At 47.2% G+C, this 72,089-nt stretch overlaps 1 long non-coding RNA gene across 1 annotated transcript; it reads right to left on the bottom strand.

The window, feature by feature from the left end:
- Nucleotides 1–17,329: 17,329 nt before the first annotated feature.
- On the bottom strand, nt 17,330–58,228 carry LOC146859290 (uncharacterized). Its single transcript, XR_014979754.1, has 3 exons — nt 58,185–58,228; nt 33,726–33,852; nt 17,330–17,868 (listed from the first exon to the last, which is right to left on the bottom strand). It is a non-coding gene; the product is annotated as an uncharacterized LOC146859290 (long non-coding RNA).
- Nucleotides 58,229–72,089: the final 13,861 nt, after the last annotated feature.

Below are 72,089 nucleotides of genomic sequence, written 5' to 3'. Positions count from 1 at the left end.
GATACATGGTTTTAAAAAATACAAAAAAGAAAAAAAACTTTTGAAATAAAGACTACAAATGAGTTTAAATTATCTTTTTGCACCTTTGCTATGATTTCATAGGCATAGGTTATGTGTTGGCAGGACAGAACCTGAACAGGTCAGATTCAAAGAAATATAGGTCTTGAGAGAGAATTTTCATTTGTAATTTTAAGTAAGGCAGACCTACTGGCTTTGTAAAATCATCAAAATACAAAAAACGGTGGACCTTGTGACTTTATCACGGTGTAAAAAATCAATATATATAAAGCCTATTGGCTTTGTCTCCAGTCACCAATAACTATGCTCAAATGTTTATGTAGTAAATTCTCACATTTCAATGTTTAATAATAGTGGTTGTCTCAAATTATTTTAATGAAGCTTGTTAATAAAAAAATATTAACAAGTGTTTGGGTCTTTAAAAAAAAAAAACTCAAGCCACAAAGTGTAGCCATAGAACCAACCATGAGGGGGGCTTGCACACCAGCTGAAGAGCATGCAGCTCCAGCTCGACATGCTTTGAAAAGTAGAGAAGCTATCCTAATGTCATGGGTTCAATGACCCAGGAGACTTACTGTGTGTTTTGTTTTTATATTGCTAGGGGGTCACTGCACTCTCTGCAGCCCCCCACAACATTTAAAAAGGATTGGTTGAGTTCTTGTCCATTCTAGGGGCAACATCAAGACTTAAAAATATTAATAAATTACTATGACATTGTGGGACGCTCCTTCAACGGAGCTGTGAATACCAAATGAGCGACTCGTGCCATTCATTTATTATTCCTTTTTACCGTTTTTTTTTTAAACTGGATGACCCGGAGCCCATCCGGGGCACTCACTTTACCAAAAATATTTGGGTCTGCATGGGGAGCCTTAAGCCCCCCAACTCCAGCAGGAGCCGGCAAATTTTCTCCAAAATGTGCACCACCATGCCCACCCAGGGCACCCACATTCCCCAAATTGTTGGGGGCTGCTGGTGTAGCCTCAGTGATACCGCACCCCCAGCTGGCCCCCTAGCCAGCACCCACTGTGGTGCTGGCATGAGCCCGCCTGTTTCTTTGCTCCTGCTTGGGCAGGAGCAGCATTTTACTCTGCTCCTGACAGGCGGGAGCAAAGTTGTATTCACTACCTGGAAGATGGGAAGCAGGTAATAAAGTTTCTACTCCCTGCATAAACTCTCCAGGGCAGGGAACAGCAGGGTCCCGTGGGATGGGGTTCCAATAAAACTGCCATGACGTGGTATCCCAGGGGATGGGGAACCTAGGGGCTAAAATATGGCTGCGCGAGGGGCCTGACAAGCCCCTTCCCCCAAACCAGAGAAAGACTCACTGGCCTCCAGGGATGGGGTTCCAGGCCTTGAAGAGGCTCAGAGAGAAGGGTGCAGACCTCTCCACCAGAAGAAAGGAAACAGCCCACAATGTATAACTACCCAGTGAAGACCACCACTGGGTAATGTCCTACATCCTTTGCTACTGCATGCAATGTAAAGCAAACAGCCCTTTGCTCAGATGTTCTTTGACACTTGAATCCCAAGAAGAATAGATTTTGATAATATATTAAATAAAAGAGTGACAACCTAAAGCACCTCAGCTCAACAATTCAACATGATACCTCTTTTTCACTGTGCTGCTGCTTTGTTCTTAAGTTACTGCTGCAGCACGTGGATCGAAGGCCAGGGCTCACCCTGATGTAAGTTGTGCCTGTCCACAACAATTGATATAATGCCTATGTACATCCCCTTACATTCACTGTCTGCATTTTGAGCAGAAGTTACTTGTAAATTTGTATTGTCACCCTATGTTTGCCAATACCAGTGAGAGGCAGGTGGTGGCCATTTATTTTGTGTCTTCGCTGCATTTAGTAGCCATGACATTAGGGAAGAGAAAGAGCACAGGAACACGGGTATGCCACAGTAAGAGAGAAAGATCAGGCAACAGGGAGATAGAAAGACTGGGGAAGGACACAGGAGAGAGAGTGCAGAAAGCAGAAATGAGCTACAGGGAGAGACAAGGTGTTATATCCTAAGTATCTTAAGGGGTTTCTCAATCCTGTTCCCGGCTCCTTCTCCCTTACCCAGTTGTTGCTCCCTTCCCCTGATGATATAAATCCCTGTCACCTGAAGAATTACAACTATCACCGTGTGCCACTTAGCTGTCTGGAAGTTGTGGTGGTGTAAATAAAGGACTGAAAGAGTCATACTGGATTGAATTCACTTCTTTGCAACAGTGGCGATGAACACTGTGATTCTAACAGGGCACTTTATATTGGTTTTGGTTGATTATCATACAAGTTGGATAGTTATTAAATGTGTCCTCAATATCACCACACACACTTTGACCAATTTCTTGAGAAGTGTGTTTTGTGATGAAGGCATACAGAGGTCCTTATTACAGACAATGGGGTGCAGTTCACATCTCACCAGATGCAGGAGTTTCTCAATTAAATGTCCATAAAACATCTCAGAACAGCATTTTACTGCCCAAGAGTGAATGGGTAGGTTGAATGTGTTAATCAGTTATTGAAAGATTGAAAATGGGGCAGAGAAAATGTGTTTTCCTATTACTCAGGCTATACAGGCTACGACATGGGCTTATATGACCACTCCCAATAGTACCACAGGTGTATGGCCGTTCAAATCATTGAAGGGAAGAAAAGCGAGAACTAAAAGTTCAGCCTCTTAAGATACAGGGAATACTTCAGTCAATATTGACAGGTGAGACATTATACAAAGAATAAGTATTCACCAAGACAAATAAATTAAAAGAAATGATCATCTAAAATGTTTGTACACCCCTAATTTTCAAATAGGAGAATGGACAAAGGTGAAAGGAGATAGAATTGCTTGGTGTGCCATCGGCTCCTGCCCTTTATTACCCATACAAATTCCTATGGCAACACACAACAGAGTGGACACTGGAAAGCAGTTGAGGAGAATTCATTGTGCCCCTAGGTGGCATAAGGATTTTCTGCTGGGTTGTGAGATGTATTTCATTCTTTCCTCCGATATTCTTTTTTCTGCATCGGCATGCTGTAACCTCATTAGTACTAATGCCTTATTGTATATTGTTGTTAATCATCAGCATATATCTGCTTATTGCATGTGTTGATTATTGACTAAACCTTCCTTTGTTTTATTACTTTGATAAGGATATGTGTTATGTGCTAAGTATCTTAAGTGGTTTTCCCATCCTGTTCCCGCCCCCCTTCTCCTTTACCCGTGGTTGTTCCCTTCCCCTGAAGATGTAATGCTCTGTCACCTGAAGAATTACAACTTTCACCATGTGCCACTCAGCTGACTGGAAGTTGAGGTGGTGTAAATTAAGGACTGAGAGGCATATTTACTAGTGAAGTGGTGAAGTGTATCGTTAAGCTAAGAAGGCTAACAACACGCTCCATCCCTTTAGAAACGCAGGGCTAAACCATATGTAAAAGAGTATGGTGCAGCCCTGCAATTTCTCCCGCGCTGGCGCAAAATTTAGCTGCCCAGCGCCAACGCACCCCCCTTTGCACCTTTGCACCATAGTGCAAGGGTGTCTGCATTGCAGGGGAAGATTGTTTATGCACAGGAAGGTGTCTCCCCCATGCACATAAAAAATCTTTAAATTGAGTTATGTGACTTCTATGTGTGCTGCTCAAAGTAGCACACATAGAAGTTGCACAATGTCATTTTCATTAAATGATTGTTCATGTTCAGGAAGAGACACCTTCCTGCACATAAACAATCATTGGTGTATTGCTGTTTCTGTGTGTGCTGCTGCTGCAAAACGCAGCACACATGGAAACCTCAAAAACGAGGAAAAATTCAACATTTCTCCTTGTTTTGTCAGGGTAAGAGCAGGTTTTTCCTGGTCTTAATGTTGGCGCTGACCCATATTTACGCCACCCTTGTAAATATGGGTGCAGCCTCAAAATCAATGGGGGTTGCGGTGGAATGCCCACACCCATTGCCCTCCCCTTTCACGCTAAGTATAGCGTAAAAGGGTGCCTTATTTACAAGGCAGCGTTAAGCTGCGCTAAGTGGCTTCGGGCTGCCTTGTAAATAAGGTGAAGCCCTTATCACTACCATATCATCCTGAAAAGTTGTGGTGGTGATAGGGGCTTGTAAATATCCCCCTGAAAGAGTTATGCTGGATTGGATTCACTTCTTTGCAACACAAGGTAAAATGACATGAAGTTCCATAACGTCAGCTATGGAATGATACGTTTGTCCAATCAAAAGCAAAACATTTCAGTTGTGGGACAAACACAATAATAAGAAGGGAAACCATCAACTCGGAAGCAAAGAGCAGGAGTGTACAAGAAAGCCTTCCAGTCATCCACAAAGTCCACGCTGAATATAGGGAAGCATTGCTTACACTGCTGCCTTGACAGGCAGGTAAAGCTGTCCATAGTGAGACCACAAACATTAACATATCACTAAAAGTCCCATCCAGGCATCAAACGTGAACTCTTTAAAACTTGAACTAGGATATGTCTTTGAGCAATTAGAGCTAGAATAAATGTAGAATAAATGTGCGTATATTTTAGTTAGATCCAAGCAGCTGCAAATATAACTCACTTAAATAAAATCATGAGCAAGCCAGGTCTCTGCACAATAACTGAAGTTTAGCAGTGTGAATAGGCCAGTGCTGGAATGTCCTTACCCACTAGAAAAAGAGAGAGTGCAAAACGGAAATCAGTTCAAGGATTCTACAAAAACACAGATATCCTACATAAACATCATTGGCTATAAATCGCATGTTAGCACCCTTTTTCACTACGCTTGCCTTTGCATCTCTAATGAGGGGCAGGCTGTCCCTAAGCCCGTCCATTGATCGGAGTGCCATGTGTGCGATGGCACTGCAGAAGTACCAAGGTACAGTGATTTAAAAAAAAAAAAATTAAATGTGGGGTGGGTGACTGTGATGGGTCGTATGACTGTCGGGGGTGCATCCCCAAAGGGAAGCTAACGTCTGCTGCGCATGACCGAAGGCTGTGAGCGGCAAAGGGTTGGCTGCAGTGGGTGTTGTGGGTGGAGCGGGGCCTTGCAGTAGGCCAGGCACTGTGTCCAACCCCCTATTAAGCACTGTCAAAAGGTATGCTCAGCAATGGAGTTGGGTAAATGTGATGAGAAAATCCAGATATTCACTGAAAAAAACAAAAGTTAAAGTGACGTGATAGTTTGGTATGCCTATAAGTTTTATTTTACAGTTAAAAAAAACACCCTGGAAGTTCACAGAAAAAAACCTCTTTGGCAGCTGTGTTTATCTCATAAATATGGATTGTCTACATTTCCCATGTAATTTGTAAAATTTAGGGATTTCACAAAAATGCTTTTATCTCCAATGAATATCCATAATATTGATGGGCAATGTGCATTTTTTGTCACATAATTTAGTTCTTTATGCTGCATAATCCTGAATACTGTAAAAGCTTTACAGAGAGGTTTAGAGACTGGAGACTGCCATTATAATGATGTAATTTATATTTCACTGGCAATCATGAAATATGTGCCATGTTTTAAGGTTCTCTATGAAATTTGAGTGTGATAAAACATCATCTGTCCAATAAAATTACCAAAACTGGAACTTGTTACTTCCAAGTGGACCATGCTTAAAGCGTGCCTGGCTACGAGTAATGCAGTTGGCTGGAGATTCAGGTGCTTGGGAACTCGTGATTGGTTGACTGGTGGTTTCGTAAACAGGAGTGTGTCTAAAGGGACCCAGGGTGATGGAGACGAGATCCAGGGTCCATTAGGGCTCAAGATGGGAGTCAGAGCGCTGACGGCGCGGCTTTGAAATGTCTGTGATCAGCAGTAATGGTCTGTGTAGGGACTGAAGTGTTCTATGGGTTGAGTGATAGTCCCTAAGATACTAATCAGGAATAATCACCTAGAGGTGTAAGGGAAGTACCCATTGTTTTAAAAGTTTTACAATTATATCAACAATGACCCCGATCTGGACACCAGTGTGGAACGGATATACGAAAAAGTGTGTTTGACTCACAATACGTATTTTGATATTCAAAGCAAATATGAAATCACAACACTGATTAAAATTAAAAATGTTAACACGTTTAAAAAAATAAACAATATATATGTGTACAGAAGCCATAAACACAATATAGAATTGACGATTTTTACTTGCTTATTCGTGTACCCAATAACTGGAAAAAGTCTTGCCAGTCTCTCATTAGCATGAGCAGAAATCATAATTCTCATACATTTTTATTGATTTACAACTAATGAGCGACTATAGAGAGATTTCCAAATGTTACAGTATCCAATGATCAGTCAACCTTTTGGTATGCTAATGGCTGCAGGTCACCTTCAGCTGAAAATAATAATTATTTTGCAAATAAATTTGGATACACTGCATAGGAACAACGACATTTTTTTTTTGCAAAACGCTGGTATGAATATATTTGTCCTAAAAATGCACACCCAGGACGACATTTTTAAATGGTACTCCATTAACTGACTAGTGTCTGTGAGCGAGCACAAAAGACGGACCTCATGTCCTGAGATCATTGCATGGTCTGTGATTCTCTATCAGAGGCTAGTTTCACCAAGAACAGACTGTGGTGTCTCTGAGCCTCTGCCGGAGCCTGTTATCACACGGTCTGTTGATAGTACACAATACTGGTCTTACACCATGGACTGACAATCTGTGTATTGCACATAAGGCTGCCTTCCACCACAAATTGCATGGTCTTTGTGCTCTCTCTGAGGTTGTCTTCCTATCATGACCTGACTGTGGGATCTATGAGTCTCTACTGGGGCATGTTACCCATCATGAACTGACTACAGTGTCTGTGACTACTACACGAGGCGGCTCTTACACGGGGCCGGACTGGCCGTAGCAGGCACCAGGCATTCCCCCGGTGCGCCGCACGGGTGGAGGCCGGTTTTGGACCCCTGGGGGCTGTTTTTGTTACAGGGCCGTTTTTGTTACAGGGCATAGCTGCAAAATCGGCCCTGTAACAAAATCGGCCAAAAACCCGGCCCTGGCAAACAGCTCGGCCGCACCCCCTAGCCCCGGGGGGGGGGGGCCGGCCAAGCACTTTGCCAGGGCCGGTTTGGGTTCCCAGTCCGGCTCTGCCCTTACACCATAAACAGACTGGACGGAGACTGGCCTCACATCTCAAACTAAGTATATCGTCTGTCAGCTCTACGGAATACTATGATATGCTTGAATTCTCTGCAGGACCTAATGGGTGAGCTCTACAAGATGCTATACACCACCAAAAGCTGACTGCATTCTATATCAGCCTCTAGGGAAGGGTGGTGCCACACCATGAACCACTGTAGCGTAACAGCTTCATAGGAATATGACAGTCTCTGCTTGTACAATGCTGGTATAACTCCATGAAACCACTGAGGGCCGAATTCACAAAGGTAAACTGAGACAAAAGTCTAACTTTACGACTTTCGGTATTCACAAAGGGCATTGTCTCAGTTTTATTGTCATTTAAACTTAAGACCAAAACTTACCTTTAACTGAGACAAAAGTCTAACTTTACGACTTTCGGTATTCACAAAGGGCATTGTCTCAGTTTTATTGTCAGTTAAACTTAAGACCAAAACTTACCTTTAACTGAGACAAAAGTCTAACTTTACTACGCGTAAATTTTCGTCTCAGTTTACCTTTGTGAATGTTTCATGATCTATTACTTGAGGATGATGGCGCACTTTAATGTCAGCGAGTCTCTACAGGTAGCAGGCGTCACACCATGAACTGGTAACAGGATTTGTGAACCTCTAGTGAGATTGCACAGACCTCTTAAACTAACTACAGTGCGTGACATCATCCACATAGGGCCCGATTCACAGAACTAACTTAAGACAAAATCCTAAACGTACTACCATTTTGGTATTCACAGAAGACATTTACTCACTTCGGTATTCACAGAAGTTAGGAGTCCTAACTTTAGGACTCCTAAATGCCTTCTGTGAATACCGAAAGTCTTAAAATTAGGATTTTTCTCAGTTTAGGAGTCCCAAAGTTAGGACTCCTAACTTTACTACTACTAAACTGAGAAAAATTCTAATTTTAAGGCTTTCGGTATTCACAGAAGGCATTTAGGAGTCCTAAAGTTAGGAGTCCTAACTTTACTACTACTAAATTGAGAAAAATCCTAATTTTAAGACTTTCTGTATTCACAGAAGGCATTTAGGAGTCCTAAAGTTAGGAGTCCTAACTTTACTACTACTAAATTGAGAAATTGAGAAAAATCCTACTTTTAAGACTTTCGGTATTCACAGAAGGCATTTAGGAGTCCTAAATTTAGGAGTCCTAACTATACTACTACTAAACTGAGAAAAATCCTAATTTTAAGACTTTCGGTATTCACAGAAGGCATTTAGGAGTCCTAAAGTTAGGACTCCTAACTTCTGTGAATACCGAAATGAGTAAGTGCCTTCTGTGAATACCAAAATGAGTAAGTGCCTTCTGTGAATACCAAAATGATAGTAAGTTTAGGATTTTGTCTTAAGTTAGTTCTGTGAATCGGGCCCATAGTGTCTAACCTCACAGTAAGTGATGACTAGTACAACTCCACTGAATGATGGCAACTCTGGCACGCATGACGCATACACTGATATTCCCTCTTGACCAGCACTCTCCGCTGCCTCTAAATATATTGCAGTATGATTGAAAAAACACCCTCATCTCCTCTCTAGTGCCAGGTTGTTATTTAAATTCCCCCCAGCAACTAGTTATAATAAAGCATCTTTGCTGCAATTTAAAAACAATTGTCTCACAAAACAGTGGTTCTGTGGATTCACTTGACATGTAAAAATGATGAAGACAAATTAATTTTACATAAACCACACAAGAAACAGGATTCCTAAATAACAATTTAGGAAAGAATGATAGTCAGACTGTAGTTTCAATGATTTCAGAACAAGGTTGTCCGGTAATTTGTGCAAAAGTGCTCATGCAGGGCAAAAACAAGTGCGTAAAGCCTAAACAAAAAATATATATAGAGGATCTTCAATAAATATCTCATTGAAGCAGCCTGGTCATGAACAAAGTTCAAGAAAAGTCTCTACAATTGGTATGAGTTCATTTGATTTCCAAACAATGAGTTTGCCCAATGTTATTGTTTTAGATGCAAGCATATATGAAAGTTCAGTCAATGATTCGACCCACCAGAGAACGTGTAAATAAAACATCAAGCAGGGTTCTTCTTCAGGACAGTCAAAAAGATGGGGGAACAGCTTGCAAAATGAATAAACAATTGTATGTCTCTTGTGTGTGATCAACTCAAAATACAGACAATGGTGGGGGAATGGAAAAGCGACTCACCAGTTGTCTAGGAATATGACATTATATCTTAGCTGTGTATTTGAATGGAAAGAAAAAAGCGACATCCAAGTCTTCCTATCAAGTAAGGCCAGTGAATGACAACAGTTGGACAAACCCAGTGAGTTTCATCTCGGCAAATTCCTATACAAAAGTGAAAAATCCAAATAAATCGAGTCAAATCAAGAGAAAATTACTAAAATAGGAGCCATAAGATTGAACTCACCAAAAGGATGCACAAAACAATAACAATTCAAAGGAATTCAAAGAATATCTCATCCTATAACTGCAATAAAAAACAAGGGTAAAATCAAGCAGTCTCAAAAATTCCTGAAATAAAATCAAGACTATTTCTATTGGTAAAAGTTACTCTCTCAAGAGAAGCTAGTTTGGTGCGTTCTACCCAGTCATCGAGGTTGGCTGTTCTAGACTTAAATTTGCAAAAATTAAATGTGTTTGCAGTCATCAGAGTTTGATCTGTTCATACTATGGAGATAAGATCCTGTACGGGAGTCCAGTTATTCATTTATACAAATTGTTTCTCTCAGGATAAAGCACATTTATTTCAGAACTTCTTTTTTTGCAGTGTATATGTTTGTAATCACCAATTTGTATTCCCTTTTTGCATTTGTCTCACACATTTGTCAACTCCATCTTTTTCATCCTGAATAGTGCCATGTGTAATTTGAAACATATTTGTTGCCTGGCCAGCCAGGCAGAAATATGAATCAGAACTTTCTTGTTTGAGGTAAAAAAAAAATACACCCTAAACCCGCTTGATATCTTAATCACTGCTCATTGGACCAGATAATTCTGCATTTTGAAAAAATTTCACTTGAGTTTGATCCCATTTCATTATACAAAAAATAATCAGAGCACATGTCTGTCAATGCTTTAAAAATCCATCCTAGAATCAACACTCATTTATTGTACCTTAAACCTGTCCATGACATGGGTATAACATGTTGGAACAAGAGTTCTATAGTTTAAATCATGAAACAATTGTTAATAAAAGGCTCTTTATTCTAATAATGGTAATTAGCCTGCAAAGCCAGGGAGTTGACTTATTAAAGGTTTCTCAGCTGGAATCCACGTGGCAGCCTCCTCAGTTTCTAAGCTGACCACAAATATTTGACTAGCTTCTTGTAGAATCAAGCATTCTAAGTATCCATTTATATTTGCTAAACTAGCCCTCTTCCTCTTATGTCAGACACTGCAGGCGAGAGATGGAAATGTGAGCTTTTTCCCTCCTCAAAAGATTATCTTTAGAGTTAAGAAACATTTAGATGCCAGAGCTTGATCAAATCAACTGTGGGTTCTATGTATTCTGGCACTGTAGTTGTGGGTCAGAGACTATGAGCAGCACATCATCTACAGGAAGGAACATTTTAACAACAAAAAAACAAGCTCTATTGTTTTAAAGTCATTGCAGTCTCTTAGAGCAATAGCACAGAATTCTAGTGTAAAAGAAAACAGTAGGGTGGGCAGCCTCACTTAGTCCCTTTCTGAGCTTTGAAAGACTTTAAGATTTAATTATTTGCAAACACTTGAGCCCTAGAACCTATATATAAAGCTGTGATGTATGTAAACCTTTGTTTAGAGCACAGAGTTTAAAGGACTGGTTATAAACTATTCCAATCTAAGTTATCAAACATGTTTTCTATGTCAATAGCTACAACTATAGAATTGCTCTTTTTCTTATATTTGAAAATACCTACCTTTACATATTCAAGGGGCTGATTTAGAATTTGGTAGATAGGTTATTCCATCAAATTTACAGATATCCTATCCACATTATTGCATATGGCATAGGTTATATTACACTTGTAATAAGGTGCACAGAACATCAGTCATGTTCGTGCACGGACTGATCCATCATGGAGGGACTGATCCTTCTATCAAGCTGCCTGGTATCTATCCACCGTATTTAGGGTTCAGCCTGACAGACTGCCATAGATAATGCTGAATGACGGTCTGTCAGCTGAACCTCAGTCCTCCATCATTGGTCCCCCACTTTCACCATCGAAGGCTAACTCTCCATCAACATTGGAACAGCAGGAATGAGTCAGCCATATTTGTAAATGCCCACCATCACAAAGGAGGACAGCAATTGCAGGCCATTTTATTCGAAGGCAGGCATATCCTTAAACATTTAGTGATGAACCATTTTAAGGCAATGGACAGATGGGGTACAAAATGGTGGATCGCGTGGGATACATCTCGGTCTCTAGAGGGGTGGGCATCCTTATAAGCGAAACATTGCCATTCACCATTCAGGGCAACTGGTCGGAAACACACAGGAGATACGTGGCACTCTTGGGGTGCTGGGAGGACTAGACACTCAATAATAGTTCCCCCTTGATTGAATGAAGCGATATTACCTGAGTTGAGGGCTCTCCTTCTCCACCTTCGGGAAGGCAGTTTAGCTATGGGTGAGGTCATTTTAATATATCTTTCAATGACTCCATCGACCGTTGGCCCCCCAGACAGGAAGGTTTTCCTGATGTCCACTAGCGGACTTCGCTAGGGCCCAGGGACTGGTTGATACTTGGCGCGCCCACAATCTTGCTTCACAGCAGTACACATTCCACTCAGGGGCCCATGGAAGCCTCTCGCATATTGATTCTATCCTCCCCATGTCCCATTACCTCCTATATTTCAGCCACATCCACCACCTCGCCAGACGAGTTTCAGACCACTCCCCAGTTTGGGTGGTTTACGGTCGGCCTATTCAACCTCCGGTACCTAAAAGTACCTCTCATCCGAGCAGGCTTCTAAGAGGCAATGGAGAGATAGTTTGAGGAGAATGAGGGTTTGGTAGATGCGGTGCAAACCCTGTGGGAAGCCTAGAAGGTAGTAACAAAAGGTCAGGGCCTCTCACTTATAGTAGAATATACTAAAGAGAAAAGGGCCCGTCTAAAGACACTAGAGTGGGAGACTCTAGAGATGGAGTCCAAGCTTACTGATACTTCACAAGAGAATCTGCACCATAGTTTGATTTTGAAATAGGAAAAATATAGAGATAGCCACCACGCAACATAGCATTACCTCTATTAGGTGAGAGATATAGCAGGGAAATGTTTGGCCTGGCTTGACAAAAAGGAAAGAGCTAGACACTGGGTCCTTTACATAATGACAGAGGGAGGGGAACGGGTGAGGGATAAGCAGAGAGTGGCAAATGCCTACGTGGCCTACTGCTCATCTCTACTCCAAGGCGGATACTGCCATGGCTGCCAAATACCATGAGCTGTTGGCTGAATTCCAACTTCCAGGACTCTCACAGTCGGGCAGAGCCCTCCTGGAACAGGAGCTTACAGAAGAGGTGGTGGTGCAGGGGGTCCATGACCTAACCCCTGGCAAAGAAGTGGGCTCTAATGGCCTGTCAATCAAGATTTACAAGCTCACGGCCCCAAGGTCACCCCTCATCTTCTGCATATGTTCAAGGAAAGTCGCAAGACAGGCCTGCTGCCCAGAGATGGTAGATTAGCCAACATTGTAGTCATTCATAAAGAGGGAAAACCACCTGAGGTCTGTGCCTCATAGGCTAATTTTGCTACTGAGCGCAGTGGTGTAGTTTCTGATTAAACTGCTGGCCTCTCGACTGGTAAGGATGGTGAGGACATTGGTCCACCTGGACCAGTCTGGCTGTATCCAGGACAAAATACCTCCCTCAACCTGCGACATCTGCATGGTGTGTTGGGATGTCCTGTGGAGATTCCTGAAGATGCCCTTGTGCTCTCATTTGATTCACAAATGGCTTTCAATATGATCAAGCATGAATGGCTTTCAATATGATCGAGTGGACTTACATGCTTGTGGTCTTGGCCAAGTTGGGATTTGGGTCGCACTTCACGACATGGGTGCACTTCCTTTACACAACTCCCCCCAGCTCAGGTGACAATAAACTGAGGCACGTACTCTGTCTTTCGTCTTCAGCGTGGCAGACGACTGGAATTTGCATAACTAGCATAATGTGAACTGCTGAAATCACACAAATAACGCCTGCTATATTTACATTCAACCCAGGCATACAAATTAGTTCATTAAAGAACATAGTGCATGATCTCCCCTGTAATATTTATGGACCCAAACCCCGATGCCTGGAACAGCACCTGGTGGACCCCCACCCTTGGAAGAACAAACACCCCCACCGACCACGCACGCAACCTTGAAATCATCCTGGACTCTGAGCTGAAAATGGACCCCCAGATTAACTCCGTCGCATCCTCCTGCTTCCACACCCTGCGCATCCTACGTAAGACCTTCAAATGGATCCCCCTCGAGCACAGAAAGACCGTCACTCATGCCCTTGTCACCAGCAGACTCGACTACGGCAACGCACTCTACACCTGTATAAAATAAACCTCACCCGCAAGCTACAAAATATCCAAAACGCCGCCGCAATACTGTTCCTCAACCTGCCAAGACACTGTCATATATCCCAGCACCTGCGCACACTCTACTGGCTCTCCATCAAGACTAGAATCCCCTTCAAGATTCTCACCCACACACACACCGGACACCCTTCACGACACCGGACCAGCATACCTGGACAGCCGACTCAAATTCCACGCACCTGAAAGAACCCTACGATCAGCCCAGCTCTCCTACACCGTGGTCCCCCGCACCAGAAAGACCAGGTCAGGAGGCCGCTCCTTCTCCTTCCTCACAGCCAGAGCCTGGAAGGCCCTACCGCTCCACCTCAGGCAGACAACATAATTCCCCATCTTCACGAGAAGCCTCAAGACCTGGCTCTTTGACAGACCCGCTCCTTGATGGACTGGAACCTGCACCCACACCTGATTGATTGATTGATTAATATTAACCCTGGTTCTGAAGCCACTGGCAGCCTGGTTTAGAGGTGATCCCCTGATCCGGGGACTGAAATGGTCAGAGGGCTGGGAGGATAGAATCTCCCTTTATGCCGATGACATCTTATTATGTGTTTCAAGCCTGATCCCCACCCATGACCGAATAATGCACGTCCTCACCCTGTTCCGTTGGTACTCAGGTTATACCATCAATTGAAGCAAGTCCCTGATTTATCTCCTACATGGGAATGCACCTCACCTGCCCTGAGACTGTGCGGTTGGTATCACTGGGGATGGGTTACCTTACCTTGGTGTGTACATCACTGCAGATCCTGGGGTCTTCCTTACACAAAATGTAAGGCCTCCACTAGTGTCCCCGGAGAGATGTCTGAGACTGGAGAGCCCTCCCTCTCTCGCTCTTGGTGAAAGTCACCCTATTCAAAATGATGGCTCTGCCCCGCTTTCTCTTCATCCTTCAGAATATACCAAACAGTTCCGGCGTCCTACTTTCAAGCGGTCGCAAGTGAAACCCATACATTGCTCTGGAATAGGGGACCTGTGCGGATTGCCATTAAAAAACTGACAAGGAACTGGTATGAGGGAGACATTGCTATCCCTGAAAACACAGAAATATTATCGGGTGGCACATCATGTTATTAATCATTGGCACCATCTCCTAGAGGAGGAACCACCTTACCACATGGATAGGTAGGTCATGTGACCACAAAGCCACCATAGGGCCATCTATGGAGGGCAGTGCGCTGCATCCTTCCCGTGCCCAACAGCAGTCAAACTCACCCTTTGGCATGCAACACTGAACGACCTGGGGTGGCGGGATAAACTTACACAGGTCCCTCCGCTATGGGACACTGCCTGACTTGGCACATAGGGGACACAAGGGGCTTCGACAACTGGGAATTGATTGTTTACCCCAGGGTGGGGGACCTGTGGATAAAAGAAGGGGTGATCCCATTTGCGGAACTGCAAAGTGAATATCAGCTGACACCCACTGAGACCTACAGGTACCTACAAATACGGCATGTGTTGCAAAGGCGTTGCCAAATAGGAGGACCTCCCCGAATCTTCCCCACGTTTGGACAGATTACTGGATGACTACATGCCCAAAAAGGCAAGCTCCCTTACCTACGATAAAATCTTTAATAACACACCTGATGCTTTCATTAAACTGGGAAAAGATGACGAGTGGACTGAAGCATTGGCATTCCCCAGGAGGTGACTGTCAGGTCCTGATGCCACCTGGTGCAGATAAAATGTTTGCATGGATTCTATTATGTACATACCACTATGGTAAAAATGTGCAGGGCTGCAACTCCGCTGTACCTTCGGCATTGTGGTCAAGTGGGTACGTTTTTCCATATGCTATGGAGCTTCCCCACAATTCAGGTGTATTGGGAGTCAGTCGTTCACTGTCTGAATAGTGTGAATGGTGGAAGCATGGTGGCCTCAGCCAAGTGGTGCCTCCTGAATGTCTGGGGGGACTACTGGCCTAACCCATATGCACCAGATCTGGATGACATTGGGATTAATGGTGGGCAAGTACAATGTTGCATAGATGTGCAGTATTGAGTCTTCACCGCAAGTGAGTAAGTGGAAGAGTATCATGGACTAGTACATGCTGGCAGAGCGGGTGACCTATGAGGGTTGGGAGTGTCCTAATAAATGGGCAAACATTGGGGGAAATGGAGCGAATACCGGAGTGGACTGTCTGCCCCTATAGTGAGTCCTGAACTTGATGATTTGTGCTTGGGGCGCCCAACCTCCTGGATCGTTCATTGAATTGTTGACGGGGGAGGCAGAACAGGGGATTTCTTATGAGTGATGGAATTGTACATCTTTATTGCCGTATCATGATGCTACAGTGTATGATACTTTGTGTTCTTGTTTTTTGTGTTTCTTTTGCAATAAAAAGATCTTTAACAAAACATTTAGGGATGCATCCACCAACACACAGTTGATTAAAATCTACTCTCTAAGAACAACTGCATCTCTCACTATAAAACACACTCCTCTAAACACTCAAACCATTCCTTACTCGCAGCATATCTACATCTTCTGTGTTTTTTAAATGTCTTAATGAGTTAAATATCATGGTGGATAAGATAATTAGGGTTAAGTCCCAGTTGTTTGCAACACTGATCAAGGCAATTACCATGAGCCTGATAAGGCAATTTTGGGCCAGAATCCTGAAGAAGGTGAATTATGTCTGCAATACCAGATCCTCACAAAAGAACACCTCTCAGTGGTGTAAGACTTGTGGGGTAGAGCGAGTCTGGCCTCTCGGTTCCAGGGGACTGGACTCCAACAAGAGTCTAGGGAAACTGTTGATGGAGCTTCCAGGCCCCTTAACCTGAAGCCCTGAGAGGAGAAAGTGTTATCCATATTCCATTCTAAAGGTGCTGTGTAAATTGTATGCAGAATGCAGCCTGGTAAGTACCAACACTAAATCTCACACAATATCTAATTTACATTCTCACACCCATAATCCCAAACACAAATCTCTACAATATTGCTTAGCTATTCACACAAGTATGCCAACTGATGTTTGGCACAACTCCCTTGATTCTCTATGTATTCCTAACTCACATAAACTCACTCTGGCCCCGCATTCCCAATTGCACAACTCATATAGGAAACAATCACACACTGCATGTGTATATACAACTATCAAGCTACTTATAATAGTGTTAACTCCATCCATTCTTATCAGATTCACATTACACATACTTTTCTCTTGGTCTGATAAAATGTAAAATAAATAATTTGAGCTAGTACAAGTTTGAGCAGATGAATCTTTGACAACCGGACTACAATGTTCCAGTTCTGGAAATTGCATATCACTGCATTATTTATTTTTATTCCTATACAAATAAGTATGCTTTTAATGATGAGGAATGTAAAAATGAAGTCAAAATGTAGTTTAGCCATTTTGTTTAATAAGTCACCCTTTAACTTTACACATATTATCATCACAACATTGAGTAGATTGTTCCTTGAAAGGACTCCTTGTGTTTCTGTTGGAGCAACACGCACATATCCATGGCCTCATCTAAGTAGAAGTGGAAATGGAGTAGGACACATTAGAATTGCTTCAAAATGGCCTGTGACTGCTGGCCGGAGTGGTTCAGCTGCCTACCTCAGCTGTGACTTTTATGGATTATACCTTCAATGTTGAAATCATATTGTGCTGTATGTCCTCACCAACTTCATAGGATTGTTCAATATTACAAATAAAAGCTTACATGTTTTTGAAAGACTCTCTTTCACACAGTATTTCTACGGCATAGTACGATGGAACCAGGGCACAGGAGAGCCACACAATCACAGGTTTGATAGCTCATACACACTAGCCCAGCCCTAAACTGTGAAAACACGAGTAACCACATTCACTCTTTATCAATCTTACTTAACATTTTGTTGTATAATATGAAGGAAAAAGAGTGTATGGAACATCAATTTGATCAGCAGTGTGAAAGAAACTGAAGATTAGTTTGATATTATGAACATGAATAAAGTTCTAAAAATGTGTATAAAATTAAAATAGGTATAAAACTAAAATTAGTGTAAACTATCACTGTCTTAAAAATAAGATTGTGTTTTACATGATGAAGCAACACGATCCCAGTCATCGGCCTCAACAGCATTGTCCACTCTGCCTCAGGACAGGCAGGTGACTTTGTCATGAATGTAACGGATCTCCTGTACCCCTCAGTTCAAATGTTTTATATCCTATGACACCTGTAATAAAGCAGACGAGACTTATGTTACATTTTTGATGGAGTTACCTGTCCGCCGAAATTCCACATCAAACCCAGGGTGGCCCTTACAATTAACTGTATAGATGTTACACACAGTTTGTGATCGGATTATAATTGGGGATACCTAGGGAGTTGGGCTTCACATGAAATTAGTAGGGTTGAGCAAAAGGTGCATAATTAGCTTTTCCGTTAATACTCAAAATTAGGTCAAAAGTATGTGAAATTACATGTAATTACTAACCTTGGGCAATCAACTCCACTCCACTAGCGGAGGCTGCGGAGATTTGTTAACTACGCATTACATTGAAAACACAGAATTGATGCAATGATTCCGATTCCGCCACGTAGCAGAGTTAGCTGCTGCACCCACAATATATATATATATATATAACAACTTTACCTTTACATGCTAACAAGCATATAACCAATTCCCAAAAGTGAACTCTGAAAAATACCACGCAATAAGAGAGGTGATTTTGGGGTCACCCCTAACCTAGGGGGAAGGCAAGCAGATGCCTTGAACACAAAGAGCATATCATGCTGAACGATTCGGTGGTGGTTCCATCCGCCTAGGACCACCCCAAGCAAAGTTATTCCAAAAATACAATACCAACCAAAGACTGTTTGTTATGTTTTCCTTTTCGCTTTTGTTTGATGACTATATGTATTTTAGCATGTAAAAATAATTATTTGAAGTTTTACTGAAAATATGTGAGATTTCTGTTTTGTTAATGGGGTCCCTGTGGCATCCCCCCTCCCCCCCCCTCCCTTCTCAGTTGACAGAGGTGGAGAGCTTTTCTTTCTTCCTGGGTAATGTTATCAAAAATCTTTTAGGTGTTGATTCCTTGATGAGTTTGTTGTTGGATAAAATGTATGTATCAAGAACAGGATTTGTACCACATTGAGGAGTCCATGATTTGGGATGGCAGAACTTCTTGAATGGATCTGGAAGGTAGCTTTGCAGACCAACATTAGAATTATTGTAAAAGCATTTTGCAATTCCGCATCTTCACTTAAAGGTTTTTAGGTCTCTCATCGGGTTGGCCATATTATGGTCCTGAGGTACAGCACAGAAATAGGGGCCTTTGCTCGAGAGGTTCAATTCATCTAGTGATAAGAGCCCTCCAGTTAAGTCAATAACTGGGTCTGATGTCTGGAAGGGTTGTAGCTGGCTGATACTATGCATTCTTTTTTGTCTTATAAACCTTTGTATACTGGTTACTCACAGGGCTTACACTGACAAGAAAATCTCCAAAAACAGCAACTGGGAGACTATCTTTATTTGTCGACCTGCACCTCTAGCCCATTGTACAGGAATTTGCATCATTTTTTAAAGATACCAGTCACTTCCTTCAGTTTATTGAAAAATTACACCAAACCTTCACATTTGATGATGATACTCTTCTGGCTACATTTGATGTTTCGTCATTATACACCAATATACCACATGGGCATGGGCTTATGGCATTATCTGAAGCTCTTAAAAAAAGAAGTGTGAAAAAGCCATCAACAAATGTGCTTACCAACTTTGCAAGAGTTATCCTTAAATCCAGCAATTTTACCTTCAATGTTAAACACTATTTGCAGATACAAGGGACTTCCATGGGCACTCGGATGGCTCCATCCTATGCAAATATCTTCACGGACAAACTAGAGAACTGTATACTTGCTACTTCTAGCATCAAACCACTGGTATGACTATGATACATTGATGACATATTTATAATATGGAATGCAGAATGTAGAACATTGGAACACTTTACAACTTGAGGGAACTGACACTCCTGAGGCGGAAGCCGGGAGTGAATGCTTATATTTTAAAAATTGTTTGTTTTGACCGTACTCATCTCACCTGATTGTTTTCTTCTGCCTGGCATTTCCCCACCAAGCGCACCTTGATTATCCTCGCGCAGCGGACGTAAGTGCTGCCGTGGGTTGGGAAATCCTTTGGCCGCCATCACCCCTCAGTCCACACCCACTGACGTGAGGCCACGCCTCCCGCATTGCCTTTAACTATGTGCATTTTTCGGACGCGCAGCGGACGAGCGCAGCGGGCGCGCCGGCAGCGCGCCGAAGGCGTGCTTAAGGCAAGCCCGTCTGCGCCCGTCCGCGACCGGAAGGGGCCAGGGGCTCAGTTCCATGCCCATTTTTCTTCTTACCCCTCTGAAACACTGTGCGCCTATCAAGGCCCTTGGGACTTGAATCAAGCAGCAAAGGATCATATCAAAGAGGCTGGGATTCTTAGCGCCCATCCCCTACCCTTTTTAGCACCTAACCTGCCTTCTATAACTAGACTTCCCATTTACACCACCTTTACCCCGGCTCAAGTTAGTGACTCACCGATCATTTCTGCCCTCCTACTCAACACTCGGTCGGCAGTAAAACATCATCTTGATTTGTTTACTCTCCTAGACACCCAGAAGCCTAATTTACTGTTTCTCACGGAAACCTGGTTTCATCAGGATTCCCTGCCCAACCTGCTTGCGGCTTTGCCACCCTCCTACTATGCCCTTCGGGCAGATCGACCCCCTGGTAAAACAGGGAGGGGAGTGGCTCTGATTATTCACTCAGATCTACATTTCCAACTACTACCTCATACTCCTATCCCTGAAGTGGACTACTTAGTTGCACGCTCAAATTCCTCCCAGATCCCTATCACATGTGTCCTGATGTACCGGCCCCCCAAAAATATGCCGCTTTTTCTTCCAGCCTTCCAGGACCTGCTAGCCACATTAGCCGTGAACAACTCGGCAGTCCTGGTACTGGTGGATTTTAATTTTTGGCCATCGGACCCAGCAGAAGATGTCCCCTCCAAAGATTTTACGGAATCACTTCAAAATCTGAATTTTATACCCCATATTCACACCCCCACTCACGCTCAGGGCCATATATTAGACCAAATTTGGTCCCTCAACATCCCTATCCTTGAGCCTACTGTTACCCCTTGCTTGTGGTCAGACCACCACCTGATCTCCTTCTCCTTGGATTCAAGTTCGACCACAAAATCTCCCCTGCCCAAAAACACCTGGGCCCGTAACTGGGGCAAAGTTGACATTCCATTGCTGTGTTCCTCTTTACTATCTTCCAGCCCAGCTATAGAGGAACAGGCCCCGCCCCTTCAGGCTGCAATACTAAATAATTGGCTATCCAACGCCTGCGATCCGGTGGCTCCCTTAGACGCATTAGGGTAAGACGTGCCCATGACGTTAACAAATGGTTCACCCCAGAACTCAAGGAGTAAAAACTGGCCGCTCGCCGTGCAGAACGTGCGTGGAGACGCACTTACTGCACAGCCTCCAAATCACTGTACTCTTCCACTCAGGCAGAGTACAAGAAAGCCATCCTTGATGCCAAAACTTGCTACTTCTCTAACAAGATCCTCCGAGCTGAGAACCAACCTAGAGAAATATTTGCCACAGTTTTTGAATTAGCCTCTTCGGATAGGACTTCACCCAAACCGATACCCTCCCAACACTTGTGCGACTCATTGAACAACTTCTTCATTAATAAAATTGCAGATATTAAGGCCAATATACCTCCACACTCCCAAGCTTTCCTAAACACCGAGCCCCAACCCAATGCTCTTCACCTTGACTTCATAGCCCCATTGTCTAAAGCATCCTTCCTTTCCTTGCTCCCATGCGTCAAGTCGGGATCCCCCGCCGACATCTGCCCGGCCTATATTTTGCGCGATATTTTCCTCACTTGCCCATCTCCCCCCCCTTATCTTTCTTAATGAGACCCTCAAATCAGGCACTGTCCCTTCATGTCATAAATCAGTCACCATCGTTCCGATTTTGAAAAAACCAGGCGCAGATCCCACAGCGCTAGTAAACTATCGACCGATTTCCCTCCTTCCCTACCTGGCCAAGGTCCTCGAACGCCACGTAACCAAAGTCCTCAGCTCTTTTATAGAGGACAGCGGCTATTTATCACCTTGCCAAGCGGGATTCAGCCCCCTCCATTCCACCGAAAAAGTGGTGCTCTCTGTTATTGATACACTCAGAGCGGGGCAAGACGCCAATCTTTCCCAAGCATTAGTTCTCCTCGATTTGTCGGCCGCCTTTGACACGGTTGATCATGCAATCCTCCTCTCCCGTGTCGAGGCGGCAGGCATTGGAGGTTCTGCCCTGGCTTGGATCAGCTCGTTCTTGAGCGACCGTTCACAAGCAGTCCACTTGGCAAACTTTTCCTCCGAGGCCCGCAAAGTGCTGTGTGGCGTCCCTCAGGGCTCTTCCCTCTCCCCCCTTCTTTTTAATCTATACATCTGCCCGCTCATTCGTGCTTTGCAGAGGATGGAGGTCACTGTGTTTAATTAGGCTGATGACCTCCAACTCATTTTTAACCTCTCTAACTCCCCTGATTCTATTTCCAATTTCCAGTCGGTGATGGTCTTTATCAGGGATTGGATGTGCTTTAACCACCTCAAGCTCAACCCTGATAAGACCGAGCTTCTTCTCACTGGCGGTAAACTCAACCCTTGGTCTCCCTACTTTTAGCCCCCCACCTTTGGTCCCCCTCCTTCTCCCTCTCCCACCGTCAAGACATTGGGAATTACTCTCAACCAACAACTGACTCTACATTCCCAGATTAGCACAGTGGTTTCTTCCTGTTTTTTTACCTTGCGCATCATTTGCAAAATCTCACGGTTCTTTTCCTTTTCAGCTCTCAAATTGATCTTGATTGCCATGGTCCTTTCCCGGTTGGACTATGGGAATGCCCTATACAACGGCGCCCCCTTATACGCCATCCGGAGGCTCCAACTGGTGCAAAACCAAGCCGCCCGCCTGGCATTTGGTTTACCCAAATCACACCATACTACTCCCCTTCACAGATCCCTCCATTGGCTCCCAATCAGAGAAAGGGCCCTCTTTAAGATGGGATGTATCACGTTCCAGGCTCTTGCAGGAACAGCCCCAGCTTTTATTACGTCAACAATTGTCCCCTACATCTCCAGCAGACAACTCCGATCCTCCTCTCTGTCCCTCTTGGTGGCGCCCAGATTCAAGAAGCGCAGAATGGGAGGCTCAATGTTCTCTGTTCTTGCTCCACAATTTTGGAATTCTCTTCCTCTCCAAATGAGATCAACACCGTCGTATCAGGAGTTCCGGAGCACCTTGAAAACCAATTTGTTTGCACAGGTTTTTTGATATCCAAGCCACAACTCCCACTCACTCAGGTGTCACTTCCTCTACAGCGCCATGAAACCGCTTAGTGTCCGAGCGCGCAATAAATATTTTTAAATTCAAATTCAAATTCAACTTATATCAACAAAATTCATCCTACCATCAAATTTACCAGAAGCAATACTAAACAGAAGCATAATTTACCTTTTCTGGATGTACTACTCACCATTCATGAACAAAAAATTACAACTGATCTGTACCACAAGCCAACAGATGCTCATCTGTATCTAAACTGGACTTCATGTCACCCACACCACACTAAACTGAGCATCATCTACAGCCAACCACTCAGAATAGGACGTATCTGCAGCAACAAGGACACCTGTAAGAACCATCTACAGGAGCTTGCTACATTATTTAAAAGGCATGGCTATCCTCTGCATATCATACAGCAACACATGAATAAGTCTTTGCAGTTACCCAGGGAAGCACTTATTTGGAATACCAACAGTGGAAATAAAAGTGACAGAACTTCATTTGTGGTTGATTATCATCCAACAGCTCCCAACTACAGAAATATAATACAAAAACATTTCCCTTACTGTCCACTTGTGAAAAATTGCAAAAGGTTTTTCCAAAACTGCCAGTCATTGCTTACAGGAGAGCTCCCAATTTATGATCTCATATTGTGAGAGCTGAACTCAAGCCAGTTGTAACAAATGCAGGGGTTTATTGCAGTGACTCTAAAAGGTGCATCACATGTCAATACCTTTTGCATACATCACCAGTAACTAGTTCTGTTGCGAGAAGACCTATGGAATAAGACTAGAGTAATATGTGACGTCATCAGTAGTGCATTGCGGGGGCACAATTAATAGTTACCTCATTTAACTATAACGGCTGAATTTCTCTGATTTTGTATGAGAGAAATTTCCAACTAACTATAACGTCCCTGAAATCTGTGTTTTTTTAGTGAATTACTAGGGTTTTTTAAATGCTAATTTCTAACTATAACGTCCCTGAAACCAATGTTTTTTTCAGTGAATTTCAAAGGATTTTTTTAAATGCTAATTTCTAACAATAATTCCCTAAAACCTATGGTTTTTTCAGGTAATTTCAAAGGTTTTTTAAATGCTAATCAGAAACACGTATCCTCCTGAGGCGGAAGCCGGGAGTTCTTTGTTGTTATTTTAAATTTATGTCACTGCTATTTTCTGTTTTAAAAATACTCACTTGTTCCTTGGGACCACAGGACTGGCCCTTTGAGCTTACTGCACAGCCGAAGTGAAGGCTGGTAGCGGATCCAAATCAACAACATTTCCCGCCGCCATCGCTGGCGAGCCGCGAGGCCACGCCCACTCTGAGGGCACGCCCACTGCCACCCTGCATAAAAGCGCTGACTACTAGCGCCGCTGCCCAGAAACACGTATCCTCCTGAGGCGGAAGCCGGGAGTTCTTTGTTGTTATTTTAAATTTATGTCACTGCTATTTTCTGTTTTAAAAATACTCACTTGTTCCTTGGGACCACAGGACTGGCCCTTTGAGCTTACCGCACAGCCGAAGTGAAGGCTGGTAGCGGATCCAAATCAACAACATTTCCCGCCGCCATCGCTGGCGAGCCGCGAGGCCACGCCCACTCTGAGGCCACGCCCACTGACTTTCCTACCCCTTGATAAACATGTGCTTTCACCGTACGCGCAGCGGACGAGCGCAGCGGGCGTGCCGCTTGTGCGCCGAAGGCGCGCCTAAGGCAAGCCCGTCTGCGCCCGTCATCTCCAAGACATCGCCTCTTGCCTGTCCCCCTGATCAAATCACCAGGGAAGCACATCGCTACGACAGAAATTGCCTTCTTGCCCTAAATCCGGGAAGAAAATGCGAGAAGATATCTGGAAATGTTGGACAGACTTACCTACATTGTAAGTCGTGCCACTTCTCCACACCTAACCCCTGCTCTTCAAAACGCCTTTCAGCTGCGTATAAACTCACCTCTTTCACCATTTTACAACTTAATGTGAGATCACTATGTAAGCACCACCAAGAAATTAACACCCTTTTACTTGAAGAAAACCCTGATATCCTTTTTATCTGTGAAACCTGGCTCCATGACGATATGACCAGTATCATCAATTTTGCGCTGCCAGAGAGCTATCACATGAAGTCGATAAATAGAGACACCGGAGGAGGTGGTATTGCTGTCATTTACAGAACGCAATTTCTGTGCTCCTTCACTAAAGAATTTATCTCGAACAGTGAAAGCGCTCGCTTTAAGATCATAGCCGGCCCCCACTTTTCTTTATCTGGCCTCTATATTTATCGGCCCCCGGGTTCTTCATCTAAATTTACTGAAGCTCTCCTTGAAACGGCGAACTCCCTGGTGGTGAGCTCGGCTAACTTTACGATACTGGGAGACTTGAATCTCCATTTCGATAGGAATCAAGACCCCACTATTAAAAACCTTCTAGCCGACCTATTTGCTCTCCAACTTTGCCCCCTGATTCAGGACGCCACCCACTCGGCTGGTCACATCCTAGACCCTGTTTTTACCAACCTCCCGGTGACTATAGTAGAGACGCCCAAACCTATGGATTGGACGGATCACTACTTAGTCAAATTTACGATACCGATTAAGGAAGTGTTTAATAAAGCTGAATCTATCCGTCATCTCAAAAGAGCATGGCATAAACTTTCTGATAACGACCTCCGTACCAACTTAGGAGAATTCCATCAAGAAGCACATGCAGACATAAACACCATATATGCTGCTTTCTATGATTGGATTAACCAGGGCCTGGATACCCTTGTACCTCTTAAATGGATTAAAGGACGAAGCTCTCCTTCTAACCCTTGGTATACCAATTCCTTGAAAGCCATGCGTAAGGACTGCAAGACAGCCGAAAGAATATGGAGACGAGAATACAGTACCAAAGATAAATCTACCTACCGACTCAAACAAAAGCTTTATCATAAAGCTATTTGTTCCGCTAGGGCTACTTTCTATGCGGAAGAAATTACTTCTAGCACCAACCCCTCCAAAGTTATATTTAAACTAGTAGATGAACTGCAGAAAAATAGATCTCCTTCCTCCAATGCTATGTCAGCACAGCAATGTGAGGATCTCGCTTCTTTCTTTGTGAACAAAGTACAAAACATTTACAAATCCTTTCCACGCTATTCTGTGACAGCGCGTAGCTCCCCTTCTCCCATTAATAAATGCTCCAGGATGGAGCTTATACCTGAAATCTCTCATGAAGACCTAGCTGTACTTTGCAGGAAGGTCAAATCTGGTTCCCCAGCAGACCCCATGAGACCGGCCCACTTCTTAGAATCCCTGGATTTCTTTCTACCCTCTCTAGCATCTATATTAAATTTGTCCTTTTCCTCGGCCACTGTCCCGACTGTCTGGAAGCAAGCATGGGTCTCTCCCATCATTAAAAAACCGACCCTCGATCCCTCCAAACCGGAGAACTATAGACCCATTTCGTTGCTTCCATGGATTTCCAAACTTGCAGAAGCTCACGTTAATATCATCCTGACCAAACACATGGATCTACATAACATCTTAGATCCATCCCAAAATGGGTTTAGGCCATGCCATAGCACGGAGTCCGCCCTTCTAGCCACGTCAGAACATCTTCGGACGATACTTGATGCCGGCCAGAGTGCTGCTCTGGTCTTATTAGATCTCAGCGCAGCCTTTGACACGGTATCACATAGCATTCTACTGTATCGTCTGAACATGGCAGGTATCTCGGGCAGTGCACTAGACTGGTTCCGCTCCTTCTTAGAGGACAGGTCTTTTCGGGTGTCAGCCCCTCCATTCCTCTCCCAGTCCCACCCCATCGGACAGGGAGTACCTCAGGGCTCCGCACTCAGCCCATCCCTTTTTAACCTATATGTACAGCCGCTCGCGGCTGTAGCTAGAGAATGGGACCTCTCGCTGGTGTCATATGCTGACGACACGCAGCTAGTTATCACTCTTACTGAGGGTCCCTCTATTTCTGCAGCAAGGTTCAGGGATGGGCTGGCTGCCGTAGCCCAATGGATGACGGATAATTGCCTGCAGCTCAACGCAGGCAAGACGGAGGTGCTGCTTCTTGGAAAGAATACCAACTACTGGAATCAACATTGGTGGCCTCTGTCACTTGGCACTATTCCTTCCCCCAGTTCCCTGGTCAAAAACCTAGGCGTTTGGATGGACTCATCACTCAATTTCCAAAAAAAGAGTAGCGGCCACTTGTGTGGGCCTGATGCGGAGCCTTAATCCCATACTTGGCTTCTTTGATTCCAAGGTTCGCCAAACTATTTTACAAGCCGCAATTCTGTCCCGCCTAGACTACGCTAACGTCTTACTCCTGGGCGCTAATAAAGCTGAGATAGCGCGTCTACAGCGTGTACAGAACATTGCGGCAAGAACCTTGGTTGGACTTCCCCATAGGTGCTCGGCTAGAGCCACTATACGAAAGTTGCATTGGCTGCCGATTGAGTCCCGTATCCAGTTTAAAGCTCTTGTTATGATCTTTAAAATTCTCAAAACTGGACGCCCAAAACTTCTCCGCCCTCTCCTTATACCTTACGTGCCACAGCGCAAGCTGCGCTCTTTTGGCCAACATTTATTGACAGTTCCCCTCACAAAGTTAGCTCGCACAGGTGGGCGCTCCTTTAGAGTACTAGGAGCCAAACTTTGGAACAATCTGCCGGTGAACATTCGCTCAATGGAAAATCTGTCTGCTTTCCGGAGAGCTGTCAAAACCCATCTATTTCCTCCCCTTTAGGTTTCTGATTCCGGGTTTTTTCCTGCTTTTTGTGAAGATTCAGTGGTTCTTTAGCGCCGGGACGCCCCTTTGCTGGCGCAGCTGTTATGCGCTCTACCAAATCTTAACATAACAACATAACATAATTTCTAACTATAACGTCCCTGAAACCTATGTTTTTTTCAGGGAATTTCAAAGGTTTTTTAAATGCTAATTTCTAACTATAACGTCCCTGAAACCTATGTTTTTTTCTGGGAATTACAAAGGTGTTTTAAATGCTAATTTCTAACTATAACGTCCCTGAAGCCTACGGTTTTTTCAGTGAATTTAAAAGATTTTTAAATGCTAATTTCTAACTATGCCTAATGAGGTAGGACATGTGCAGAAAGATGAAGAATGGCACAGAAGGAAGCAAGTGAAATGAAGAAAGAGGCAACAGAAGTCCAGAAAGATGAAGAAAGGTGCAGAAATAAGCAAGAGATATGCAGAAAGAACCAACAGAGGTGCAGAAACTTACCTGTGCCCCCAACGTTTTGCTGACTGGTACTGGTGGCAACTGACTCTGACTTACCAGGGCCGGAGCCAGTGCTATGCTGAAAGACACTTAGAATACAGTGAAACCACCTACATACACTAGGGTACACTATGGGTTGGGGTACCCCTGTGATTGGCATTACCTCCTCAGTAAGGTCGTAGTACATAATAGGGCAGGGGGATTAAAACTACCTCCTAAGTCAGAGGTGCATAAAGGAGCAAGAGAAGTGCAGAAAGAAGCAACATAAGTGCAGAAAGAGGCAATAGAGGTGCAGAAACAGACAGGAAAGGTGCAGAAAGAGGGAACAGGGGTGCAGAAAGAGGCAAGAGGGTAACATACATTTCCAAAAACGGTACAGATAGAAGCAAGAGCAGTGCAGACAGGACCAACATAATGTGCAGAAAGAGGCAGGAGGGGTGCAGAATGAGGTAGGAGTGGTGTACAAAGAGGCAATAAGGGTGCAGAAAGATGCAAGAGAGGAGCAGAAAGAAGGAAGAGAAGTCCAGAAAGAAGCAACAGAGGTGCTGAAAAAGAGAAGAAGGGTGCAGAAAAAGGCAAGAGAAGTGCAGAAAGAAGCAACAGAGTTGCAGAAAGAGGCACAAGAGATGCAGAAAGGGGCAAGAGAGATGCAGAAAGAGGCAAGAGAGGTGCAGAAAGAATTGAGTGAGGTTCAGAAAGAGGCAGGAGAAGAGCAGAACGTGGCAAGTGAGGTGAAGAAAGAGGCAAGAGAGGTATAGAAAGAGGCAAGAGAAGTGTAGAAAGAGGCAAGAGAAGTGAGAAAGAGGCTCTTGGGGTACAGAAAGAGGCAAGAGAGGTACAGAAAGAGGCTCACGAAGTACAGAAAGAGGCAAGAGAAGTGCAGAAAGAGGCACTTGAGGTGCAGAAGAAAGAAAGTGAGGTGCAGAAAGAGGCAATTGAGGTGCAGAAAGAGGCAAGAGATATGCAGAAAGAAGAGAGTGAGGTTCAGAAAGAGGCAAGAGAAAAGCAGAAATTGGCAAGTGAGGTGTAGAAACAGGCAAGAGAGGTATAGAAAAAGACAAGATAAATGTTGAAAGAGGCAAGAGAAGTGCAGAAGGAGGCACTTGAGGTGCAGAAAGAGGCAAGAGAGATACAGAAAGAGGCTTGAGAGGTGCAGAAAGAGGCAAGAGAAGTGCAGAAAGAGGCAAGAGAGGTGCTGAAGCAAGAGAGTGAGGTGTAGAAAGAGGAATGTGAGAAGCAAAAAGAGGCAAGAGAGGTACAGAATACAGAAAGAGACAAGGGAAGTGCAGAAAGAGGCACACAAGGTGCAGAAAGAGGTAAGAGAGGTGCAGAAAGAGGCAAGAGATCTGCAGAAAAAAGCAACAGAGGTGCTGAAAGAGGTAGGTGAGGTACAGAAAGGAAATCAATGAAATAAAATGAAAGAAACATTTTTATAGCGCATGGCTGCCCGGGAGCATCCCAGCGCTGGGCAAGACTAGAGAGAGGAAGCAGAAACTTAGGGAAACAGTAATGTCTTCAGCTGTTTTCAGAAGGCAGGATGACTGGATTCCTTGCGAAGATACAGTGGCAAAGAGTTCCAGAGTTTGGCAGCATTATGCGAGAAAAGCGGGCCACCACTTCTGGCCTTCTTGATCCTGGGAACTTCAACCAGGTGAAGCTCATCCGGGCGCAGTTTCCTGTTGGCCTTATAGGGGCGAATCATGGCTGAGTTTATCGGTGGCCCATTCCCTTGCAGGGATTTATGGACAACACAAAGAGCCTTAAAACTAATTCTTTCTTGCACCGGTAGCCAATGAAGGGAATGAAAGGGGCAAGAGAAGTGCAGAAAGAGGCAAGTGAAGTGCAGAAAGAAGACAGTGAGGTGCAGAAAGAGGAAGAAAGGTGCAAAAAGATGCTAGAGAAATGCAGAAAGAGGCAAGAGAGGCACAGGAAGAAGAGAGGTTTGTGCACCTTGAGTACCAATTTAGCTCCCACATTTAGCAATAAGTAACACATGACCATTCCAGCTTTGTAAAGAGCCTTCCACCACGCTGTAACGCGTGACGCTGCATTTTTGAGAACATTTGAGCCGTTTGAGCTAGAAACAAGGCTTTTTTTGTTTAGAACTGCAGATAAGGCAACAGATTGTGGAATATTTGGCAAATGCGGAAAATGTTTAACTATGTGAAAATGTGTGCAGCGGAACAGTCGCATAATTCTAGTGGCCCTGCTCATACCTCTGACTAGGCCCAGAAGTGCTCCTCAATCGTTCCTTCTTTTTTGTGTCTCATTGAGTTTATAGTTTAGCTTCTATGGAAATGAGGAAGACTAAACCTGAGGTTACCACTCCACAACACAGACTACAATACCACATAATTACTCTCCAAAACACATAATCCCACTCCACATAATTCCTATACACTAAATACCAAATACTTTCTATTCACATAATTTCACTGCACAACATACCACAGAATTCCACTACACACAACGTACATCCACTCTACACCAAAAAACATTAGTAAAAAACTTTTACATTTACAACGCCAATAGCTCTAATTCTCGCAAATGCGAAACCTATTATATTGCAAATGCCTCTTTAACTAGTAGTCGCGTTTGCAGGGTAAGGAAGAAAGGGTGCTGGGCCTCCGACAAGCGCTCAGGAATTATGCTGCGTAGGACTTACAGGAGGTAACAGGATGGATTCTTGGCCCACAAAGTCCCTCAGGAGTTAAGTGGACTTCATCCTCCATCCTGTAGTCTCCTAGGAGGCATGTTTGCAGAGGGGTGAATAAAGGGGGCATGTCCGCCAAAGAGGTTCTAGCAATCCCACTGTGTGGGACTTACTGAAGGTAACAAGAGGGATAGTTGGCCACCAAGGGGATCCTTGGGGGCCACCTACACCTCCTATTACCTTCAGTAAATCCCAAACAGCAGGATTGCTACGTTCTCATAGCAGGCACACCCCCTTCACCCACCACTCTGCAAATGTGCTCCCTGGCATGCTCTTGGATGTGGATTCAAGTCCCCATCGCTGCTGGGGTTCTTTAGGAGCCAACTAGCCTACCTCTTACCTCCAGTTAGCCCCACACAGTGGGATTGCTGAGAGGTGGACACATGCCATGATCCTTTTCTCCACCACTCTGCAAATGTACCTCCTGGTGCACTCTTGGTTTGGGGATGGTTTTCTCCTGAGGGTCCCTGGGGGTCAACTAGCCCTCCTGTTACCTCCAGTAAGCCCCATATAGCTGGTTTGCTGAGGGTGCTCAAAGTCCACACACCCTTTTTACACCACTCTGCAAACGCGGCTTCTGGTGCACTGCTGATCGGGGGATGAAGTCCACTTGTGCCCTGAGGTCCTCAGGAGACAAGAGGATCTCATCGCCCCACCAGCAGTGCGCCAAGAGGCGTGTTTGCAGAGTGGTGTAAAAAGGGACGTGGCCTCGGACCACCTCTCAGAAATCTTACTGAATGGGATGTTGGATTTGTTGTTTGGACAGTTTGCAGGCACTGGCAACCGGCACCCCGTCTTGGTCATGAGCAACGCGCCACCCGGCAGGTTTTAAGAAAAGTATGAAATATAGTGCGTTGCCCCCCCGGCAGATGAAAACTACAGCATTATTACCACTGCAAGGGGAGAGAGGAAGCAGTATTTACTTCATGAAGGGGCCTTACAAGTGGACTTACCAGCAACAACAAACTCCCTAGGATATGCTGCCACGGAGTATTTGCAGACTGCGGGCCAACGTGATTGTTATGGGACACCACTGGGTGTACGAACGTCTAATTACTAAATGCGTGTCCGCAGCGGGAGTAGCGTATGGTGTAGCCATAGGATGGAGCATTATAACTTTAAGGTGGATGGGGGGCCAAGATAGTACTCCAAAGGGAGTGGACATTCAAACATTTAAACAAGTCCCCAGGTGAAATGCCTCTCTATAGTAAAATTGCCACTGAGGAAAGCCCCACAGCGAAAAGCGTCTGCCAGAGCATTTCACTGACCCCTGGACTAAACGCTATGTGCAATATTTTATTTGAATATATTCCACTTGACAACTCACCTGAGCAGTGTGCGACCCATTCCTAGAGTGAGTGCAGTGTTGGATTTGATATAATATAGAACAGGAGTGAGGCACCGTTTTTATCAGGAGACCCGGGGGAATGCTGGTTGGTAGGAAATTTGTGTCAGCCCCGTGATGCCACAACTTTCCCACACAAAAATGTGTGAAAAAGGTGATTTTTTAAATTTGAGGTTTGCAGGGCATTCTGGGTAAGGAAACGTTGGGGGATCCACGCAAGCCATACCTCCCTGGAATCCCCTGGCTGTCTAGTTTTCAGAAATGTGTGGGTTTGGTAGGTTCTGTCACTGTCAAGGTACCGAAACACTAACACGGACTGTGTTTGAGTGGATAAATCAGTGGTGTCATCAGCCTGAATAGCCACAAAGTCTGTGTTTCGCAACTCTTGCACAATATGGCTTCTTATAATTTCGAGCATACAGTCAAGGAGTTCATTTTGTATTGTATTAGAGGTGCCCTTAAAGACTGTAGCATGTGCTAAATGTCTTTCCAAATCCTGGTCTATGGTTGACATTAAATCCACTAGGCCTCGGAAGATCCCAGGTTTTGAGGAAGTCTCTGATTCGTCATGGCCTCGCAATGCCAGTTCGAAAGCACCACAGAAACGAATGCAATCAATGATCTTGGATAGATTTTGTCTGTTCTTATCAACAGCTTCATTGTGTTTTTGAATGGATTTGCGATACGCATCATTTATCTGCTGCTCAATTGGTGCGTCTTCCCCCAACATTCCCAGTCTTGTTAGGGTTTCCAGATGATTTCCTGTGAGCGCATGCTTCTTTATTTTTTCAGCGATGTGCTTCAGGTCGACCATTCCTTGCCGTGTCCAAGAAAAGTCACCGCCAAACAGCAAGAAGGGGAAGCAGAACAGAGAATTTCTTATATGGCTTCCTGTAAGCCAATCAGCTTTTGTGTACCAGGCATTTGAGAATGTACGTTTTGACATTTTTCCTCTGTCCTGGGTAGTTTGCTGTAGGTTTATTTCAGGCTGATGAGGTCCTAATTGTTTTATCTGTAGTTTTTGTTCAAGTGGCCGTGACTGGAATGACTTTGTAATCAGCTCTTGTACTGTATTCATGATGGTGTGTTGCTGGCCTTACCAATATATATATATATTAAAGAAACCTGTCAATAATCAAAGTACAACGTATAAGGTGCAGTGCAATAATATCAAATTTCAGTATAAATACATTATACATATATCTTGTGCATTATCCTAATACATCTCAAATGACTGCTAAAAATAGAGCCGTACTGCCTCCTGCCTCTCTGTGCCATAGTGGTTGCTGGAGGCACTGAAAGACACTGCTTGAGGGCCTTGAGAGTGACCACATACATACATAGCCCTAACTCCCATGTAAAAAAATATATAGCTTCAGTTTCCTTACCTTTAACACTGGTGTTTGCTGGGTTGTAGCCGGGGCCGGGTGAGAGAGCAGCAAAGGAGGTTGGGGTTCTCTTGTTGTTTGCTGGAAAATTGCCCCAAAATGCGGTAATGTTTCAGGTTGTCAGGTGCTGAAAATGAAAAGATAACAATTTATTTTTGAAACAGTAGGGTAATGAAACAAAGACTGTGGGGAAAAAACATAACGCTCCAATTTTTTCCTTGCAGTTTGCATCCAGCTCTTAGATGACAGTTAATAGCTCTCTGTTGTATGTTAGGATTTTAACTTAGAAACTGCAAGTAACAAAAGGATCTCTCTGACAAAAGCAGTGCCTCACTGACCTATTTACATCATATGCATTTTGTGATCTGCATCAGGTATATATGTTCTTTGCAGCAGGCACATTAAGCTTCTGCGCTGCCGCCTGCTGCTAGTTCACTACTGGGACCACAAACATAGTCTGGCAGACTGCCAACGCTCCTACATATATAGGCCAACAACTGATGTTTCTATTTTTTGTTTTATATAGCGAAGTAGACCCGAGACATCGGGCATCAGAGCGCTTTACACATGAGCACCAGTTTTGTAACATCACCATTATTGCCTAAATAAACATTAGAATAACGCTTAAAATCCATGCTGGGGTAATGTGGCCCAACATTGTCAGGAACATGAAAACCAGAAATCAGATGAAACCAGGCAAGACATTCAATGGCTGCGTAGTTGTTCACAGGTTTGTGTTTGCCCTGTACACGACTGAAAAACTTATGGCGTTCAAGAACTACATTGACCTGGTCCCCAAAGTGTATTTCTAACTTCATAAGTGTAAAGCTAAACACATCTAGTTCATCATCATCCTCTACTTTAGGTTCTGGCAATGTTTCATATACTTTGCTATAATGCACTCCCAGGTTATGTAATAAAAGGGAACCAACCTTTACAACGCAGCTTTTACAACGCACTACACTTACAACGCATTTTTTACAACGCAGCATCCACTACAACGCATTCCATTACATCGCATGACACTACAACGCATTTTTAAAAACTACCTTTACAACGCATTCCATTACATCGCATACTACCTTTACAACGCATACCATTACAACGCATAATATTACACTACACTATCCAACACTTACCCTACTGTTGCACCCCCTGGAGTTAGAATAGTAATTTTTACCCCTATGCTATCCAACACTTACCCTACTGTTGCACGCCCTGGAGTTAGAATAGTAATTTTTACCCCTATACTATCCAACACTTACCCTACTGTTGCACCCCCTGGAGTTAGAATAGTAATTTTTACCCCTATACTATCCAACACTTACCCTACTGTTGCACCCCCTGGAGTTAGAATAGTAATTTTTACCCCTACACTATCCAACACTTACCCTACTGTTGCACCCCCTGGAGTTAGAAGAGTAATGTTTACCCCTATACTATCCAACACTTACCCTACTGTTGCACCCCCTGGAGTTAGAATAGTAATTTTTACCCCTATACTATCCAACACTTACCCTACTGTTGCACCCCCTGGAGTTAGAATAGTAATTTTTACCCCTATACTATCCAATACTTACCTTAAATGCAATGTAATATTATGCGTTGTAATTGTATGCGTTGTAAAGGTAGTATGCGATGTAATGGAATGCGTTGTAAAGGTAGTTTTTAAAAATGCGTTGTAGTGTCATGCGATGTAATGGAATGCGTTGTAGTGGATGTTGCGTTGTAAAAATTGCGTTGTAAGTGCATGCGTTGTAAAAGTATGCGTTGTAACGTCATACATCCGTAATAAAATATGTTGCTTACGTAATGCAGAAAATGTATTTCCCCCATGGCAATTAAATATGATTCAAATAATTTTGTCCAATCTTTCCAATACTTTTCTGGCTCACCACTTTCGTTTAAGAAGGACGGGTGTTGACAAATACCGGTGCTTGCCATAATATAAAGGAATATACAGTACAATGGATAGAAAAGATAATACAATATCCCACAATAAAAGATACCACTAAATGAGATGGAAGGTATACAGAGTAAGCCGTGAGGGAATAAAACGGTACAATATACAGACAAGACAATAATAATGTCAACAGTAGCTGGAACAAGCAATAAGGATATGAGCAATTAGTAGAAGTTCTTTAGTAATTGGTGTGTATGGCACTGTAAAATAATGGCACACAGTAGGGGTGAGTTAACCTGCTGATAATACAAAATGCGTGAGGCGCGCTAAGTGGTGTGCGTGTCAGCGAAGGTGGATGACACTGTCACGGTAAGTGTGTTACTGAAGGTTGAAGGAGGCAGAATTACGCTGTGAGTCAATCAACGTAAAACAATGGCACACGGTGGGGAAAAGTATGCCACCAGAGAATTGAATTATTGGCAATAGAAATGTGCAAGAAGCGCTAAGTGGTGTGCGTGTCACTGAAGTTGGATGACACACTGTCACGGTGAGTGTGTCACCGAAGGCTGCAGAGGCAAAATAACACGTGACACACGATTAATTGCGTGCGTGTCCCGCTGTGGTACTGTAATAAATAAAATTTTACCTCAATTATATGGGGCACGCATGAGTGGCAAACTGAGAAGGCGCTCACAGGATATACAATGTTAAGCTAGAGTGCGAGCGCTCGTCAGGGAAACTCCTTAAGGTACGCGGCAAGCATCTCACAACCAGCTTGAGCAGTTTTGGCTAATCACTCATCCAGCCCCCTAGAGTTTCTAACCATGGAAAACAGTTTACTAACTTATCCAAGTGTGCTACTACCTCTCAGGCCTGCGCCTCTGGCGCGTTTGGTGTAGAGTGATTAAGCGAGTTTCGTATGAACTCCATGAGAGGATGTGGTCTCTCGGCCAGAGCTGCCGACTTTAGAGCTGGGAACCCAAGTTTCGAGCCTTTGGGCGACTCCACATCCTGTGATTCTGGGAAAATCACTTAATCTACAGCACGTTCCTACAAAAAAAATGAATGTGTCGTTGTGTAACGTAGCTGGTGCTCGTGTAAAGCGCTCCAATGCCTTTAGGTCGAGTATGCGCTATATAAATCTACATAAAGAAGACGAGAGGTAGCAGTGGGTTTGCCTGCCACCACTTACTGCTACGTACCCACCCTTAGAGGAGGTAGGCTACAGATAAACAAAGAAGATACTACAATGACTCTCTCAGAAGATGGCCTCTGCCCTCAAATGAAGATACCTGCTGCCAATAACTCAAAGCTGAACGAGAGGTATCACGTTTTGTATTTCACTTGAAGGTCAAAATAACAAATACATTTCAACACGTGGAGCCTCACTCGGCTGCCCTCATTTATACTATAGTACTCCTTCCGAAAACCACCAATGCCCGAACACGACCCTGAACCGGGACCCAAAGCGGGAGGAGAAGGCAGGGAAGAAAGCACGTGTATTCCCCTTTGTTTAGATACTGAGCTAGGCTGAATCCAGGGAACCGGCCTTTTGTCTCAATCCCCGCTCATCCCTATCCTTTTAAATATTTGTGATGGGTGCGAGAATTGTGGTAGGCAAAAAAATGACAGAGCTATTATTTTGAGTTTTTCTTCAACCACTAGCATTCTGTACAGCAGTCTGAAACAACAAAACCTTTGCAGTAATGCACGTTTATAAAATACACTTACGTGAAAAACAGATTGAAATGGTATTTTGCTACGATTTAGTGAATTATTTCGATTGTATAAATAAGTAACTGAAAATACCATCTGATGTGTCATTTTAAATTGTGAGACCGGCCTCACGTTGTTGCCCTCCCAATCATCCAGCCAACCTGCAACCACCCTCAAGACAAGACATCTCCGACTCCGGCCGCCCCAGCCACCCAGATCCGAGGGCCGGCCAGAGCCCTGACAGACTCGACACCCACCACGCATGTCCGACCGAGGGAGCGGTGTTGAAAATTGAAATAGCGGTGTGAGTAAGCATTTACTGAAGACATGAATTCCCCTTATATGACCGAGTTTCTCTCGTTATGTTGACTAAAGTCTGGACTCCATTTTGTATTGTCATGCCTCCACGGAGAAGAGTCCTATCTTCGTGTTAGTTGCTCTTGCAATCTGCCTAGTAACAGTCTATAAATAGCTCCTTTGTCTGTCTGGCGCATGCCCAGACTTGACCACATCTGTTATCAGTTAGTCCTTGCTTGACCATGTTTTCGCGGGCTCAAGGAGTGTGTCAGCTCCGCCCATATATTGATTCTGTATCGAAAATGACCATAAAAGGTAATATTCTTTGCCTCATGTTGTATCCACCCACTTATGAGCCCCTCTTTGTGTATAAAAGGGGACCGTGCACGCAAGTTCTTTGTGCTACTCTATGCAATACTGAAGGGTGTTGTATGGATTGTAGGACCACCCTTAAGGGTTAATAAACTTTGTCTTTGTACTTTGCAGTTTCCGTGCCAACTTCCTTATAGATTCCATTGCAGAAGAGCGAACCCTTGTGTCCTGCGGGCCTAGCTGGGGCCTGTATTCATCAATTGGCGCCCGTCACGTGGGGCTCATCGGCGACTCGGATTGGTCGTGACGAAGGTGAGGAATTTGGCCGGGGATGTGATCACTGCCAGAGGCACTTTAGTCCTGGCATCCCGAGGTTTTCTTCCTTCCCTTCCGAGCTGACCATCTGGGTGGCGCCGGTCCTCGACTGAGACCTCTTCTGTCGGTCCTGCCGTGACAGCCGTTTGGGCGAATTTTGGAGCTTGGCAGTTGGAATCTGGACTCTTGATTGGTAAGAACCGTTGTACGGTACTTGCTCCGAGTTTTTGAAGCCTGGTTTGGCTATTTGAGTTTGATTTGTGATGACCGGTCATATCTTGTATTGATTATTGTGAGAATATATGCGTTGCAACACATATAGGCAGGTAATGTGGAGATATTTCTCCGGAACTGTGTAACTTTGAACGGCACAACGTTTAAGTGCCATTTTTTGATAATACTGCATATTTTGCATTATTTTTGAGCATGCCTGCTTTTAGCGCACTCCGTAAGTGGTGCTGCTGCTTTGGAAACCGGTTAAACCTCGAGGAATCTGCTCCAGCTCCCCCAGAGGGGACTCCTAATAGGGATATGTATGTGAAGCATGGTCTTTCTTCCATAATGTACAGCACAATATGGAGGAAATATACCAGAAAGGATCCTGAGTTACGATGGCCTTTGTATGGATCGTTTGATATGCGTAAGATTGAGTATGTGGAACAGTGTATGTGTAAACGGCGTGCTCGTCAAGACATGTTTGAATGTGTGCGATTATGGGTGAAGGAAGTGCGTGAGCGAGAGTAACGTGAGAAAGCGCTGTTTGATAAAGAGCAACGGAAGAATGATCATGTGCGAGCACAGGAAGCGAAGCGTCGGGAGGAAAGAGAACAGACGGAGAGACAAGAGAAAGAGCGTAGGTTGCAAGTCTCAGGTCAATATGCTGTCCGTCAGTCACTTTATCCTGTCCTTAATAATCCTGACGATGATTTTTATTTATTAGATCGCTCTCCGCCCCCTTATGTTGGCGCGTCTGCCCTGGGGCCACAGGATTCTGGATCGGTGTCGGGTAAGGTAGACACGCGGTCCATGTTATCGGTTGACCGAATGGGTGAGCTTCGGCAAGTTTCCTATAGTGCACTTAAGGGCAAGTTATCCCTTGCTGAGTTGTTGAATTCTTGGGAGAAGTGGCAGGATAGAGAGAAGTTGTATTTTTTGGGCCACTTTTCTGATGAAGTGATTGCTGCTTTCCGGAAATATTCCAGCGTCTTTGAGCCTGATGATGTGGTATCAGATGCTAAAGCATTGCGTAATGGTGTTTTCTCTCCCTCTAAGGCGCCTGATGCGGTTCGACGGCTGTTTGCATTACGGGACGCGGTGAGTGACCTTAAAGAGAAAGCGCGCCAGAAAGCTGAGGAGGAAAAGCAGTCGGCTTCACGTGTCGGTGATGACCAATCATCTACCTCCCACTCAGATAAGAGCGACCTAGTGCATGCTAAACCAATGCGAGAGGCGGCACCTTTGTATGTTCCTCCTAAAGGAGCGGGAACTAGTTCGGATATTACCTCCGCCGATGCTAAGGGATATTTTGTGTACAATTGGGTTTATACTCCCTGGCATAGGGCTGACGTCATGGCATTAAAGAATGCGTTGCCTGATCCCCGCAAGAATCCAGCGGCCTTTTACGAAGAAGTCGAGGGGGCCTTGAATTCTTGTACTATGACCTTAGCAGATATAGATCTGTTCTTTGGGCTTATTTTACCACCGGATATGTGGCGATCCGTACGGAAGGTGGATGATGTTGCCGCTTTTAAGGCTCGGTGGTCTGAGCTTGAGGATGAGGATAGGGAGAGGAAGCCCGCGCAGAAACCACCTCAAATTATTTTGGATCTCCCTGCTGCTATTCTGACTAAGTTGAAAACAATCATTCCCCCTAAAAAGATTGACTGGAACATGTTAGCCTCGTGTAAGCAGAAAGCCGATGAATCAGTTGCAGATTTCTTTACGCGCTTTGAGGAGACATTTCATGATTTTAGTGGTCAGTCCCTTACGGATGATATGGGTCGGCACCTTTTTGCTGATAAATATGTGGCGAATTTATTACCGGCAATAGTGGCCCGCCTAAAGGCGAGTGAAAGTTCTTGGTCCACGGCGTCTCCGACAGCCCTCCTGACTATAGCTCAGTATTATGAGCGTCAGGAGCAAGAAGCGAAGGGGCAGGAGGAGAAGAAGTCGAAAGATTTAAAAACGAAGGTGATGTTAGCGCAAGTGTATGGTCCGCCCCGTCGGGGTGTCAATAGAGGTAGGGGAGGATTTTATGGTCCTCCCTCGGGCCGATCTGATTTGAATAGGAATCAATGTGCGTATTGTAAACAAGTGGGACACTGGGCCAGAGATTGCCCGGCGTTGCATGCTTCGCGGCAGGGACATACTCAGGGTGGCCCGAGAGGTAGAGGGAGTTTCTCGAATCTTAGGGGGAATTCTAACGATCACGCTCGTTTTGACCCTGCCGGGCAGCACCGAGATAGACCTAATGTCTTTGATCAGCAAAACCAGTATCAAGTGTCAGGGATTGACTGCTCTGGGTACCATGATTCTCAGCATGCATAGGAATGCGTTGGAAGGGGGTTAGAATCAGTTGAGGTGCCGGTTGATCAGAAGGGTCCTTATGTATCAGCTGAGGTTTTGGGTTCTACTGATCAGTTCCTAGTAGATACAGGAGCGACTCGTAGTGCGCTGTCTAAACAATTGGTTCCGAGGGCTCCCCCATCTGGCTTAATGGTTACATCGGTAGGGTTTGATGGTACACTCTCCCGAAGCCCTCTTTCTCGGCCCCTCACATTTCAGGTTGATTCTTTTTCTGCACCCTGTCCGTTTTTGCTTGCCCCGAACACGCCGGACAACATTATGGGTCTTGATATGCTAAAGCACTTCAGAGCTATGATCCGCTGCTCCCCCGCTGGTGTGCGTGTGATATTAAATGATAATCACCCTTTGTCTGAACGGATGTGTGTGGTTGCAGAGGATACCGTGTTAGCAACTCTCCCCCGTACTTTGTGGGCCGTTTCGGATACCGATGTAGGACAGATGGTGATTCCGCCTGTCCATATTAGTGTCAAGGAGGGGGCGGTGTTACCACGCCTCCCGCAGTATCGTATTTCCCAGGAGGGGGAGGAGGCCCTTATACAGATTGTGCAGGATTTGATTAAGGTGGGAGTAGTGGAGGAGGTTCCCTACAACGTTTTTAACAGTCCGATTCTACCCATTTTGAAAAAGGATACGGATGCCAAAGTTTATCGGTTTATCATTGATTTCAGAGAAGTAAACAAGATCGTGATACCTCAATATCCAGTGGTTTCTGATATCACGACGTTGCTTACTTTGGTCCCGCCTACGGCGACGACGTTTTCAGTCATTGATTTGAAAAATGCTTTCTTTTCGATTCCTATTCATCCCGATAGTCGATACCTTTTTGGTTTCACTCTGAATAATAGGTCTTATCGATTTTGTAGAGTTCCTCAGGGCTACACAGAAAGCCCTAGCATTTACAGTCAAGCTTTGAAAAGACAATTGGACTCCTTTTTTCTGCCCGAGGGTGTCGCCCTCATTCAATATGTCGATGACATCTTGTTGGCGGCTGACACTCCGGAGTTGTGTGAGAAGAGTACGTTGTCCTTGCTTTCCTTTTTGGCATCCCACAATCACAAAGTATCTCGGAAGAAATTGCAGTTCTGTAGACCAAAGGTGACTTATCTGGGTCACCTTTTGTCTAAGGAGGGGCGTGCACTCACACCAGATCGTATCCAAGTAATTTTGGACACGCCAGCGCCTTCCACGCAGAAGGACGTGCGTGCATTTTTGGGTCTTGTTTCTTTTTGTAGGCAATGGATATTAGGGTTCTCACACATAGCCAAGCCATTATTAGCCCTTTTGACAAAAGACACACCTATTCCGCTTCCTTGGTCAAATGAGTGTGACGCTGCTTTCCAGCAATTACGACAGGCCCTTTGTTCAGCACCAGTGTTAGGGACCCCTGATTATACAAAACCTTTTTCGCTGTATGTGCATAAGAAAGATGGATGTGCATTATCAGTTTTAGTGCAGATGCACGGCGACAAGCAGCGCCCTTGTGCATATTTTTCGGCTGTACTTGATCCTGTTGCCCGAGCATTGCCTGGTTGTTTTCGCTCGGTTGCGGCGACAGCTGTGTCAATACGCCAAAGCGAGGGAATTGTGTTATCTCATAAGCTGTTGGTATTAGTCCCCCATGCTGTTGATGCCCTGCTTAATCAGACAAAGACGCAGCATTTGACCAGTGCCCGTTTAACGGGATATGAGCTGACGCTTTTGGCTCCTCATATTACGTTAAAGAGGTGCGTAACGTTAAATCCGGCCACATTGCTGCCGTTCCCCGAGACTCAGTCTGGAGCGCGGAAAGCACATGATTGTATTCTTGTGACTGAGGAACAAACAAAGGGTCGTATTGATCTCCAGGATACGCCCTTTCCAGATGTAGATGGAGAACTGTGGGTGGACGGATCATGCCTGAAGCTACCAGACGGTACGACTTCAGCAGCGTATGCAATTACCACACTGCAAACAATAGTGGAGACAGCACGCATACCACAGAAATCAGCTCAAGCAGCGGAACTGATAGCATTAACACGAGCATGTGAGCTCAGTACAGGATTGTGTGTGAATGTTTATACAGACAGCCGCTATGCTTTCGGAGTAGCGCACGATTTCGGCCTACTCTGGAAGGAGAGAGGGTTTCTAACGTCGCATGGAGTACAAATAATGCATGGAGAGTTAGTTCACAACCTTTTGACTGCATTGACATATCCGAGGAAAATTGCTATCATTAAATGTAGTGCCCATAAGAAAGTAGTTGATAAAGTTGGAGAAGGGAATGCGTTAGCAGACCGGGTGGCACGGGAGACTGCGATGCAGCCCGGTGCTACTGCCATGTATGTAGTGAAGTCGCAGGTAGAAAGATGGCACGATGCGAAGAAGAAATACAGAGGACCGCTTCTGATAAAGAACGGGAGCACTGGTCCAGTGAGGGAGAATTGGATGATGAGGGTTGTTGGAGAAATAAGCAGATGGATAGATGGAAGCTACCCACAGCTTTTGTACAACCTATGGTTCAGATGGCACATGGGCTAGCACATGTTGGAGCTTCCGCAATTGTAAAATTGCTTACACAAGTCTGGGAGCATCCAGAGATTGCTAGCGCGGCAAAGAGGGTGGTGCAGACCTGTATGATTTGCCTGAGGTACAACCCAGGAAAGGGTACTCGAACTCCAGCAGGAGGATTTGCGACACCTACTGCACCCTTTGAGGTTTTGCAGATGGATTACATCCAGCTTGAGCGCTGCAACAATTTGAAGTACGTTCTAGTAGTGGTATGTGCCTTTAGTAAATGGGTCGAGGCATACCCTACGAAAGACAATACTGCAATGACTACCGCCAAGATGCTATTGAAGGAGTTCTTCCCTCGATATGGCGTTTGTAGACTTCTGTGGAGTGATAACGGACCCCACTTTATAGCGGATGTTATAAAGTATGTTCTGAAGGGTCTGGGCATCACCCAGAAGTTTCACGCAGTGTTTCACCCTCAGTCTGCAGGACTAGTCGAGAAGTATAATGGTACACTGAAGCTCAAGATCGCTAAAATCCAAGCTTCGACATCTTTGACTTGGCCAGATGCTTTACCACTGGCATTATTGTCAATTAGATCGATACCGCACTCTCAAACCGGTCTTACACCGTACGAGATTATTTTCAGACGCCCAATGAATATTTGGGGTCCACCAAGACCTAAGGCTGTGTATGATGTACCTTGTGTAATGATGAATGATTATCTGGCGCAGTTAACGGATAACTTGGTTTCTATTCATCAACAGGTCCGGGAGGCGCTCCCTGATCGGTCCACCGGCGAAGGACATAGTCTCCGGCCTGGAGACTATGTTATGGTGAAGATTTTTGAAAGGACGAACAGCTTGGAGCCGAGATGGGTTGGTCCTGAGCAGGTCCTACTTGCAACGAGGACGGCTGTGCGGGTTTCCAACAGAAAGAATTGGATCCATTCCCTGCACTGTCGCAAAGTACCGCCCGGATTGGTGGAGCCTGCTGTATTGACCGATCAACGAGAGATTCTGACTGCAGAGAAAGGCCGTGCTGTGGAACCGAACGACACTGAGGAGCTCTTCCCGGACCACGCGACTCCTTGAGGAAAGCGATATCATCTCAGGCCAAGGAAGTGAATTCTTCAGTATTAGGACATGTTGTCAGAACGGCCCTTGGGTTAGTGAAACGGAGAGCCAATGAGGCAAGGGGGGGGATCAGCCCTGCATTAGTGTAGCGACACCCGCCTTGGCCCGCTGGTGAAGAAATCGACCGCTGCCCAAGGGGAAGAGTTCTGACAAACCTTTTAGTTTCAGGAAAATATTGATTCTTTATTCTGACATGGAGAAAAAGAAAATCCTTTGTGCAACAGGTTTTATGCTTACAGCAGCTATTGTTGGGATAGCCACATGGTTTGTGGAGGATGTGACTCCTGCTCGAAAGTTACTTGTGTTGACTACTCCAGTGCCTGAGGAGCACTACTTTTATACCCTTCCGTATCAGGAATTGAAGCATCGTCAGTCTTATTTGAATAACACTTTCATCCAGATGTTGCATCATACCCACGTTGCCACAAATGCTACGAACTGTTGGATATGTGGTATGATGCCAGCTCATCAGAAGAAAGGAGGAACGCCATTCATACCTCTTCCTTTCTCTCATAATGGCTCTTGTAGAGCATGGTACACTTTGCTTTTTGCCACCCGAAAACCTACAGTGGGACGATTACTCTTCAGACTTAATAGGGAATGTCATCAGGATAAAGATGGATACCCGCAAGCGAATGGGACAATTTGGGAATGGGAAGAGTATCGACCAGACAATGAATCGATTCCTTATATTTTCACGAACACCAGAGACACTGTGGGGAAAGACCGATTTGTGATTCAAGTGGCACAAGCTCAAGCGGACCTGTGTGTCCAGAGTGTGGGTTATATTCCTGTTGGTGTTAGTGATTGCATCACTATTCTAAATATCGACGGATTGAATAACAGTACCTTCTTAGCATCTCATAATACATACTTCGTATGTGGAAATAAAGGTTATTACCGTTTGCCAGCCGGTTGGTCTGGAGTATGTTATGTAGCATTCCTATTACCCCCTGTATTCTTGGCGCCTGCATCTTATCATAAAGATTTGAAGTTGTTGAATAATGTGACTGTAAATAGGTATAAACGTACTCTATCGATTGATGACGTGGACCAGACTGACACCAGTCTGCAGCAGTATATTGATTTTAATTTAGGATTGTTTTTCTTTGTTGGAGCTGCCCTAAATAGTAGGAAAGTTCGAAGGCTAACAAGAGTGGTAGAGGCTGTGACAAATCAAACCGCTGCTGCTCTTGGGAATCTTACGGAAGAATTACAGATTACTAGAATTGTTGCATTGCAGAATCGCATGGTGTTAGATGTTATGTTAGCTGACCGAGGTGGAGCTTGTAAAATTATCGGAAGTAGTTGTTGCGTGTTTATTCCTGACCACACGCCATCAGTTTATAATGCTATCAATAAACTGCATAAAATTGCAGCTGAAATCCATACAGAAAATGGTACTTGGACCTTTTCTGGATGGTTTTGGGCGTTGATCACCACATGGGGGTGGAAGGTCCTAACTGGTCTCTGTATCATTGTGGCAGTTTTGTTTTCTTGTTGCATTTGTATTCAATGTGGTCCTTTACTCTGTTCCCTATGTGTGTCACTCTGCATTCCTGATAAGAAAGCTATTGCCAATGTCACTTACCAGAAACATCTGACTAAAGAAATAGAAGAAATGATGAAGATTAACATATACGATGATTATCCTAACAAACCGGATGTCTTCAGTAAATGCTGAAAGGGTCGTCTGTTGAAAATTGAAATAGCGGTGTGAGTAAGAATTTACTGAAGACATGAATTCCCCTTATATGACCGAGTTTCTCTCGTTATGTTGACTAAAGTCTGGACTCCATTTTGTATTGTCATGCCTCCACGGAGAAGAGTCCTATCTTCGTGTTAGTTGCTCTTGCAATCTGCCTAGTAACAGTCTATAAATAGCTCCTTTGTCTGTCTGGCGCATGCCCAGACTTGACCACATCTGTTATCAGTTAGTCCTTGCTTGACCATGTTTTCGCGGGCTCAAGGAGTGTGTCAGCTCCGCCCATATATTGATTCTGTATCGAAAATGACCATAAAAGGTAATATTCTTTGCCTCATGTTGTATCCACCTACTTATGAGCCCCTCTTTGTGTATAAAAGGAGACTGTGTACGCAAGTTCTTTGTGCTACTCTATGCAATACTGAAGGGTGTAGTATGGATTGTAGGACCACCCTTAAGGGTTAATAAACTTTGTCTTTGTACTTTGCAGTTTCCGTGCCAACTTCCTTATAGATTCCATTGCAGAAGAGCAAACCCTTGTGTCCTGCGGGCCTAGCTGGGGCCTGTATTCATCAGCGGGAACCCTCGAGCCAGACCCAAAGGCGCCAGCCCAGTCACACCTCGGGTCGCCTTCCCCAGGAAGACTCGATCGGCCACCAGGCCCCTGGGGAGCAGGCGCCTCCCCTGCCGAGCATCTGGGGTCCCTCCCAGACCCACCTGAAAAGACCAAAGAAGTGAGCGGCAGGAAATCCCGCCGAACCCCCTCCGTCACCTCAGTCCCCCCTCTGCGAGGACCCCGGACTTCAAAGAGCAAGCGGAGTATAACAAGGGGGGCCGGAGAAACGAAGGCAGAGAAGACCTGGAACCATCCGAGCCTGCTGACGCTGTCGCGGCTCCTGAACGCTGAAGTCACCTGGGCCTGCTGAGTGACTCGCGGCCTCTTGCTATCGAACCATCTGAGCCCTGCTGACGAGGTCGCGGCTCCCGAGCACTGAACCACCTGGGCCTGCTGAGTGACTCGCGGCCCCCAGCTATTGAACCATCTGAGCCCTGCTGACGAGGTCGCGGCTCCCGAGCACTGAACCACCTGGGCCTGCTGAGTGACTCGCGGCCCCCAGCTATTGAACCATCTGAGCCCTGCTGACGGAATCGCGGCTCCCGAACCCCGACCACCTGTGCCTGCTGAGAGACTCACGGCGCTCCCCTTGAGGACGACTCGGTAAGAGATCGCCCAGAGAATCGACACCCTCCAGCTCGAGGATTGTGAGCTATCCGCAGGGTATTTCGCAGAGACACTATCTTGAAAGACTGTCCCGCTACCCCCGTTCCCCATGACCGATTTGTGGTACTTCGTGCCACCGCTGTACTACTTGCATCTTGGATCATAAAGATCCCTTGAAAATCATCGATAAAAAAGACCTATCGTCCTACAAAGACTACGTGTGGTGTCGCTCTGTTCGTAGTGTATATCAGGGTGTGCGCGCCTAGTTCGGCCTACGTGGGAGAGGTGGGTCAAAGGGGTGGGCAAGACGGGCATCGAACCCCCCTCCGGCGAACGCCTTTCCAACATTTGGTGGCAGACGACGGGATCCGAGCCGACACCGAAAGAGAGCGTGCAGTAAACGACTGACACACTACCAAACAGATATGGAAGGAGAAACCTCCCTGGGTGCCGCAGGTACCGAAATAAGCTCGCCGTTCCGAGAGGATCAATTGGACTATTACACACATAGAGAATTAAAACAGTTTTGCAAAGACCTTGGCATATTCGCTACCACCGGATTAAGCACAAAGGAAGACTTCCAGAAAGTATTGAAAACCTGGGTCGAGACGGGGGCACCCCCGACCCAAACGGAAGGAGACTCTGCCCATGAACCACAAAGCATCCCGGTGAGAAACAACGGGCCAGAGGGGATCCTGTCCCCCGAGGAGCTAGCGGACCGAGAGAGAAGCCGCAACCACGAACTTGAACTGGCAAAACTAAAAATCGAGGGAGAACTAAAACTAGCAGAGAAGAAGTTGGCCGTCGAGCAGTTACGGCTACAAGGGGAACTCGAAGAGAAGAGACGCCAAAGAGAGCACGACGAAAAGAAGCTCCAGCTAGAACATGAACGCAGCCTGAAGGAGATCGAGTGGCGGGCTAAAAACGAAAAGTCACAGCCACCCGGGAATCCACCGCCCGCTCCCACCGGGGAAACCAAAGTCCACATCCCCAAGGATGTGGTAAAAGAGTATTACAAGAACGACGATATCCAGCAGTGGTTTAAGGCCTACGAAGTCGCCATGACCTCTCACCAAGTCCCGCAGAAGGATTGGGGGGCTGGCCTATGGGGCCGGTTCTTAAGCGAAGGAAGAGACACCCTGCTAGATCTGCCCTCCACGGTCATGAACTCCTACAGCCACATGAAGGAGGCCCTCGTGGGCCGGTATGGACTCACCCCCGAAATGTACCGACAACGGTTCCGAGATTGTAAGAAAATACCGGGCACCACGTGGGTAGAATACGTGAACTTTTACAGCCGAGCCTTGGACGGGTGGATCAAGGGCAGCAAGGTCTCCACCTTCGAAGAACTGTTTGATCTGATTGCCTGGGAACATTTAGCGGCCAACTGCTTTGTAGAACTGCGCCAGCATCTCCTGGACAGCAAACTCACCGACCCTCGGAAGCTGGCCGCTGAGGCTGATCGTTGGGTGAATACCCGAGCCACCCGAGGCCCCGTGGGGGACTACGGCCGCTACAATCAAGGCCCCCCCCGCCAGAGGGGCGGAGGGAACCACGGCCGACCAAGAGATTTCACCGGGGGGTCCTCCACCAGCCCCCCCAGGCAGCCCACCAGCGGCGGGTTCAGCCCCGTCTCCAGCAAGCACCGGAGTCGCAGGACGGCTAGGTCCACGAGCTAGGATCACCTGCTTCCGCTGCCAACGGCCCGGACACTACGCCAATGACCCCCAGTGTCCCCAGTATCAGCGAACCACAACGACCAACCCCCCGGCCCGGCGGATGGTCTCCGTAGCTCTGGGGGAAGAGATGGAGGACTCCGAAGAATGGGAACCGGCGGCCATGGCCCTGGTCTCCCTTGGTGATCGAGAAATGGTCCCCGGGACACCCTTGCCCGCCAACACAAAGAAATACCGACAGCAAGTGACCATCAACGGCCACCGAGTCGAGGGCCTCCGCGACACCGGGGTGAGTGTCACCGCGGTCCACCGCAGCCTAATTTCCGAAGACCAGATCCTAACCGGTGCCCTTTGTCCGGTCGTATCCTCCGACAATTCTGAGAGCCTCTGCCAGATGGCGCTGGTGCCCTTCGAGTGGGGAGGGGTCTCCGGAGAACTGAAGGTAGCGGTCCGGACATCACAGCCCGTAGACTGCCTCCTGGGCAACGACCTGGAGAGTTCCCCGTGGGGGCAAGTAGAACGAAGAATTTACTGAAGACATGAATTCCCCTTATATGACCGAGTTTCTCTCGTTATGTTGACTAAAGTCTGGACTCCATTTTGTATTGTCATGCCTCCACGGAGAAGAGTCCTATCTTCGTGTTAGTTGCTCTTGCAATCTGCCTAGTAACAGTCTATAAATAGCTCCTTTGTCTGTCTGGCGCATGCCCAGACTTGACCACATCTGTTATCAGTTAGTCCTTGCTTGACCATGTTTTCGCGGGCTCAAGGAGTGTGTCAGCTCCGCCCATATATTGATTCTGTATCGAAAATGACCATAAAAGGTAATATTCTTTGCCTCATGTTGTATCCACCTACTTATGAGCCCCTCTTTGTGTATAAAAGGAGACTGTGTACGCAAGTTCTTTGTGCTACTCTATGCAATACTGAAGGGTGTTGTATGGATTGTAGGACCACCCTTAAGGGTTAATAAACTTTGTCTTTGTACTTTGCAGTTTCCGTGCCAACTTCCTTATAGATTCCATTGCAGAAGAGCAAACCCTTGTGTCCTGCGGGCCTAGCTGGGGCCTGTATTCATCAGCGGGAACCCTCGAGCCAGACCCAAAGGCGCCAGCCCAGTCACACCTCGGGTCGCCTTCCCCAGGAAGACTCGATCGGCCACCAGGCCCCTGGGGAGCAGGCGCCTCCCCTGCCGAGCATCTGGGGTCCCTCCCAGACCCACCTGAAAAGACCAAAGAAGTGAGCGGCAGGAAATCCCGCCGAACCCCCTCCGTCACCTCAGTCCCCCCTCTGCGAGGACCCCGGACTTCAAAGAGCAAGCGGAGTATAACAAGGGGGGCCGGAGAAACGAAGGCAGAGAAGACCTGGAACCATCCGAGCCTGCTGACGCTGTCGCGGCTCCTGAACGCTGAAGTCACCTGGGCCTGCTGAGTGACTCGCGGCCTCTTGCTATCGAACCATCTGAGCCCTGCTGACGAGGTCGCGGCTCCCGAGCACTGAACCACCTGGGCCTGCTGAGTGACTCGTGGCCCCCAGCTATTGAACCATCTGAGCCCTGCTGACGAGGTCGCGGCTCCCGAGCACTGAACCACCTGGGCCTGCTGAGTGACTCGCGGCCCCCAGCTATTGAACCATCTGAGCCCTGCTGACGGAATCGCGGCTCCCGAACCCCGACCACCTGTGCCTGCTGAGAGACTCACGGCGCTCCCCTTGAGGACGACTCGGTAAGAGATCGCCCAGAGAATCGACACCCTCCAGCTCGAGGATTGTGAGCTATCCGCAGGGTATTTCGCAGAGACACTATCTTGAAAGACTGTCCCGCTACCCCCGTTCCCCATGACCGATTTGTGGTACTTCGTGCCACCGCTGTACTACTTGCATCTTGGATCATAAAGATCCCTTGAAAATCATCGATAAAAAAGACCTATCGTCCTACAAAGACTACGTGTGGTGTCGCTCTGTTCGTAGTGTATATCAGGGTGTGCGCGCCTAGTTCGGCCTACGTGGGAGAGGTGGGTCAAAGGGGTGGGCAAGACGGGCATCGAACCCCCCTCCGGCGAACGCCTTTCCAACATTTGGTGGCAGACGACGGGATCCGAGCCGACACCGAAAGAGAGCGTGCAGTAAACGACTGACACACTACCAAACAGATATGGAAGGAGAAACCTCCCTGGGTGCCGCAGGTACCGAAATAAGCTCGCCGTTCCGAGAGGATCAATTGGACTATTACACACATAGAGAATTAAAACAGTTTTGCAAAGACCTTGGCATATTCGCTACCACCGGATTAAGCACAAAGGAAGACTTCCAGAAAGTATTGAAAACCTGGGTCGAGACGGGGGCACCCCCGACCCAAACGGAAGGAGACTCTGCCCATGAACCACAAAGCATCCCGGTGAGAAACAACGGGCCAGAGGGGATCCTGTCCCCCGAGGAGCTAGCGGACCGAGAGAGAAGCCGCAACCACGAACTTGAACTGGCAAAACTAAAAATCGAGGGAGAACTAAAACTAGCAGAGAAGAAGTTGGCCGTCGAGCAGTTACGGCTACAAGGGGAACTCGAAGAGAAGAGACGCCAAAGAGAGCACGACGAAAAGAAGCTCCAGCTAGAACATGAACGCAGCCTGAAGGAGATCGAGTGGCGGGCTAAAAACGAAAAGTCACAGCCACCCGGGAATCCACCGCCCGCTCCCACCGGGGAAACCAAAGTCCACATCCCCAAGGATGTGGTAAAAGAGTATTACAAGAACGACGATATCCAGCAGTGGTTTAAGGCCTACGAAGTCGCCATGACCTCTCACCAAGTCCCGCAGAAGGATTGGGGGGCTGGCCTATGGGGCCGGTTCTTAAGCGAAGGAAGAGACACCCTGCTAGATCTGCCCTCCACGGTCATGAACTCCTACAGCCACATGAAGGAGGCCCTCGTGGGCCGGTATGGACTCACCCCCGAAATGTACCGACAACGGTTCCGAGATTGTAAGAAAATACCGGGCACCACGTGGGTAGAATACGTGAACTTTTACAGCCGAGCCTTGGACGGGTGGATCAAGGGCAGCAAGGTCTCCACCTTCGAAGAACTGTTTGATCTGATTGCCTGGGAACATTTAGCGGCCAACTGCTTTGTAGAACTGCGCCAGCATCTCCTGGACAGCAAACTCACCGACCCTCGGAAGCTGGCCGCTGAGGCTGATCGTTGGGTGAATACCCGAGCCACCCGAGGCCCCGTGGGGGACTACGGCCGCTACAATCAAGGCCCCCCCCGCCAGAGGGGCGGAGGGAACCACGGCCGACCAAGAGATTTCACCGGGGGGTCCTCCACCAGCCCCCCCAGGCAGCCCACCAGCGGCGGGTTCAGCCCCGTCTCCAGCAAGCACCGGAGTCGCAGGACGGCTAGGTCCACGAGCTAGGATCACCTGCTTCCGCTGCCAACGGCCCGGACACTACGCCAATGACCCCCAGTGTCCCCAGTATCAGCGAACCACAACGACCAACCCCCCGGCCCGGCGGATGGTCTCCGTAGCTCTGGGGGAAGAGATGGAGGACTCCGAAGAATGGGAACCGGCGGCCATGGCCCTGGTCTCCCTTGGTGATCGAGAAATGGTCCCCGGGACACCCTTGCCCGCCAACACAAAGAAATACCGACAGCAAGTGACCATCAACGGCCACCGAGTCGAGGGCCTCCGCGACACCGGGGTGCGTGTCACCGCGGTCCACCGCAGCCTAATTTCCGAAGACCAGATCCTAACCGGTGCCCTTTGTCCGGTCGTATCCTCCGACAATTCTGAGAGCCTCTGCCAGATGGCGCTGGTGCCCTTCGAGTGGGGAGGGGTCTCCGGAGAACTGAAGGTAGCGGTCCGGACATCACAGCCCGTAGACTGCCTCCTGGGCAACGACCTGGAGAGTTCCCCGTGGGGGCAAGTAGAACGAAGAGCCCATGTGGAGATGATGGGCCTACCAGAATGGGTCTGCGCCACCACGCACTCCATGACCGCGCGATTGCCTCTCTCCGAGGGCAGTGAGGCCCTCCTACCGAACACTGTCCCCGAGAGCCGGGACACTCTACCAGAAGCGGACAACCCTCCTTCAGAGGGAGAAGAGGACACTAACCCGGGAGAAGGGCCAGAACCTTCCGCCCGGAGGCCCTGACTGAGCTCAGAGAACTGCCCGAGATGGGCCAGTGGCGCGGTGAGGGGGGGCCCTCCCGGGAAGAATTCTGCCAGGAACAGGCCATTTGCCCCTCCCTCGTGGGACTCAGACAACAAGCCGAAGCCCAGGCCGCCGGTGACCGAACCGGAACCCATTGGATCTATTGGGACAGTGGCCTCCTATACAGCGAGCAAAAGTCCGCCGGGCTAGGCGCAGCCCGGGTACTGGTGGTACCCCTGCGTTTCCGGAGCTTCCTCCTGGGCCTGGCTCACGATGTACCCTTGGCAGGACACTTAGGCCAAGACAAGACATATCAGCGATTGGTTACCCACTTCTATTGGCCCAAGATGCGAGCGAATGTAGAAGTACACTGCAAATCCTGCCTCACGTGCCAGGGCAGTGGGAAGAGTGGCGGAAAACGCAAAGCTCCCTTACAACCGTTCCCCGTTGTGAGTACCCCGTTCGAGCGGGTCGGCATCGACATCGTGGGACCCCTGGATCCGAAGACCGCCCAGGGCCACAGGTTCATCCTTGTCCTGGTGGACCATGCCACCCGCTACCCCGAGGCCATCCCCCTCCGCACCGTGACGGCTCCCGTGGTGGGCCGAGCTCTCATGGGGATCTTCTCCCGTGTCGGATTTCCCCGCGAGGCTGTGAGTGATCGCGGCACTAACTTTATATCCCGCTACATGAAGTCCCTGTGGCAGCAGTGCGGAGTCACGTATAAGTTCACGACCCCCTACCACCCCCAGGGCAACGGCCTAGTGGAACGCTTCAACCGTACCCTAAAGGGAATGATCCTGGGCCTCGAAGAGCCCCTGCGCCGGAAATGGGACGTCCTCCTCCCTTGCCTCCTGTTCGCATACCGAGAAGTTCCCCAAAAGTCTCTGGGGTTCAGCCCTTTCGAACTGCTGTACGGACATCCCGTCCGAGGGCCCCTGAGCCTGGTCAAAGAGGGCTGGGAGACAAGCCCCCGGGGGACACCCCCTGATGTGTTCCGCTACATCCTGGCGCTCCGCAACCAGACGAGGAAGTTCAGAGAACTCGCAGAGGCTAACCTCGAGGCCAGCCAAGAAGAAATGAAGCGCTGGTATGACCAGAACGCGACCCTGGTCGAGTGCCAGCCGGGCCAGCAGGTTTGGGTCATGGCCCCGGTGAAGCCCTGCGCCCTACAAGACAAATGGACTGGTCCCTTCAAGGTGATCGAGCGGAAGAGCCAGGTTACGTACCTGGTCGATGTACAGTCCCCCTGGAACCCCCTCCGGGTCCTCCACGTGAACCGTCTCAAGCCCCACTTCGTGAGAACGGAATTAAGTTTGCTACTGGCCACCGATGATGGGGCAGAAGAAGACACCGAACCCCTGCCTGACCCCCTGTGCGCTAAAGACCTGGATGGCTCCGTGGAGGGAGTAAGACTTTCAACCACCCTCACTCCCCAACAGTCCGACGACTGCCGCCAGCTGCTCAGACAATTCGCAGACCTCTTCTCCCTCATTCCAAGGGTCACCGACTGGTGTGTCCACGACGTGGACACCGGCGACAGCCCGCCTGTGAGACACCGAGCCTACCGGGTGCCTGACCGGGTCCGCACCTGCATCAAGACCGAGGTACAGAAGATGCTCACCCTTGGAGTAATCGAACCCTCCGACACCCCCTGGGCCAGCCCGGTGGTCCTGGTCCCGAAGGCGGCTTCCCCGGGGGTCGCCCCCGAACTAAGATTCTGTGTGGACTACCGGGGGCTCAATGCGGTCACCCGGGCAGACGCTCACCCTATCCCCCGCGCCGACGAGCTCATCCACCACCTGGGGCTGTCCGGTTCCTCAGCACTTTTGACCTGACCTGCGGGTACTGGCAGATTGCTCTCACGGAGGGAGCGAAGGAACGCTCTGCCTTCTCCACACCAGATGGCCAGGTCGCCCCCTCCAACCGAAGATCGACGCCATCAAGTCCTGGGAGCCCCCCACCACGCAGACGGAGGTCCGGGCCTTCCTGGGCCTTACAGGGTACTACCGGAGGTTCATTAAAAACTATGGTAGTATCGCGGGGCCCCTCACGGAGTTGACCTCCAAAAAGCTTCCAAAGAAGGTGCAGTGGACCATCCCGTGCCAGCAGGCGTTCGACGCCTTGAAAACCGCCATGTGCACCGCCCCCGTACTCAAGGCCCCCGACTACTCCCAAGAGTTTGTGGTCCAGACCGACGCCTCCGAACACGGCATCGGGGCCGTCCTCTCGCAGTTCGACGACAAGGGCATCGATCAGCCCATAGCCTTCATCAGCCGAAGGCTGCTGCAGCGAGAGCAGCGTTAGAGTACTATAGAACGAGAGACCTTTGCCGTAGTCTGGGCCCTCAAGAAACTACGGCCCTACTTGTTCGGAACCCATTTCCGAGTACAAACGGACCACCGGCCCTTGCGGTGGCTAATGCAGATGAGGGGGGAGAACCCCAAGCTACTACGATGGTCCATCCCTCTCCAAGGGATGGATTTCACGGTCGAACATCGCCCCGGGGCGGATCATGCCAACGCCGACGGCCTGTCCCGGTTCTTCCGCTTCGGCGAGGAGAATCCCTCAGTGGATGGGTAGTTCTCCACGCCTTTCAGCTGGGGGGGACGCGTGTGAGACCGGCCTCACGGCGTTGCCCTCCCAATCATCCAGCCAACCTGCAACCACCCTCAAGACACGACATCTCCGACTCCGGCCGCCCCAGCCACCCAGATCCGAGGGCCGGCCAGAGCCCTGACAGACTCGACACCCTACCACGCATGTCCGACCGAGGGAGCGGGAACCCTCGAGCCAGACCCAAAGGCGCCAGCCCAGTCACACCTCGGGTCGCCTTCCCCGGGAAGACTCGATCGGCCACCAGGCCCCTGGGGAGCAGGCGCCTCCCCTGCCGAGCGTCTGGGGTCCCTCCCAGACCCACCTGAAAAGACCAAAGAAGTGAGTGGCAAGAAATCCCGCCGAACCCCCTCCGTCACCTCAGTCCCCCCTCTGCGAGGACCTCGGACTTCAAAGAGCAAGCGGAGTATAACAAGGGGGGCCGGAGAAACGAAGGCAGAGAAGACCTGGAACCATCCGAGCCTGCTGACGCTGTCGCGGCTCCTGAACGCTGAAGTCACCTGGGCCTGCTGAGTGACTCGCGGCCTCTTGCTATCGAACCATCTGAGCCCTGCTGACGAGGTCGCGGCTCCCGAGCACTGAACCACCTGGGCCTGCAGAGTGACTCGCGGCCCCCAGCTATTGAACCATCTGAGCCCTGCTGACGAGGTCGCGGCTCCCGAGCACTGAACCACCTGGGCCTGCTGAGTGACTCGCGGCCCCCAGCTATTGAACCATCTGAGCCCTGCTGACGGAATCTCGGCTCCCGAACCCCGACCACCTGTGCCTGCTGAGAGACTCGCGGCGCTCCCCTTGAGGACGACTCGGTAAGAGATCGCCCAGAGAATCGACACCCTCCAGCTCGAGGATTGTGAGCTATCCGCAGGGTATTTCGCAGAGACACTATCTTGAAAGACTGTCCCGCTACCCCCGTTCCCCATGACCGATTTGTGGTACTTCGTGCCACCGCTGTACTACTTGCATCTTGGATCATAAAGATCCCTTGAAAATCATCGATAAAAAAGACCTATCGTCCTACAAAGACTACGTGTGGTGTCGCTCTGTTCGTAGTGTATATCAGGGTGTGCGCGCCTAGTTCGGCCTACGTGGGAGAGGTGGGTCAAAGGGGTGGGCAAGACGGGCATCGAACCCCCCTCCGGCGAACGCCTTTCCAACATAAATACACTCCGTTTTCTAACTTTTTCAAAAACTTTAAACTGTCTGCAGAATACGCCCAGGGTACAATCTGAGATTATTAAACAAAAATGAATGCTATTTTATTAACTCTTTAAGATTCATTTTTAACTTATTTTCACTACATTTCTGAACACCGCAATGGATTTTTAATTGTGTGACTCACTAAAGAAGCATACTTGATCCAGCCGGCCCACCTCCCACACAGTTGACCTGATACAAACAAACAACTCTGGACTGCTATGGATGGATCCGAGCCACACAGAGTCAATGTTAAATTCCACTGTAATCGCAGAAAAAAGGCATCCACGTAAATTAGGGTAAACAACTGGCATGGGTGCAAATTCAGGATTGTGAGAGTAAAAATTCAGGACATTAGGTCAAAATTCGGGACAAACGGTTCGTTTTACAGTAACATCAGAGGAGGTCGTGCAATAGTAGATAAGTTAGTAAATAGACAGCCAACATAAGTGCAAGTCAAAATTAGTTTATATGCGCACGCTGAGCTGATGCTGCCCGCAGGGCGTCCTGCAGCTGGGTTCATCCGCCCTGGGCTTACCTGGGACAGTGGTTAGGTTGCGGTGAGGCTGCGGATGAGTCTAATAATGTAATTAATATACGATGTGTTTGTTTATCTGTATGTATAGTTTAGCTTCGCTCCAAATGTAAAATCTGCTTCCATGTGGTCTGGACTACAAAAAATCTCAACTAAATAAATGCAAGAAGTCCTAGAAGTAAGGGCAGGTACGGGGAATGGCGGCTGGGCTCCAAGTGGGGTTTAGTGCAAATTTTATCCGGTTTGAGATGCACATTTGTATTCCAAGAGAAACACGTAGTGTGCAGCACATAGCACCACGGAAGAACCACAGGGTGGAATGTGTTACTACATCACCAGTTGAAGATTACCGTCGAGTAACCGGGCATTCCGATGTTCGGCGACAAGACTTACCACACACATCTATCTGCATTTACCGTAGCACTCCTAGTTGGGGTCTGGGTATTTTTTAGTCCATTCTGTTTCCTTTCATGCGATGACAATCCTCACTGACAAAACACGCAAGGACGCGCGTGTATGTACGTTTGCCTGCTCTGTTTCTTGTATTTTGATTGGTTGTACAACGTTTCCAATCGAAAGGTTATTTACTGCGTTTCTAAACACATACATACATTTACCAGCCTGCTGGTAGAACGCAGTCACACCGACGGAAGTTTGTTCTGAGGCTGAAACCAGGGATCCACCCCCCCCATCTGCTGCCCCCAGCAGCACCCACTGCCGACTAGGAGGGGGGCAGGAATAGCAGTGGGGTAATTAAAGCACACAATGCTCGTCCCCCAACACGTTCAGCCCCCAACCCTTCTATCTGCAGCAGCTGTCGAGAGACAAAAGGGGCCACTCTCGGAAACATTTACATAGGAACCAATGTGTGTGAACTCCGTGGGGGGGGAGGTCTGGAGGATGGGGTTGGGGTCGGCTGGAAGGCCATGAACTATCAACCGAAATGGAGGGGGAAGGGCATATACCACATATTTGTAGAGATAAAGACCCCGGACCCATCTCCTCTGCTGCTCTAGCAGCATATCACCCGCCTTTATTTTATTTTATGATTTATTTTGTTTTTTGCGGTTTCAAATCCGAACTCGACCTCAGGGACGCTTCACACAAGCAGCAGATTTCGTTATACAATGCCCGATTCAGTTTTTATTTAATGTTGTTGTTAGGTGTTGGGAGATTAAGGTATTTGCCCAGAATCACAGGATTGGGAAACGGATGTCCAATATATTAGGTTGAGACAATCGTGCAAACGTGCACTTCATAGTTTTTAGGTCGAGCCTATAGCGGCTCTACGAGGCATGCAGTAATGGAGTATGCAGTGACTTACTTACCTCAGTCTTCGGGTTGTACTGCATGCCAGAATCGAAGGACTTCAATCATCCCACGAGGTCCACGAGGCGACTCAGGCGAGTGAACCGTTACCTAACCAGGCTGAACCGGATCCCAATAGCGCCGCAAATGGCCAATCACTGCATGACTACATTAAGTCAGAGACAGTGATTGGCCATTGTGCAGGGTGGCTGAAACCACCCACGCTCGGCATCCAATATGGATTGCCCCTGCTGTGCTGCGCGGTGACCGGCCAATCCTGGTGCTGCATGCAGCGCCAGGATTGGCTTGGAGGGCACACTAACTGCTCGCCCTGTCGCCCTTTTGCTGCCAGGGGCTGCCGCCAGCATAACCTGCACCCCCCCCTACTAGCTAATGGGGCCGACTTTAATGCGCATGCTCGGGCAAGTTGCTGCCCGAAGCATACATGCGGGAAACCAACTACCGCCCCCCCTGCGCACTTCCGATTCAGTCGGGTGCTGCCCGGCAGCGCCGGATAAATATCGTGCTAAACACGTACAAAGCACGTACATTTATTTTAATAGCACGTACATTTATTTTACGGCAGCCGCGGCTGGTGGGGCTATGCCCCTACGCCCCAATGGACGCACCGCGGCTGGTAGTTCAGGACAAATTAAAAAAATAGAGGTTGGAAAATCAATTTCCCATTGGAAACTTTAGACACGGTTACAGCTGAAACCGTTCAGTAGTTTTTGAGATATTAAAGGAAAAATGTGTTTATATATCTGGGCGGGACCTAACTACACAAGCACAAGCTTGGCTCTAATTGGCTGACAACACTTCAATCCAGGAAGTGTTGAGAGCCATCTTGGTGCAATGCTTTTAGGTCTCGACTAGCGCTGCATCGCATGCGCTGCACGCATGGCGAGATCTATTGTTGTCGATCTACCCAAACACCACTGCACTAACCTAAACCCTAAAACACTATCTCCAGCACGACCCCCTACAATACACAAACACCACTGCACTACCCTACACCCTAAAACACTACCCCCAGCACGACCCCCTACACTACCGAAACACCACTGCACTACCATAAACCCTAAAACACTACCCCCAGCATGAACCCCTACACTATGCAAACACCACTGCACTACCCTAAACCCTAAAATGTAACCCCCAGCATGACCCCCTACACTACACAAACACCACTGCACTAACCTAAACCCTAAAACACTATCCCCAGCACGACCCCCTACAATACACAAACACCACTGCACTACCCTACACCCTAAAACACTACCCCCAGCACGACCCCCTACACTACCCAAACACCACTGCACTACCATAAACCCTAAAACACTACCCCCAGCATGAACCCTTACACTATGCAAACACCACTGCACTACCCGAAACCCTAAAATATAACCCCCAGCATGACCCCCTACACTACACAAACACCACTGCACTGCCCTAAACCCTAAAACACTACCCCCAGTACGACCTCCTACACTACCCAAACACCACTGCGCTGCCCTAAACCCTAAAACACTACCCCCAGCACGACAAGCTACACTACACAAACGCTACTACACTACCCAAAACCCTAAAACTGTACCCCCAGGATGACACCCTAAACTACACAAACACCACTGCACTAACCTAAACCCTAAGGGCCCGATTCACAGAACTAACTTAAGACAAAATCCTAAACTTACTACCATTTTCGTATTCACACAAGGCACTTACTCATTTTGGTATTCACAGAAGACACTTACTCACTTCGGTATTCACAGAAGTTAGGAGTCCTAACTTTAGGACTCCTAAATGCCTTCTGTGAATACCGAAAGTCTTAAAATTAGGATTTTTCTCAGTTTAGGAGTCCTAAAGTTAGGACTCCTAACTTTACTATTACTAAACTGAGAAAAATCCTAATTTTAAGGCTTTCGGTATTCACAGACCCTACACTACCCAAACACCACTGCACTACCCTAAACCCTAAAACACGAACCCCAGCATAACCCCTTACACTACCCAAACACCACTGCACTGCCCTAAACCCTAAAACACTACCCCCAGCACGACAAGCTACACTACACAAAAACGACTACACTACCCTAAACCATAAAACACTACAACCAGCCTGACCCCCTACACCACTCAAACATCACTGCACTACCCTAAAACATGACCCCCTACAATACACAAACACCACTGCACTACCCTAAACCCTAAAACACTACCCCGAGCATGACCCCCTACACTACACAAAGACCACTGCACTGCACTGCCCTAAACCCTAAAACACTACCCCCAGCATGACCCCCTACACTACACAAACACCACTGCAGTGCCCTAAATCCTAAACCACTACCCCCAGCATGACCCCCTACACTACACAAACACCACTGCACTGGCCTAAATCCTAAAACACTACCCCCAGCATGAACCCCTACACTACATAAACACCACTGCACTGCCCTAAACCCTAAAACACTACCCTAGCACAATCCCCCTACATTACCCAAACACCACTGCACTGTCCTAAACCCCAAAAAACTACCCCCAGCATGGCCCCCTACACGTTCCAAACACCACTGCACTATCCTAAATCTACCCCCAGCACGACCACCTACACTACACAAACACCACTGCACTACCCTAATCACTAAATCTACCCCAGCACGACCCCCTACACTACACAAACACCCTTTCACTACCCTAAACCCTAAAACACTACCCCCAGCACGACCCCCTGCACTACCCAAACACCACTTCACTACCCTAAACCCTAAAACATGACACCCTATACTACACAAACAACACTGCACTACCCTAAACACTAAAACACTACCCCCAGTACAAACCCCTAAACTACCCAAACTCCACTGCACTACCCTAAACCCTAAAACAAGACCCCCTACACTACACAAACACCACTGCACTACCCTAAACCCTAAAACACTAACCCCAGTATGACCTCCTACACTACACAAACACCACTGTACTGCCCTAAAACACTACCCCCAGCATGACCCCCTACACTACCCAAACACCACTGCACTGCCCTAAACCCAAAAACACTTCCACCAGCACGATACCCCTACACTACCCAAACACCACTGCACTGCCCTAAACCCGAAACCCCTACCGCCAGTATGACCCCCTTCACTACCCAAACACCACTGCACTATCCTAAACCCTAAATCTACCCCCAGTACAACCCCCTACACTACACTAACATCACTGCACTACCCTAAACCCTAAAACACTACCCCCAGCGTGACCCCCTACACTACACAAACAACACTGCACTACTCTAAACCCTAAAATACTACCCCCAGCGTGACCCCTGCACTACCCAAACACCACTGCACTACCCTAAACCCTAAAACACTACCCCCAGCCTGACACCCTACACTACCCAAACACCCCTGCACTACCCTAAACCCTAAAACACTACCTCCAGCATGATCCCCTACACTACCCAAACACCACTGCACTACACTAAACGCTAAAACACTACCCCCAGCACACCCCCTACAATACCCAAACACCACTGCACTGCCCTAAACCCTAAAATACTACCCCGGCACGACCCCTTACACTACACAAACACCACTGCTCTGCCCTAAACTCTAAAACACTACCCCTAGCACGACCCCCTACACTACACAAACTCCACGGCACTACCCTAAACCCTAAAACACTACCCCCTACACTACACAAACACCACTGCACTACCCTAAACCCTAAAACACTACCCCCAGCACGACCCCCTACACTACACAAACACCACTGCACTACCCTAAACCCTTAAACACTACCCCCAGTACAACCCCCTACACTACCCAAACATTACTGCAATACCCGAAACCCTAAAACACTACCCCCAGCACTACCCCCTGCACTACCCAAACACCACTGCACTACCCCAAACCCTAAAAGACTACCCTCAGCACGACCCCCTACACTACACAAACACCACGCACTGCCTAAACCCTAAAACATTACCCCTAGCATGTAAATGTAAATTGATACTTGTATAGCGCACTACTCACCCGCAAGGGTCTCAAGGCGCTTGTACGAATACCGCTGTGGAACCCATCCTGGCTTTCCCTGTGAGGTGTCCACTCCTGGGCACCCCCAAGGTGGAGGCCAGGCATCCTTAGCATTGTGGGGGCCGTTGTGGAGATTAAGCAAGCTATTGCCTAGAGTTGCAGAGTGGGTCTCCATGATTGGAATAGGCACCGAGGCGAGAAATATCTGGCATGAACCCCTACACTACATAAACACCACTGCACTGCCCTAAACCCTAAAACACTACCCTAGCACAATCCCCCTACATTACCCAAACACCACTGCACTGTCCTAAACCCCAAAAAACTACCCCCAGCATGGCCCCCTACACGTTCCAAACACCACTGCACTATCCTAAATCCTAAATCTACCCCCAGCACGACCACCTACACTACACAAACACCACTGCACTACCCTAATCACTAAATCTACCCCAGCACGACCCCCTACACTACACAAACACCCTTTCACTACCCTAAACCCTAAAACACTACCCCCAGCACGACCCCCTGCACTACCCAAACACCACTTCACTACCCTAAACCCTAAAACATGACACCCTATACTACACAAACAACACTGCACTACCCTAAACACTAAAACACTACCCCCAGTACAAACCCCTAAACTACCCAAACTCCACTGCACTACCCTAAACCCTAAAACAAGACCCCCTACACTACACAAACACCACTGCACTACCCTAAACCCTAAAACACTAACCCCAGTATGACCTCCTACACTACACAAACACCACTGTACTGCCCTAAAACACTACCCCCAGCATGACCCCCTACACTACCCAAACACCACTGCACTGCCCTAAACCCAAAAACACTTCCACCAGCACGATACCCCTACACTACCCAAACACCACTGCACTGCCCTAAACCCGAAACCCCTACCGCCAGTATGACCCCCTTCACTACCCAAACACCACTGCACTATCCTAAACCCTAAATCTACCCCCAGTACAACCCCCTACACTACACAAACATCACTGCACTACCCTAAACCCTAAAACACTACCCCCAGCGTGACCCCCTACACTACACAAACAACACTGCACTACTCTAAACCCTAAAATACTACCCCCAGCGTGACCCCTGCACTACCCAAACACCACTGCACTACCCTAAACCCTAAAAAACTACCCCCAGCCTGACACCCTACACTACCCAAACACCCCTGCACTACCCTAAACCCTAAAACACTACCTCCAGCATGATCCCCTACACTACCCAAACACCACTCCACTACACTAAACGCTAAAACACTACCCCCAGCACACCCCCTACAATACCCAAACACCACTGCACTGCCCTAAACCCTAAAATACTACCCCGGCACGACCCCTCACACTACACAAACACCACTGCTCTGCCCTAAACTCTAAAACACTACCCCTAGCACGACCCCCTACACTACACAAACTCCACGGCACTACCCCAAACCCTAAAACACTACCCCCTACACTACACAAACACCACTGCACTACCCTAAACCTTAAAACACTACCCCCAGCACGACCCCCTACACTACACAAACACCACTGCACTACCCTAAACCCTTAAACACTACCCCCAGTACAACCCCCTACACTACCCAAACATTACTGCAATACCCGAAACCCTAAAACACTACCCCCAGCACTACCCCCTGCACTACCCAAACACCACTGCACTACCCCAAACCCTAAAAGACTACCCTCAGCACGACCCCCTACACTACACAAACACCACGCACTGCCTAAACCCTAAAACATTACCCCTAGCATGTAAATGTAAATTGATACTTGTATAGCGCACTACTCACCCGCAAGGGTCTCAAGGCGCTTGTACGAATACCGCTGTGGAACCCATCCTGGCTTTCCCTGTGAGGTGTCCACTCCTGGGCACCCCCAAGGTGGAGGCCAGGCATCCTTAGCATTGTGGGGGCCGTTGTGGAGATTAAGCAAGCTATTGCCTAGAGTTGCAGAGTGGGTCTCCATGATTGGAATAGGCACCGAGGCGAGAAATATCTGGTCCGTGGAATTTTGACCCCAAGACCCACCGAGGCGGGGAATCGAACCCTGGTCCCGGGCCAGACCTCTGCATCAGGGTCTGCCGCTCTAACCATTGAGCCACACTTCTCCACATGACCCCCTACACTACCCAAACACCGCTGCACTACCCTAAATCCTACATCTACACCCAGCACAGCCCCCTACACTACACAAACACCCCTGCACAACCCTGAACCCTACAACACGACCCCCTACACTACACAAACACCACTGCACTACCCTAAACCCTAAATCCACCCCCAGCACGACCCCCTACACTACCCAAACACCACTGCACTACCCTAAACCCTAAAACACAACCCCCTACACTACACAAACACCACTGCACTAGCCTAAACCCTAAAACACTACCCCCAGCCTTACTCCCTACACTACACAAATACCACTCCACTACCCTTAACCCTAAAACACTACCCCCAGCACGACCCCCTACACTAAACAAACACCTCTGTACTACCCTAAAACACTACCCCCAGCACGACACCCTACACTACCCAAACACCACTGCACTGCCCTAAACCCAAAAACACTTCCACCAGCACGATCCCCCTACACTACCCTAACACCACCGCACTGCCCTAAACTCTAAAACACTACCCCTAGCACGACCCCCTACACTACACAAACTCCACGGCACTACCCTAAACCCTAAAACACTACCCCCTACACTACACAAACACCACTGCACTACCCTAAACCCTAAAACACTACCCCCAGCATGACCCCCTACACTACACAAACACCACTGCACTACCCTAAACCCTTAAACACTACCCCCAGTACAACCCCCTACACTCCCAAACATTACTGCACTACCCGAAACCCTAAAGCACTACCCCCAGCACTACCCCCTGCACTACCCAAACACCACTGCACTACCCCAAACCCTAAAAGACTACCCTCAGCACGACCCCCTACACTACACAAACACCACGCACTGCCTAAACCCTAAAACATTACCCCTAGCATGTAAATGTAAATTGATACTTGTATAGCGCACTACTCACCCGCAAGGGTCTCAAGGCGCTTGTACGAATACCGCTGTGGAACCCATCCTGGCTTTCCCTGTGAGGTGTCCACTCCTGGGCACCCCCAAGGTGGAGGCCAGGCATCCTTAGCATTGTGGGGGCCGTTGTGGAGATTAAGCAAGCTATTGCCCAGAGTTGCAGAGTGGGTCTCCATGATTGGAATAGGCACCGAGGCGAGAAATATCTGGTCCGTGGAATTTTGAGCCCAAGACCCACCGAGGCGGGGAATCGAACCCTGGTCCCGGGCCAGACCTCTGCATCAGGGTCTGCCGCTCTAACCATTGAGCCACACTTCTCCACATGACCCCCTACACTACCCAAACACCGCTGCACTACCCTAAATCCTACATCTACACCCAGCACAGCCCCCTACACTACACAAACACCCCTGCACAACCCTGAACCCTACAACACGACCCCCTACACTACACAAACACCACTGCACTACCCTAAACCCTAAATCTACCCTCAGCACGACCCCCTACACTACCCAAACACCACTCCACTACCCTTAACCCTAAAACACTACCCCCAGCACGACCCCCTACACTAAACAAACACCTCTGTACTACCCTAAAACACTACCCCCAGTACAACACCCTACACTACCCAAACACCACTGCACTGCCCTAAACCCAAAAACACTTCCACCAGCACGATCCCCCTACACTACCCTAACACCACCGCACTGCCCTAAACTCTAAAACACTACCCCTAGCACGACCCCCTACACTACACAAACTCCACGGCACTACCCTAAACCCTAAAACACTACCCCCTACACTACACAAACACCACTGCACTACCCTAAACCCTAAAACACTACCCCCAGCACAACCCCCTACACTACACAAACACCACTGCACTACCCTAAACCCTTAAACACTACCCCCAGTACAACCCCCTACACTACCCAAACATTACTGCACTACCCGAAACCCTAAAACACTACCCCCAGCACTACCCCCTGCACTACCCAAACACCACTGCACTACCCCAAACCCTAAAACACTACCCTCAGCACGACCCCCTACACTACACAAACACCACTGCACTGCCTAAAGCCTAAAACATTACCCCTAGCATGACCCCCTACACTACCCAAACACCGCTGCACTACCCTAAATCCTACATCTACACCCAGCACAACCCCCTACACTACACAAACACCCCTGCACAACCCTGAACCTTAAAACACGACCCCCTACACTACACAAACACCACTGCACTACCCTAAACCCTAAATCTACCCCCAGCACGACCCCCTACACTACACAAACACCCCTGCACAACCCTGAACCTTAAAACACGACCCCCTACACTACACAAACACCACTGCACTACCCTAAACCCTAAATCTACCCCCAGCACGACCCCCTACACTACACAAACACCACTTCACTACCCTACACCTTGAAACACTACTCTCAGCACGACCCCCCACACTACCCAAACACCACTGCACTACCCTAAACCCTAAAACACGACCCCCTACACTACACAAACACCACTGCTCTAGCCTAAACCCTAAAACACTACCCCCAGCATTACTCCCTACACTACACAAATACCACTCCACTACCCTTAACCCTAAAACACTACCCCCAGCACGACCCCCTACACTACACAAACACCTCAGTACTACCCTAAAACACTACCCCCAGCACGACACCCTCCACTACCCAAACACCACTGCACTGCCCTAAACCCAAAAACACTTCCACCAGCACGATCACCCTACACTACCTTAACACCACTGCACTGCCCTAAACCCTAAAACCCTACCCCAAGTATGACCCCCTACACTACCCAAACACCACTGCACTACCCTAAACCCTAAAACACTACCCCAGCACGTCCCCCTACACTACACAAACACCACTGCACTACCCTAATCCCTAAAACACTACCCCCGGTATGACCCCCTACACTACCCAAACACCACTGCACTACTCTAAACCCTAAAACACTACCCCCAGCGTGACCCCTACACTACCCAAACACCACTGCACTACCCTAAACCCTAAAACACTACCTCGAGCCTCACCCCCTACAGTACCCAAACACCACTGCACTACCCTAAACCCTAAAACACTAGTCCCAGCACAACCCCCTACACTACACAAACACGTGACCCATGTGCCGCCTCCAGGGTACGGGAGGCAGAAGCGGAATCGCAGGTCCTCTTGAAGACCGTTGAAGCACTAATTCTACATTTTGGAACTAGGGCATTTTAACCTCGTTGTTCCTGCCAGATACCAAGAGAAGATCCTGTGTTATTCAGTGCCCTCGTGACCTTTTTTGTGGGTTGTGGTGCTCGTCACTTCGCTGCCCCACCGGTGCAAACGACTGGGCACCCTACCTTGTGTGCCATCTGCAAGGCCTCTGCCCTCGGATCACTGGTTTCAGTTTCTGGAGTGGCAACATAAACAGTTGCTCCCAAAGGACTAGCCTGAACACTTAGGTGAATATCCCCTGCACCATCATTCCATGGAAATTCTTTCCTAGCTCTCCCATGTCGCCGAGGACGTCATAATAGCACGGCTCCGCTCACGACACCGTATGACGTCATCGGAGCCATAAGAGGACCTCGTCGGCGTGCTGACGTCAGTTCCCCCCATTTTTTCCGTGCCACAGAGGCAAACAGACCGACCGAGGCATTTTCACATGTATACATAGTATACTAAACATATATATATATATATATATATATATATATATATATATATATATATATATATATATATATATATATATATACAAATGCATAACCAATAAAGGCATAAAGAAATAGCAACAGATCAAGCATTTTTCACTATTAAAACATACGCATGATTAAGACTTTTAAAAAAAATTCATGCCAAACAGTAATAGAATCTTTTTAGTAGAAACAGGTGGGCAATGGGGAGGTGGGTGGGACAGTGAGGAATCCACAGGCAGATACTTTATCCTCCAGAAAAAGCGTTACCGAAAGTAAGTAACTTATAAGGACTTATATTCGTATGATTTTGGAGTTATGTAATATGTTGGTATTAGTGCACATCATCACAGTTATATTTTGAAAAGGAGTACTTTGCACTTGTTTTTTGATGCACTGGTATTGGGAGAACTGAGGTTTTGTAATTGTTCATCCTATGACAACTATATAGGACAGGATTTAAATTTGTTTTATATATATGCCAAGCTGTATTGAAGACTGAGTGGGTGTATAAGTGTTTGTATAGAGGATTTAGTAGGTACTTGACTGACTGTATAAGTGAGTGATTAAATGTGTCTTACTGAATGCATGGGTTAGTGAATAAACTGAGTGAAAGTCTGAATTAGTCTGTTTGTTGTTGTGTAAGCTGCTGCATGGGTTGGTGAGTAGTTGCATGAGTGTCTATATGGGTTATTGATTGCTTGCCTGAGTATTTGTATGGCTGCCTGAGTGTGCGTGTGGGTGGGCAGGAGGTGTGTGACTCTGCGTATAGATGTGTGAGTGGTTGATTCACTGGGTGTATGGGTTCAAGAGTGCATGTGGAAACAGCTGTTTGGGTGGGTGAGTGTGTGTATGGGCGTGTTGGTGAGTGAATGGATATCTCAGTGGTACATGTGCAAGTAACTACATATGTAAAAGGCAGTATATGTGAGTGATGGTGTATATAAATAACTATATGTGAGAGTCAGTAATTGTGAGAGTGGCTGCATGGATGAGTGTGTATTTGTATCAGTGAGTCAATAAGAGAGTAATTATGTGTTAGTATCTATATGAATAAGTGATGTGGTGGTGTCTGTATAACTGTATAGGTGAGTAAATGGAAGTATGATTGATTCTTTGCATGACTGACTAGGTGTGTGAGTAACTCTGGATATGTGGCAGTGTGTGAGTGTCTGTATAGGTGTATGAGTGCATATGATAGTGTTATATTGATGAGTGACTGCATGTATGAGTAACTGTATGGGTGAATGAGTGGATGTGTGTGTAGACCTAGGAATCAGTCAGTGCATATTTTGTAACTGGTATTGATGTGTCTATTTTTACGAAAATGGTAGTCTGTATTTTAGAGTGGGTGTATCAAAGGTTATATTCAGGCGTGAGGAGGTGCATCAGATTTTCACGTGGATAATGTCATCAGTGATGTCATCAGTGATGTCACTGACCATGTCATGAATGATGTAATATGTGATGTCATCAGCAGTGCATTGCGGGGGTGCGAGTTATAGTTAGCTGAACTAACGCCGGAATTTCTATGGTTTTATACAAGTGAAATGTCCAACTAACTTTAACGTTCCTGAAACCTATGGTTTTTTCCAGTGAGTATATATTATCTGTGAGCAAGGGCACCCGCCCGAAACGAGTCAGATTTTGCAGCTCGAAGAATAAAATATTTGTGCCTAAGAATTTGGGACTCGTGTTGTCTTTGGTTCGCCAAGAGGAAGTGCTAAGACAGCCCACTTTTCTTTGATATATATATATATATATATATATATATATATATATATATTACCTACTGGCGGTCGCCAGTAGGTAGTTATAGTTAGGACCCTGTTTCCATAGGAAAACCGCAACATTCTATTTGGAATAACTTTGGCGCCGGTCGACGAATCCTCGCTAAATTTTCAAAACTAATGGGGCGCTACGCTCCGCTCCTACCCTGAAAGTCTCGGGGGGATTCGTCAAGCGGGGGCTGAGATAAAAGGGGGGTCCCAAAACGCGTTTTTCCCATGCATTTTTCCATAGGACCTTTAGACACAGCTACAGCCCGAACGGCTGAACAGAGTTCCTTGAAATTTGGCAGAGAGGTAGTCTACAGGTCAAGGAAGTGCCTTTTGTAGGTTTGGTATAAATCTGTTCAGTAGATCCGGAGAAAATAGCCTTTAAATCAATATATATATCTGAGCCAGCTTACGGTGCGCTTACGGTGCGCTTACCGTACGCGTACGGTGACGTGCGCGAGCGCGATTCTGATTGGCTGTTAGATCTTAGTAAACATTCGAATCGGTCGAAACCAGGAAGCTGCGGCCGCCATTTTCTATCTCGCACTCTGAGGGGGAGGAGGAAAAAAAAGACAAAAAACGTGTAAAGGGGATGTTTAAACTGCTACCAACCACATAACCTTGATGAAGGTATTCCCTTAGAACCCCCAAGGCAAAAAATTCCAATGTAAATTTTTTTGAAAAATCGGCAATTACGCTTACCGTACGCGTACGGTAATAAAATTCATTAAAAAAAAAATTATCCACATACTCCACACCCCGTGTGCAAACGGTGCCCGGAGGGCCCCATTTGTACATGGCACATCATAGGTGTAAAAAATCAAACATTACCTTTCACAAGGAAGCGCATAATATGTCCTCCATATGCGCACGGTGCGCGAAGCGCATCGTGCGTACATGGCCCATCCAGCGTAACGTGGGCACGCGGTGCGCGTAGCGCACCGCGTGCCCACCGTGCGTGCACGCCACTAACTGCATAAAGTGAGCGCGCGGTGCGCAAAGCGCACCGCGTGCTCACTGTGCGCGCACGGTGCGCAAAGCGCACCGTGCGCGCACGGAACGAACTGCGTTAAGTGGGCGCGCACGCCACGAATGGCGTAAAGTAACTTAGCATTTAAAAAACCGTACAAATTCACTGAAAAAACCATAGGTTTCACACACGTTATAGTTAGGAATTAGCATTTAAAAAACCTTGCAAATTCAGTGTAAAAACCATAGGTTTCACACATGTTATAGTTAGCTGGACATTTTACTGATAAAAAACCAATGAAATTCCCCCGTTATAGTTAGTGCAGGCAACTATAACTCACGCGACCGCAATCCTCTGCTGATGACATATGTGTCTTTATGAAAAAAAAATATTTGTAATATATGTATAGCTAAAATTCAATGGAAGAAGACATGGGCAAATAAGTGTCTAGATACAGTATTAGCATCAGCAGAGGATTGCAGTCGCGTGAGTTATAGTTGCCTGCACTAACTATAACGGGGGAATTTCATTGGTTTTTTATCAGTAAAATGTCCAGCTAACTATAACATGTGTGAAACCTATGGTTTTTTCACTGAATTTGCAAGGTTTT

The sequence above is a fragment of the Triturus cristatus genome, chromosome 3_2, assembly GCF_964204655.1.
Source record: "Triturus cristatus chromosome 3_2, aTriCri1.1, whole genome shotgun sequence".
In the NCBI taxonomy this organism is placed as follows: Eukaryota; Metazoa; Chordata; class Amphibia; order Caudata; family Salamandridae; genus Triturus; species Triturus cristatus.
This window is presented reverse-complemented; position numbering and strand designations above follow the sequence as displayed.